Consider the following 72,089-nt stretch of genomic DNA (forward strand, 5'->3'; position numbering starts at 1 on the left):
TAGCAATTCAAATTGACTAAGATGCCTGGTATCCAGAAGATTTTCATAATTTTTAGTAAAGAACGTAACTACAGGAGCGGCCTGAATCTGATGCCTTGATTAATATATAAACAGACTCTGAGTGGCTCTTCTTCTACTTATCACCAAGATATAATCTGGCACAAGAGTTTTGTTTGATAGACAGTATTGGCCCATGCTTGTCAACTAACCCATGTGAAATAACATTATTACTGTATAATGTCGAGTTAGACTGCATAATATTTCCATTGTCTGACATGAACGATGAAGAGTTTTCAGAGTTCTCAACTGTTTACATAATTAGCATTACATATTTGTAAAATTAAGGTACCACTATCACCATTATTACCATATTTCTTCCTTCAAGGGTGCCAGACATTACGTATGTTCACTTCTAAGAACAATCAGAGGAAATGCTTCCATCTCCAAAGGCTTTCTGTGCCCCTGTAATCCCTGTGGAAGGTATCCAAAACCCCCACTTCATCTTGTGACCTTCCCCAAAATAAAACAACCAAGGCCAGCTTGAGGAACGAGTGAAGAGAACAAGAGGGAACCGGCCTAAAAGACCTGGCTATGAGTGTAGTGTATCGTTCCACGGCTGGTTTGAAAGGATTATGTAGCCATAGGCTATCTCCAGATAGAAAGATGGTTCCGTGACATCTCTTTGGTAAATAAGTAGCTGTTCCTCCTCCCTCTAAACGTCACATTGAAGTAGTCTGTGTTTTCTGATTAATTCATTTTGAATACGGCTGACTGACTGTCACTGTAGTCATATGTCACTGGTGGCAGCTCAGAGAGTCTAACCTTCTTTAACATCAGTGCACACAATTCATTTTAAAATGTGGTCTAATAGCTATCGAATACCTGCAAGGGAAAGGGAAGATGGGAGGCGTTTTCCCTCAAAATAGCCTGCAACCAAATTTATGAAAGCAAACTCTGTAGGCACACTAGTGTTCTTTGCAATACAAAGGCTCTAAGCCATTTGGAAATCTCCCCAAAGACTATCTTCATCTTTTACCAGAACCTGACCAAGCCCTTGGTGCTCAGACACGTGGGGAGACAAAGCATCTCCTTAAGTCATCTTTGGTGCATAATTAGAGACTCGAGACCATGACCCCTTGTCTTTGAGTGGTCTGATAGCATCACCCTAGGTTTTCACAATAGCAAGCACTCACAGGCAAGCAGCTCTGCTAAATGCACCTCAGTGTTTTCAGTTCTGGAAGGAGAGTGGCACGGTGGACACCCTGCTTTGGAGTCAGGATTCAGTTCACATCATAAGTCTTACTGTTAATTAGCTTCTAGATGTAAGGAAAGCTAAGCACCTAGGCTTTTCTGATCCTCAGTTCCTCATCACAGAAAGGCACAAGTATCGTCCCTTCATTAAGTTTCCGTGATGAGCCTCTGAAATCCGGAATGGGATCCTGTAGCACTTTGCTCGCTGTTCTTTGAACACCCAGTTGAAAATACTGCTACAAAAGTATGTGCACGTATATTTTTATATATGCACAATATGTGTACAAAATATTGCTTTTATGCATGGCCATGTGCAAAAGTGACAAGGGTTCGACCTAATCTTGCCCCAGGCTTTGGCCTTCACCTCCAACAATAAATACGATACACACGCACTCCTCTGTTTACAATTCCATAAACAGGGACATGTGTTTCTGTTAACAATGCATGCTCTGGGCTGTCTCTGTGATCAATTACTTTATATCATTTTCAAATTGCCACATGTTTACATCTTTCCAAAGACCTGTCCCCTGAACAAAAAAGGGCCTGCCTGACTCTGGCATGGTCAGAGGGCTTCCCTTCAACTTATCACATCTCAAAATGCCACAGACAGAAATGCTTCCGGGCTATTTGCTAAGAAAACTAGCATAAGCTGCTTATCAGAAAATATTACGTATTCCCTGAAAGGTGAGCTGTTTTGTCAGCTGCTTGGGCAGTGTGAAATTCCTCTTTTGTCAGGATAGGTCACTGCGCAGAAGCTAACAGTAGACTGCCATCTCCCTGTGGATGCCAGGGCCCTGGGCAAAATCCTGAGAAGCCAGTCTTTGCTTTCAGGACAAGCATGCAATGGTTGGAATTCAAACCCTATGTAATAAATGCAAGTGGTATTAGTGTTGGTTTAATTATGCAAATTTTAAAAAGATTTTTTAATTTAAATTAATTTTTAGTTTAAGATTAAACATTTTATAAATTAAGAATATTAAAAATCAGTCAACTTACCTTGTGGATTCAGAGCCTATATAAAGCATAGTGTTTTCCAGCTACTTACTCTGGCCGAATGTGTGTATGTGTTCAGTTTCTCCGTCATGCCCAGCTCTTTGCAAACCTTTGGACTATAGCCCTCCAGGCTCCTCTGTCCATGGGATTCTCCAGGCAAGAATACTGGAGTGGGTTGTCATTTCCTCCTCCAAGGGATCTTCCTGACTCAGGGATCGAACTCAAGTCTCCTGTGTCTCCTGCATTGCAGGCAGATTCTTTACTGCTGAGCCAATGGGGAAGTTCTCCGGCTGAATAATTTGGTAGAAAATATTCCATTCTCTTTTTGAAACATCTCAGCTTAAGATTCAAAATCCAAAATCTCAGTCCCTGAAAGAGTACCAAGAGAAGCTGAAAACCTGAGTTCTTAGTCCTAATCTATTAGTTATTGATGGCATCGGCAGATCATTCCGAATTTCTGAAACTCAGTTTCCACATCAGGAAAATGTCAATAAAAGTATAATTTATCTCTTGGGAGTAACTACGGGACTCATAGGAAGGCACTGAAGTAAAGATTTTTGTTCGTTGTGCAAGCCAGGACAAATGTAAGGTGAGGAAATTACTGCAATTATAATGGAATGCCTTGTCAAGTTGCACGCAGTCGTGGTGCAGGAGGCTAATCACGGCCGCTCGTGGCTTTTGGTTTTATGCTCAGTGTCTGGGGCCCAGCCAATGAGCGCACTGTTTTTATGCCAGGTAGATAATGACATGGGAGGATTGGGTTCTGCCTGGTTTATGGTCTGGACTATACACATTTGCATTTTGACCAGAGACCTGGGAGTATTCACCGTGCTTCATGAACTTTTACAATGGAGTCTATTAAGGATAATAATATTAATAAAAACAATAACAATAATAATAATCGAACACTCATAGAGATTAAATGGCTTTCTCTAGGCCATAACAGCTAGGAAAGGATCAAGATTTAATTTGCATCTAACTCTGTCTCAGTCCAGACAGCATAATCCAGAAGCAGGAGACTTTACAGACTGTTTACCGCGAGAAATCTTCTGAGAAAGGTAATGACCAGAAGTCACATAACTTTAAGATCCTTCCTTTCATTCTCAAGAACAAATAAATGGTTTACATGTGATTCTTGGGGGTGTAAAGTCACTGCACCCAGTCTCACATTTGGAGTGACATGGCTCAGACGGCAAAGCATCTGCCTACACGTGGGAGACCTGGGTTCGATCCCTGGTTCGGGAAGATCCCCTGGAGAAGAAAATGGCAACCCACTCCAGTACTCTTGCCTGGAAAATCCCATGGACTGAGGAGCGTGGTAGGCTACAGTTCATGGGGTCTCAAAGAGTTGGACACAACTGAGCAACTTCACTTTTTCTTTCTTTGTGAAAACATAGAGGAATATTTTAGATCACATTTACCTTCTCACTTGTTTCATTATGACTCAAATTCTCTCTCCTTTGGCTCTTTCTTTCTCTCAATCTCTTTCTTTTCCTCACACCTCTCCCCTTTGTTTGCTTCTCTCTCTGTGTCCTTCTTTGTATCTCTGCTGCTGCTGCTGCTGCTAAGTCGCTTCAGTCGTGTCTGACTCTGTGCGACCCCAGAGACGGCAGCCCACCAGGCTCCCCCGTCCCTGGGATTCTCCAGGCAAGAACACTGGAGTGGGTTGCCATTTCCTTTTCCAATGCATGAAAGTGAAAATGAAAGTGAAGTCGCTCAGTCGTGCCCGACTCTTAGCAACCCCATGGACTGCAGCCAACCAGGCTCCTCCGTCTCTGGGATTCTCCAGGCAAGAACACTGGAGTGGGGTGCCATTGCCTTCTCCACTTTGTATCTCTACCTCTACCTTTATCTGTCTCCCTCTCGCTAGCAGAAAGATTGGCCCAAGAATAATAAGAAATTTTAGGCATCAAAACTGTATCTGAATACCAACTCTCTCACCTCCTAGCTGTACGCGTGGGCATTCACTTAACTGCCTAGACCTCAATGCCCTTGATGTGAAATGCCCTTGATGTGAAATGTCCTCGAATGTAAAATAAAGCCACACCCCTTGGCTCTGTGTAAGGGTAGGGTACCATGGTGCAGACCACAGTGAATGACACAAACAAGGTGCCTAGCAGGATGCTTGCCATTTGGAATGGCATCTTTTTTTCTCTAATGTATATGTAATATTTGAACAACTGGTACCAGAGTGGAAAACTCAGATCACTCAGATTTTATAACCTTCTAAACATAAAGGTACTTGACAAACTAATATATTCTTAAGGAATGGAATGAGTTTTCAGATCACAGAAAGGGAGGCAGCATTTTTATGGGTTTCATGCCATTTGCTTATTGGTTCATGGAGGCACCTTGCATGGCCTTTCTATTTCTTTCCCATGGTTGGAAAGCCTCATGTATGTGCTCGGAGATCAATATGTTTCAGCTTCATCCCTTCCCCATCTCTCCTTCTCCCTAATAACTCTGATACCTGCTTTGCAGATAGGCGCTGAGAATGGCACTGAGGGTTGATTTGGTTTGCTTCACTGCAGTAACTGATTTTAGGCATCTTCGGCATCTAAATTCATGTCCTTTTCTGGGCTAGTTACAAACCACCTCTAGAGTCAGCCTCAGTGTCTGGTGTTAGGCAGGAATCAAAGTCCATAGTGCTGAAAAGAGCTACTATTTAAAGACAAAATAAGCCTCCATATGAGGGACAAGTAACAGTCCCTGAGATAAGTCTAGTAACCTTCCCTATGGACTTCCTCTGCATTCTCTCCAACTGCTACTTCCTTTTCTTAAATGTAGAGAATATTTCCTGATTATGCAAAATCCCAAGCCATGTGCCTGCAGAACACACCTGTGATTCAAAGGTATTTCTGTTCTGAGAATGACTGAAACCATATTGACTGCATGGGAAAGAAAGTGATAGAAGAACTTTCTTGAATATTTTATTTATTCATTTACTTAGCTGGCAAAATATTAGATGAATCACTTATTCCACTGTGAAGAAGAAAGATAAAGCAAGAATTGTTTTTCTAACAATTACCCATGGCTCAAGTAATCAAAAGGCCAAGATGCAAACCCCTGAGCTGTGCAGCTTCGTGTTTGCTCTGAATAAATATATATCATCTAAAATATTTAGTTCTTCCATATCCCAAAATTGTCTGCTTTTTGGATTTGGCATTATCCTTACTATTCTGAAATATACACTTATTTCTGTTTCAAACAATAGTAATAATATACATTTTTGAGTTGAAAGACTCTCTATAATTTGCTATCTCTTTTGTGGCGCATTCATCTGTAAACATACCTTATAAACTATGAAACTGTACTATATAAGGTATTTATTGCACTGGGTATATACATTTTTATTTTTACACAACTACAATATTAATAAAAAGATTGTTGCCCTGATATACCATAGCTATAGCAAAACTATCCTCCCCAAGCTTACTTCTGAGCCAGGTTCTCTGCCTTCTCGTGAATTTGCAGACTAGACCCGATGAACCCTTTCCAACCTGACAAACGTCACAAGCCATCTACCCAAGTTACCATATGTGGCTCCAGCTAGGAGTATCACCACACAATCATACATTTTTACAATAGGTCTATAAAACAACCATTATAATAAATGTCTGCTTAATTAATACATTAGGACATAAAGCAATTTATTATGCTCTTATTTGCTATCATTCTCCCTGTTCAAATTTAATAATGCAAAAAGGTTTCTCAGATGCCAACCCCTGGAAATAATAAAACTACATTCATCATGGATATTGAATGCAGACATGCCTGGCAGTACTACTGGCAGAGGAGGCAGTCAAATGTGGAGAGAGAAACTGGAGGCTGTTTGCACAAGCTTGACTGGAATCAGGTCTCTACGAGAGAGGAAGGAGCCTGGTGCAATGTTTGGCATGGCAGCAAGGAAGGTGCCCAGAATAACTATTATTAGAATATGCAACAAAAGGGGAGGGAAGAATGGAGTTGGTGTGAAAAGCTTTCAAGTCAGTTAAATTCATGAGGGCTATGGAGGCTCAAATTGAAATTATCTCACTCTGCGCTGATAAATAAAGTAGCCGTGGTACCTAAATCATGACACTAACTATACGTTTCGATTTTTTTAAGTAGTGATTAGGTGGATACTCTGGGGAAACCTACCAGCCTTCGCAGAGATAACAGACTCAACTTAATATCAACTTAAAAAGAGACTTGAATTCTAACCAATCTCATGTAATGAATTGAAATTCTATAGCTTTCAGAGGGGGGGAAAGATAAAAAAGCGACACGGCTCCATTCTCTAACTTGCTGTCAGGAAATATAATTTGTGCTCTCGGTGATTCACCTAGCTCATATGCAGCATGCAAATTTATTTCCCTAATAATCAGACCTGGAGATTGCCCAAGAGGATTAATAGCATCATTCCTTATGACCGCCAGGATATTATGCACCTCTGACATGGAAAAATTGTGTTAGTTCTACAGAGAAAACGCAAGGATATTTGTCCTGCTAGACAATATAATAGGCTGGTGCATCATCAGATTACAATGTCATTTCAAAAACCTTGAATACAAATAATGTACAGTGGGGGAAATGTTGGAACAACCTCCCTTAATTCAGTAGCCTTGAATTCACATGTATTTTTGTGTGTGCTCTGCAATGTATGCATATTTTTTTTTATTAGAGCTTTCCAACATTGCATGCAAAAAGGCAAGGGTATTATATATTCTATGCGATCTTGTCATTGTTTCTTGGGAAATGGATGAAAAAGAAATGAAGAAAGGAGTCTTTCTATGGTTTGGGTTTGTTTTTTATCCCACCGGTACACAGCTGAAGGTAGCGTTCAGAAGCAGAACTTTAGGTATACACTGATTGTCAGGGTTTATATGTGGGGTGTGCTTCTTGAATGTATAAGATATAGCTAGCTATCGAAGAATTTAGTTTCTACTCATGTCTTTATTGGAGTCATTCGTATCTTCAATCACTATTCGATACTCAAGGTAAAACAATGTACTTTATAATCGTTGTTTGGGACTATATTTTATTTTATTTCTTTATCTTTCACAATGAATCGGTCAGAAAATTTCCAGAATAGTAATAGCTGTACTTTAGACCAGAGAACACTGCCTTGAGACAAGACCAAATTTCATTATTATGCGCATGGGAGCAATAAGATTAGCTCCTACTGCTGCCCCTAAGGTGGAGCAGCAGGATGAACCAATGAGATGATGCTAATGTGCATGTTAATAGTATTCTGCTGGAAGAAGTTGGTATAATTAAACATGTACCATCTCTTTAAGACAGAGCTGCACACATTTTCTTCGGATGGGTGTTTACAAGAATTCCAGTTTCAGGTCATAGCCATTTCTGAGATTGCTTAAGAAAGAGATGGGAATAACTTATCTTATTCATGTATTCAAGGAACCTTATAAAATGTGCAAAACATAACAGTTTTAAGGGGCAAAGCATGCATCTTATCTTGACAGAGCTGCTTTATTATGTGTACTGTTGTATACTGACCTAATATATGGAGCATTTTTAGCTAATATACCTTGCACGAAACCAGCCTTTAATGTGATGGATTTTATGGTATCTCATTAGAGTGTGTTTATATAACCTGATGCTAAACACGTTTTCAGATTCATGTTCCTTATTAAAATTGTGAGCCACATTGATTTTTAGTTGGAACAGCAACCGAGTCATTTTTACTATTAAGAAGGGTAGCTCTGAAGTTATTCTCAGAGTACAACTATTCTCCATACAAACTTGGGAACTTCTTTTTTATAGCTTCAATAAGCATGGTCTTCCTGGGTTGGCCCACTGTCCTCTGATGGCTTAGAAAGCTCTAGGTTGCTATCCGTAAAGCATAATAGTGAATGCCATCGGATGTTTTTTTGCCTGTTTATTCGCCTGTTACTTTCTCATCAGCATCTTTGATTTTATAATTTAGTCCCAAACAATACTGACACACTGACTCTGGAGAGACACATAGCTTCACGTCAGAGCTTCTGGGGTTTTTATAACTAACACTACCAGTCACGGCAGTGTGCGTATGAAAGTGGCAAACTAAAAAAAAAAAAAAAAATCTTACCATTGCAAGTTGTGTTAAACAAAATAATGGCTTTCGCATGGTGAAGTCTCCGTTTTGTAAAGTGATGCTGTGCGGTAACTCAGAAGTCAGCTGTAAATAGTGTCCCAGGGTATTTCAGCAGAGTCAAGGGGAATAATGACCTAGAGGTACTGTAAATAGTTTAAAATATTGGAAGGTCTTTCTAAGAAAAGTCAAGTGAGAAGGGAAAGACATATTTTTTTCTCTATTTTGAAGTGAGTACCCTTCTGGAGATGATCCAAATCCAGAATGCAAATATTTAGAGAAAAAGACTATCTTTTGAGGAAAGCAAAAACTTTACTTTTCCTACTTGTTTCAGAGAAGTTAGTTAACACAATCCAACCAGGACCGAAAAAAAGAACATCCAGACAGAAGCACAGATATGTTTATTTCATGCTCACATTTTAAAATCACGAGGCTTTCCGAGAAAGGGGGAAATATTTTCAACAGAAGCATATAGAAAACCTATGGAATGGGTATCATTACTCATAATAGATTGAATATCGTTGATCATGTGCTTTCATTTTAACTAGATTTATAACTTTAACTGTAATCCTGGAAATGTAGTTCACAAGCCTCAGATCATTGCTATCTATATTTGGCCTAAGAAATTTTAAGTCAGAACCCACTCTCAGAAAAGAAGACAGTTTCTCTTTATTTTGCCCCTGGCATAGTATTCATTATTAAACATTAAAGTTGTGTCAATTACTTTCCTATTTTATTATTATCCCACTTATTCTACCCGCTAATCAAGTCCTTCTAAAGATATTTCTGGCAGCCAGTGTGAGCTGATGAACAGAACAGAATTACTTGAGCTTTTTGTTTCCTAGTTAACTGTAGTGATTGGTTATTTTCATTCACCCCACCACCCCACTACCCATTACCAGATGGGATGACTTACCCGCTTATTTGAATCACTGTGAAATTAAACAGTCCAAGTTACTCTTTGGCTAAATACAAGAGCCGGGTTCATGTACTTGTTTTAAATGGGGATGAACCGAGTTATCCTGAAGACAACTCTGTTATGGTATTAACAGCTTCACAGTTATTTGGCCTGAGGTATAATTATTTTACCATTATTACATGCAAGGCTTTTAACAAAACAGTTGTTCCCTCCATTTAAGCAGAGAGTTTTATAATTTATTACATCTCTTTGGTCATCAACACACTATACAAACAGTTGGCCACCGGTGACCAATTACATTAAGGTTAAGCAACATAACTTTAAATTAGAAATAAGCTCATGTATCTTCATCAAGGGCCTGCTGTGTTTTCACTGCTGTTTATGAGATGATACTAAATGTGGATATAGAGCACGCTCACTGGGACCAATTCCTTTCGGCCTGAAAATGGGAAAGTCTCGAGTGTACCCAGGTCCAGGGCTAATTAATGGGATAACATCTGCTTTAAGCATTCAGCTGGAGTAATTTCTATCAACTTTCCAGCAAAGGTGCAGGGGAAACTGTCAGAGAACTAAGTATCTATCATGAGCCGTATTAATCTGTGACAGGGCTGCAAAAGGCACATTTTCCATCTTGGATTTGTATTTATTCAGGGTGTTGCTGCTGCCAATGTGGGGTTTCCTCCCAGTCTGCCTTTATTCAGCTCCTGAAGAATTGTGGGGGTTCATAAGCAAATAACCTATTATATATATACACAGGCCAGGGAACTGTTCACGTTTTCAAAAATTCACTGTAGAAGAGATAAAAGACGAGAATAAAACAGCCATGTTCCTTCTGAAACAATCAGTTTTCGCCACAAAGACATTTATGTTGTTTTATCGTATTACTTAAAAACGCAGCAGGATTTGCTAAAGAGAAATACCCGTACTGTAAAACAAGCTTCCAAAGGGATAAGCCCACTTATTTCATGTTATTTCATGTTATCAGCTCTTGTACTACATGATTCCGGCTTTGGTAGTGACTAAACAAAGGCACCTGTCCTGTGTGGTCATTTACATAAATCCAACCTGAATGGAGGAAAAAAAGTAATTCTCTGACAACTTAAAATAAGCCATGTGTGTGAAAGTGAAAAGAACAGCAGTTGCTTCGGCAGAGGTTTCCCTCCTATTCTAACTGTTTACCCATGTATTTATTTTTGTTAGTTTGTCTATTCATCTCCTAGGGAAGTAGAACAAAGAGTTCATTTTAATTAAGATTTCAGGAGGACATATTTCCATAGGTCTACTTTTCTGGAGCAAGGCCCTGAATGAATATGCTTCTTATACAGCCATGCAATCAAGTGAATGGCACCAAGCCTTATGGATCCAATGGTCAATATAAAGAGAAAGAAAACATACCATATTGTTTTTTAGTGTGTGAGCTGAATTATGCTGATGTTACTTTTAATAATCATGGATCCAATGAATGGCATACATAAAATATGATCCCGAGGAAGAAATGATAATAGCGGCCATTTACCTGGAAACCAATGAGGTCCAAGGTCAAATGTCAGTTCACAATAAGTCCTGGGGAATTCATAGTCTAAATTTCCACAACCTCCTATAAAGAGTGTCACTCAGGGTTATTTATAGCAATGATACTGAGAGGAGCATCAGGATATTTTTATAAGAACCTTAACATTAATACCATAAAGGAAAAAAATAAAGCATTTTCTTTAGATATTTAATAATCCTATGACATTTTTAATATTGCTAAATTGAAATGGTGGCTGCCCCCAATTCACATTATTTGTGCAATAATCTTGTAGTAAACTAATACGTTGTGTTGGTTAATTGCCAAGCTATTTTGCATACAGTTAAGTTGTGCATATAAAAATACACATGATGAAACATGTAGTATTTTATAACCCAGAGCAACTAACATGCTCATACCTAATGCATGCACACACACTGTAACCCAGAACAAATTGCTCGTGTTAGTTACTACCACAGGCTGGCAGGCCAGAAAATACATTTGGTGCCTAATATGCATAAGCACAGAAATATGGTCAGGCTCATTACTGTAATAAAGCTGTGATTTGCCAGCAGGATCAGTAGAAACACACTTGGAGCAGTCTGTCCCTTCCACTGGCTCATGTGCCATAAAGCAATAAGGTTGTAACAAGGGTGAATCCTCAATTCAGTTGGGCTACCTTGTCTGGGTTATTTGAACCCTTATTTGCCTTCGGGGGCCCATTTGCTTGTCCTAATGTGTACACAGTGATAATGCAGCCATTTACACAATAAGGAAGGTCTACAAAACAGGAGTCTGCTCTGCAGTTATGTGAGGGAGCAAGAGTGTGGAGAACTAGCAATTGTGGGTCCAATTACATAATTCCGTGGAGGCGTCTTCAAATCCTAGAGGTGGCTTTTGAATGCATTTGAGAGTGAGAAGAGTACTGGACAAATAAAAAGCCAAATGGATTTCTTCTTAGTGCTTTGATGAAATTAGAAGCAGGTTGATGAAAGAAAATGCCTTGGGTACTCTGCTTGAAGTTTCCATATTATACAAAAGGCTCTTGAAAAATTATAGAATTTACACTGAGTAGAAAGCAGGTTAAGATGAAAGTTTGTTACTTGGAGGGGAGACACTACAGGGTCATTTCCTATGAGAAGCGACATTCGATAATCACACAAGGGAAATCTGAGTGAAAAGATGAAGGCAAGGTGGCCTCAAAATGGGCCAGAGTGTCCCCCAAAACCCTCCAGCATCTTGGAGCCCCGTCCTTGTTACCCACGTTAGTCGTATGGGCTTGTGAAGGATATTCTTTGACAGTTGAGAGCTAGAAAATTGAAACCCAAGTCTGAAGTTCACCGGTAGAAACTTTGAAGATCAGATGGTATGTATTTTACTCCTCTTCCTTTCTTTTACACTTTTTCTAGCTTTTAATGAACGCTCCTTTTGTATCTTTACATAACCATATAACAGGCTGAAGAGCTGGTGGTGGAGTAGAAGAAAGCTCCTAACTGATGTATCTATAGGCACAAGTCTTTCCCAAAGTTTGCAAGAGACTCTACTCACCAACTAGAAAAAAATTCAGAAACTTGGACTTTCTGTTACCAGCATTATTTAACATACTTTTCTATGATAAATACCAAAAGTGTGAAAGAGATCTTGTTGCTCTGGCCAACCTCAATTAACTGCGTCTTGAAACACTGTGTTGAGAAAGACTCTGATACTTCATGCATGTTGTCTCCACATGCATGAAGAGGAGAACGGTGAGGTGAATTTCAGCTCGCTCACCACAGGTGTCAATTTAGTACTTCCACATATCATTCACAGCATCTCATCCTCATCCCACCATCTAAGACGCCCTTCTACATTCCTCATTCTTCAAGAGGCAACTCCACAGAACACTGTCAGATTGGTGTGCTAGGAACATTGTGTTAGGCTATAAAAAGAATCATTACCTATCAAATACAGTATTTATTATGATTGTTATACACATTATTAAAAATGAACAATTTTTAGTTGCACACCGTCTTGTTGAATATAGAATATATAGAAATAATGTTCTATTTATGTTGATTCTCTATGATGTAAGTAAGCACAAAAGAGAAAGACCTACAGCTAATGAGGAGCACATCCAGTTTGGCCTGGTGGGAAAATGGAAGAGACAATGCTCTGGGGAGTGTTATATGCGGGGATTTAGGATTCTTGCATCCTGGTGCTGTTATTTACCACTGACTTTCAGTTGTGTCTCAAATGTCAGCAGAACGGCTACTATGACATCATGTCCAGGACGTACCAAATTGAAGGGACACAGGCTACTAGGTTGAGGTCGCACTTTAAATCAGTCAACTTTATCCCCTATTATCAGATCAGGCACTTTCTTCCAAAGAGACGATAGGAGTCTAAGGAAACTGCAGGACCTTTTGCTTTCATCAATATTATTTTTAAAATATTTGTATGTTTGTATACATGAGTGTAGGACTTCCCTGGTGGCTCAAGCAGTTAAGTATCCGCCTGCAGTGCAGCAGACTTGGGTTCAATCCGTGGGTCTGGAAGATCCCCTGGAGAATGGAATGGGAACCCACTCCAGTATTCTTACTTGGAGAACCCCATGGTCAAAGGAGTTTGGTGGGCTACAGTTCACAGGGTCACAAAAAGTTAGACATGACTAAGCGACTAATCACGCGTGCATATATGTATGTATGTACGTATTTTTGGCTGTGCTGGGTCTTTGTTACTGCATGAGGGCCTTCTCTAGTTGCAGTGAGTGGGTGCTACTCTCCAGTTGCGGTGCCTGGGCTTCTCATTGTGGTGGCTTCTCTTGCTATGGAGCACAGGCTCCAGGGCTCATGGGCTCAGTAGTTATGGAGCACGAGCTTTGTTGCTCCATAGCACATGGGATCCTCCCAGATCAGGGATTGAACCCATGTCCCCTGCTTTGGCTAGATGATTCTTAACCACTAGACCACCAGGGAAGTCCTTTCTTTTATTATTTTAAAGAGATGGGATGTAGATTGAGTAGGAAGAGAGCAGGGAAGAATTAAGCAGGGAAAGGCCTCACCACACTGAATTGACCTCGAAGGCTATGGGTTCCTGGGAATACAGGATGTCAAAGCAAATCAACATACATCTCTCACACACTTCGTAGATGCCCTGGGATCTATCGCATGACACGCAGGCACAGTGCAAGCAGATGTTGTGGGTCACAGATAAAATGCCTTAGTATGGGAGATCTCACTCTAAGAGACTTATCTTTGTTTTTACTTATTATTAAAATTTTGTGAAAAACTGAATTTTACTCTGTATCAGAAGACAGAGAACTACAGCTGGGCATTTTGTCCTTGGTGTACTTTTGGGAGCACTGTCACATTTCTGAGAATTCAACATGTTCCCCACTTGGGCACTTTCCTTATCACATTTTAGCACTGCAAAACCTCCTCCCACCCCTCATACCCTGCTTATAAGCACAGTCTCCACCCTAGAAGTGCTTCTGTGTTCATGGAAGAGGACAGATGAGACAAAAGGATGAGAGTACCTCCTGAGACTCCCTATTCTGAATGTCTCAGAAGAGCAGCAAACAAACAGCAGGCCATTGGTCAGGCCATCATCACACATCCAGGCCCTAGAGTGAAACGGGCTAAGCCCAGGCCAGTAATGGGCCCTCCTTAGCGAATAGGCCTTAGACATGTGCCAGGAAGATGCTCAGGACTGGTCCTTCAGAGTGGAAGCTGCACCTCCTCCTGGGAAGAAAGGCTCCTGCAATCATAGTACAAACGTCAGCCTGGGACCATCATTGAGGCCACTGTGCTTGCCAGTGTTCTCCTCTCCAGACTGAACCTTTTACACTTGAGGTTCCCAGGGGAAACCCTGGTTCAGGGAAACAAAAACAGCTATTGATGTTTGGTTTACAGGCATTTCTGTACTTCTCTTGTCTTCCTTACTCCCCATGTTCCCCTTTCTTTCAGCCCGCTCTGCAGCCTCGCTAAGGTCTCCCTGGGTTTGATCTCCTGACCTGGGTGCTGAGGCTGGATTTGAAATCTTCTGAAGGGTCCTTAACATGCCAGAGTTAACAGGCCTGCCTGGGCCAGCTGTCGTCTCAGAGCTGCCACAAACTCCAGGGATTGTTTGGCAATAAAAATCAGCTATAAAAGTGTGAAAAATACCAGAGACCCAAATGAGAGAGGGAGGGGAAAGGGAGGGGGGGATGGCTCTTACACCCTTTAAGTGGACATCTGATTTATTTTTTAAATGGAAGAGCCCCTTTTATAGCTACTGTAGTTCAATTATCTCTAATTTTACACATTTTATGCAAATTCTCAGCATCTTAATTGCAGATGAGAGGGAAACTTATTTTTTAAAGCAGAAAAACAAGGTATAGTTTCCTATCTTCTTTTCAATTTTTAATTCCTATTCTTGGTTCAGCACCATTAAACTTTTAAAACTCTTTTTATACAGTTGTTTAAAATTATGTGTAATTTAAAGCACACTCACAAGTTCACAAACACCCATAGACTTAAACAAGTAGCTTATTTTATTCTTAGACATCACTTTCCCTTTCAGAGAAGATAACTCTGATGTTCTCCAACATATAGTTTCAAAGGATTGCAGAAGGATGTACTCAAAAGTTATCCCAGAGAAACTCAGTGTCTTCCAAATCAAACACATTGAAACACATTCTAAGCATCAAGAGACCTGGAGGCAGGATTTTTGCCTAGATGCTCAGATTTCTAATCAGGAGTGTGCTGATCAAGTGTGTGACCCCAACTCTCTTGAGAGCTGGAAACTCTCTGATCTGTGTGTGTGCTCAGTCATGTCCAATTCTTGGGACCCCATATACTGTAGTCTGCCAGGCTCCTCTGTCCATGGGATTTTCCAGGCAAGTATACTGGAGTGGGTAGCCATTTCCTCCTCCAGGAGATCTTCCCGACCCAGGGATCAAACCTGCATCTCCTGAGGCTCCTGCATTTGAAGGCAGATTCTTTACCACTGAGCCACCTGATCTGTGGTGCTTGCCAATTTCTGTGGTGTAAACACTCCTTTCATGGCCCATTTCAAGTTACCAACATGGTACCAGTGAACATGAAGGTAGGAAGAGATGGGCTTTATTGGTTCTCATGAGCAAAACCAGCTCTAGCACACCCGTATCCGACTCTATGACTCCATGGACTGTAGACCACAGGCTCCTCTGTCTATGGAATTCTCTGGGCAAGAATACTGGAGTGGGTTGCCATTTCCTCCTCCAGGGGGTCTTCCCAATCCAGAGATTGAACTCAAGTCTGCTATATTGCAAGTGAATTCTTTACCAACTGAGCCACCAGCAAGCCACTTTCAGCAATTCAGACATACTTCTGGGATTTCAGTTGGTTTCATTCTGATTTGGGGTCTCTAGAGGTAAAAAGCCAATAGAAAGCAAATTTTTCACATTGGATAAAGATTTTAAAGATGTTGTAGATGGGAAACTTAGCAGCATGCTTTCAAACTGAGTCATGAGTTCTAGCCAAGAATCTGGTGATTACTAGCCACCCACCTTGTGCCAAATCTGTGCGATGAAGTGCGTTTCTTCATGTCTAAAATATGAATAAAGTTAGCTCCACTGTGGGCTTATCTTCTAACATCAAAAGAGCTAATAGCCATGGAATCACTTGACAAATTGAAAGGGATAAGTGAATGAAAGCTAAATATCTTCATGGTTTATTTCACAATGATTGCTTTACTCAACAAATATGTCCTGATGTCACCAGGAGAAACACAAAGATGTACATAACAGAATACATAGAATTATTCTTCAATAGTTAGTGATTAGTGTTTTCATCAGGAAACTCCATCTTGGTCATGTGTGGGAAATTTAAATATTTTTCTGAACACTGAATCTTGAGAAAAATCAGTCAAGAAATCAGGAAAAGGGGAAAAGCATTACCACTTTCTTGTGAGGGTGAAAGCTTAATTTAGATGTGTGGTAGCCTTCTCCATGGAAAAGGGCAAAGAGAACCTGAGAATGTTCTGATTAAAGACTCCCGGGGAAGGAGGAGAGCTAAGAGTCCACGAAAGACTTCAAAGATGCTGGCTTAGCAAGCTCCAAGCCCTCGCCACCTCCTCCCCTGTGTTACCAGCCATATCATATTGGAACCTTCCTCGATGGCTCACACAAACAATCTGCAGCCAAGAGACTTTCCAGTCAGTCCTCCTTTTCCTCAACAACCATATTTTATTCTAGCACATCAAGCAGAGGGAACATAATCATTTGCCTGCAACAAAAATTCAGACTCCTCTACAAACAGAAGCCACTGGAAACAGAAAGGAAGGCTGTGTGTGTAGCACTTCTCATTAGGCCCTCTGCCTAAGCATAATTAGGCTTGCTCCCACTAATGTTGGACTCCAGGCAGCCAGTCCAATACTTATTTTTCCTAGAGGAAAATGAAGAGTACATCTGAGTCCCTGACTTTTACTTCTTCCCTTTCCTCCTTTCCCTTTGTGACTTCATGCTGGTTTGCAATTTGTGTTTTCACCACTGTAGTTAATTCTAGACACAGATGATCAACTCAAAGCCTCCTTAATAGTGGAAGTACCTCTAAGTAAAATTGCGTAAAGTTCAACACTTCGATGGAGAGAACTCCTACCAATCCTTTCATCTTGTATTTAGCTGCTACCCTCCATCAAAGTTACATTAATAGCATAATTAAAGAAATCAGCTTTTTTCCCAACTTGCCTAAATAGCAGAGCCCGGTGGCTTGACAACATGTTACCTCTATTTTATAGGAAGTACCACTACCTAAATGGTCTGAGACCTTTTCTACACAACCCCTGGCAGATGAAATAGTCCACCTTGAGCACGTGACTGAAACCTGACGGCTGAAAAATACACATGCCTCATAATGCATGTCAACAATTTTACTATCTGGTACAAATGGAAACTTGCTGAATTTATTCCTTAAAATGCTTTTTATGCTTTTCTTGGTTCTGGCTTAGTGGTAATGTATTTAAATGTCTGGGAGAAATATTCAAAAGAATGAAACACATAACTTTACTTGAGATGCCTACATTTCAAACCAAATACTGGCAGATCAGTGAGTATCCAGGTTAATACGCTCCTTATTTGATTAGGATAATCCATGGAGACACTAACTCATTCCTTCAGATCCTGCCTTTTAACCAATCAATATTTTTAGGGTTATGGTTTTCAGAAGGCAAGTGATAATTTTGGAGATAGCATCTCAAGGTGCAGCTGACATTGAGATGCATATTTAATATGTTCTTAGAGTGACAGAACGCAGCAACATTGAAAACTCTCCCCGGAAATCCATGCACACGGGCACACCCACACCCAGGATTCCTCTAACCATCGAATTCTTGAAGCTTTGATATAGATTAAACAAATCAGCCCTCTTTTTCTTAATGATTTTTCTTTATGTGAACCACTTTTTAGAAATCTTTATTGAAGTTGCTACAATGCTGCTACCTTTGTATGTGTTTTTGTCTCAAGGCATGTGGAATCTTAGCTCCCTGACCAGGGATGGAACCCACACACTCTGCACTGGAAAGCAAAGTCTTAACCACTGGATAGCCAGGGAAGTCCCAGAACACAGGCTCTCATTAATGCCAATAAAAATGGGAAAATTCAAGCAGTGGGCAGTGACTACCTTCCCCTTGAAGGTCCTGTCTTTTCACTATAGGGGGACCCCTAGAAGGAAAGGAAAAAAGCCGCTTTCTACCCAAAGATCAATAGTGGGGATAGGAGGAAAGAGCTGTTGAGGGCGGCAAAGCAGTGAGCTGGTCGTCTGCCTGAATTAGCACCTGTCACTACCCAAACAGAATGGGACCACATGAGCACAAAGGAAGGTGGGGAGAAGCAAAGGAAAAACATTAGACTTGGATTTTTCAGAATGTCATTAAAATGTATCTCTTTTAATTTCATGTGATAGAAGTTATCTGCCTGCTTTGTATTAATTTTGCCTTGACTGAAATTAGTTGTCAGACCTCTGTTTATAGCCTAATTACCTTTTTCCTGAGGAAAAAAAAAAAAAAAGAGCTAAAAGAAATAACAGTAAATCCGTAATGGAAAAGCTACAGCAAGTGTGTAGTATCAGTATAGACTGGGGATGCTTCTAGGAACAGGGTTTGAAAATAATATAAAGCAATCTGGAGAAGCCTTGTCTTTCTCAGAACTAGGATTTTGCTGCTTCTCTTGATACTGTTTGGTGCCATAGTTGTGACTTGTGGCCACAAACACTTGGGATTTAAGCAGTGCTCAGGGCAGCTTCAATGTTGCTAAGTCCTGTCCAGTTTTTTGTGACCCCCATGGACTGCACCAGGCCTCGCTCCTCTGTCCTTCACTATCTCCTGGATTTTGCTCAAATTCATGTCCATTGAGTCGGTGATGCTATCTAACCATCTCATCCTCTGCCACCCTCTTCTCCTTTTGCCTTCAATCTTCAATCAGGTGACCAAAGAATTGGAGCTTCAGCTTCGGCATCAGTTCTTCTAGTGAATATTCAGTGTTGAGTTCCTTTAGGATTGACTTGCTTGATCTCCTTGAAGTCCAAGAGACTCTCAAGAGTCTTCTTTAGCACCATGGTTTGAAAGCATCAATTCTTCAGCACTCAGCCTTCTTTATGGTCCAACTCTCACATCCCTACCTGACTATTTGAAAAACCATAGCTTTGACTATGCAGACTTTTGTTGGCAAAGTGATGTCTCTGCTTTTTAATACACTGTCTAGGTTGGTCACAGCTTTCCTTCCAAGGAGTAAATGTCTTTGAATTTCTCGGCTGCACTCACAGTCCACGGTGATTTTGGAGTCCAAGAAAAGAAAATCTGTCACTGATTCAAATTTTTGCCCCTTCTATTTGCCATGACGTGATGGGAACAGATGACATGATCTTAGTTGTTGTTGTTGTTTTTTTAATGTTGAGTTTCAAGCCAGCCTTTCCTTTCTCTTCTTTCATCCTCATCAAATGCTCTTTAGTTCCTCTTCACTTTCTACCATTGGAGTGATATCATCTGCATATCTGAGGCTTACATTTCTCAGGAAAATCTTGATTCGAGCTTATAACTCATCCAGCCCAGTATTTCACATGATGTACTCTGCATATAAGTTAAATAAGCAGAGTGACAATATACAGCCTTGTCATACTCCTTTCCCAGTTTTAACCGGTCAGTTGTTTCATGTCTAGTTCTAACTGTTGCTTCTTAACCCACATACAGGTTTCTCAGGAGACAGATAAGGTGGTTTGGTACTCCCATCTCTTTAAGAATTTTCCATGTTTTGTTGTGATCCACACAGTCAAAGCTGGAGAAGGAAATGGAAACCCACTCCAGTATTCTTGCCTGCAGAATCCTGTGGATGGAGGCACCTGGTGGACTGCATCCCATGGGGTCGCAAGAAGTCAGACACGACTGACTATCACACACACACACACACACACACACACACACACACAGAGTTAAATGCTTTAGCATAGTCAATGAAGCAGAAGTAGATGTTGTTTTGGAATTCCCTTGCTTTGTCCATGATCCAACAAATGTTGGCAATTTGATCTCTGGTTCCTCTGCCTTTTCTAAATCCAGCTTGTACATCTGGAAGTTCTTGGTTCAAGTACTATTGAAGCATAGCTTGAAGGACTTTGAGCATAACCTTGCAAGCATGTAAAATGAGTGCAATTGTATGGCAGTTGGAACATTCTTTGGCATTGCCTTTCTTTGGGGTTGGAATGAAAACCAACCTTTTCTAACCCTATGGCCACTGCTAAGTTTTCCAAATGTGCTGACATATTGAGTGCAATACTTTAACATCATCTTTTAGGATTTTTAAATGGCTTAGTTGGAATTTCATCACCTCCATTAGCTTTGTTCATAATAATGATCCCTAAGACACACTTGACTTCACACTCAAGGATGTCTAGCTCTAGGTGAGTAAATACACCATCGTGGTTATCTGAGTCATTATGACTTTTCTTATATAGCTCTTCTGTGTGTTCTTGACACCTCTTCCTAATCTCTCCTACTTTTGTTAGGTCCTTATCTTTAGTTGTGGCATGTGTTGTGGCACATGGTATCTTTAGTTGCAGCATGCAGGATATAGTTCCCTGACCAGGGATTGAACCTGGGTCCTCTGTATTGGGAGCCCATAGTCTTAGCCACTGGACCATCAGCAAAGTCCAGTTACAATGTAGTGTCATCTATTTTATTTGGCTCTCTTACCAAGCTAGCTAGAAAAACGAGGGTTCACGCAAGATCATGGGTTGGCAACATTTGTGTTAAGAGACAAATGGTAAATATTTTAGTTTTTATGAGCCATATCTTCTTTACTAAACCACTCAGCTCCGCTGTTGTGGTACAGAAACAACCATTGACAATATGCAAATAAATGAGCATGATTGTGTTCCAATACAACTTTATTGACAAAAACAGGCAGTACGCTAGATCTGGCTCTCAAGCCATAGTTTTCCAAGCCCTACTCAGGATAATTCAACCATGGAACGTAGGCAGAAACCAATGTATGCATGTCACAGCACAGAGTAAATGCTCAACATGTATTCTAAACAAAAAATGAGTATATATATATATATATATATATATATATATATATATCCAGACCACACAAACAAAAAACTTAATAGCAGAAGCATGGAGCTACATCCAAGAAGAACCCTTACAGTTTTAGTGAATTCTTATAATCAACAAGAAAAAGTAGTAGACAAATATGGTGTGGACAGAGGGGCAAGATAAACAAACACAGCCTGCTTCCCATCTGAGCAACCAGGGAAGCCCTACTAAAGCTTAGCAAAAGGCAAAGTTCTCTGCATAATTAGCCATAGAGAATGACACATTATGGTCAGTTCAGTTCAGTTCAGTCGCTCAATCATGTACGACTCTCTGTGACCCCATGGACTGAAGCATGCCAGGCTTCCCTGTCCAGCACCAACTCCTGGAGCCTGCTCAAAATCATGGACATCAAGTCGGTGATGCCACCATACCATCTCATCCTCTGTTGTCCCCTTCTCCTCCTGCCTTCAGTCTTTCCCAGCATCAGGGTCTTTTCCAATGAGTCAGTTCTTTGCCTCAGCTGGCCAAAGTATTGGAGTTTCAGCTTTAGCATCAGTCCTTCCAACGACTATTCAGGACTGATTTCCTTTAGGATTGACTGGTTGTATCTCTTTGCAGTCCAAGGGACTCTCGAGAATCTTGTCCAAAATCACAGTTCAAAAGCATCAGTTCTTTGGCACTCGGCTTTCTTTATGGTCCAACTCTCACATCCATATATGACTACTAGAAAAACCATAGCTTTGACTAGATGGACCTTTGTTGGCAAAGTAATGTCTCTGCTTTTGAATATGCTATCTAGGTTGGTCATAACTTTTCTCCCAAGGAGTAAGCATCTTTTAATTTCATGGCTGCAGTCACCATCTGCAGTGATTTTGGAGCCACCCCGTGCACCCCACCGCCAAAAAAAAAGTCAGCCACTCTTTCCACTGTTTCCCCATCTATTTGCCATGAAGTGATGGGACTGGATGCCATGATCTTAGTTTTCTGAATGCTGAGCTTTAAGCCAACTTTTTCACTCTCCTCTTTCACTTTCATCAAGAGGTTCTTTAGTTCTTCTTCGCTTTCTGCCATAAGGGTGGTGTCATCTGCATATCTGAGGTTATTGATATTTCTCCTGGCAATCTTGATTCCAGCTTGTGCTTCATCCAGCCCACCATTTTTCATGATGTACTCTGCATATAAGTTAAATAAGCAGGGTGACAATATACAGCCTTGGCATACCCCTTTCCCAATTTGGATGATGCCATGTAATAACAGGTTTACAATTATGCCCTCTGCCATCAACATAAACAAACATTGCAGGAAATGTTGGCTATGTTAGGGCAATGCAAAATGTATTTTTTAAAGATGTGTATCAAAATGATTAGTTTTTAAAAAATGATCTCCCTTGAAAAGATGAACTTGAATTATGTCATACATAAGGACCTGATTTGGGGGAAACATTCTGGGTCTCGGTCTTGGTACTGCTCCTTGCCTTTTGTTTGGCCAGTTACCCCATCTGTATTACAAAGATTGGACCATATGATCTGTGATACACAAACTTTGACTCTAAACTCCTATGATTCCAGTGCTAGCTTCACCTATTTGGTTTTTGTTTAGAGGATCCCCAACTTATTCTATTATGCTGTTTACCTAAGAATGTATTATTGAACTGCCTTTGTTTTCTCCTCTACTGAGCAAGTTTCCATTCCATCCCAAACCCCTCACAGCAAGAATCTTATCTTAAATGTTAAGGCAGCTCATCTTCTGCACAGGTACCTAGAGACAGGCTATAGGCAGGACAGCAGCCCAAGACCCCTCTCCAGGCCGAGCCTGTAAAGCCACCCTGGGCATCCTGAGCATTTCTCAGCTGGAGGGGCTTTCCCCACTCAGTGCCTGGACCATTGCCAAGAAGATCTGTCCAGCTGTAAGCCTGATTTTATATAGTTATTTTCACTTATTTTTTATTTCACAAGATGTAAACGAATCTGTTTAACTAGGAAATCACGTCCCTTGAAAGTGATTATAACCTAATTTGACATGCAGTATTTGTATACTTATTCTAGTGTTATGATGCATTCACTGTGTTTACATAAATAGAGATTTCTGTATAATTACTACAAGATAATGTAAAGAGTTAATCACATGAAATCCCCCCAAATCTCATTTGAGTGAATTTTTTTTAACTTGAATTCCAAAATGTTCTCTAAAACATTTTTGAGAGCCTTACAAAAACATCTGCTTTTGTCATCCATTCTTGTTTGCTCATTAATTGATATAGTCAGATAAATTACTGTAGGCCTAATATGTACACAGACACCAATAAAGACAAAATAGGCATGCCTATTGCCTTCAAGAGCATTGCGTCTAAACAAGTCTGGAAGCACTTCACAAAGAAAGGTGCCCCTTGATCTTGTCTGGTTATCTTAAATAATCACTATACTTTCTTCATGAAAAATACAATGAAAAAAACATACAAGAATGCTTTGCATAAAAAAAATGAGAGAGAGGCAAAATTAGCATGAAATTCTAAAGACAGGGCTGCAAATATTTTAACATTTTCCTCTTTTTATATTTTATTGACAAGGGAAGGAATTTCTCCCAAACTGGAATATTTTACTAAATCTAGGAAGGAACAATCACATAAGGATTCATTGAATACCTCTATACTTATCCACCAGTTTAGGAAAGATCTATTTGTCTCTCTTCCTGAGGTTAAGTAAATGCTTCTCATTGCACCCATTTGCTTTCATTCATTCCATTTATACCATTGCCAACCTTGGCCTTAGCATCTTTGAGGGTGAAGTAATAGGTAAAATGTCTGCCAAAGTACACCAAGCTGTGTCTATGGTGAAGAGAAAGCTGAAAAAATGTCTACAACAGAATCTGTAGATGTTCAAAAAGCGAGGATGCCAGTGCGTGTGTACACATGACAAACACCATCCCTTCATCCCTTTCGCTGGACACTGTACACTCAGGTGAGCCAGGCAGAAGGAAGCACCTTCAATTCTCCTAAGAGAGATATTCCTCCATCTCCATGCTCTAAACCTCCTCTCAAATCCTTGGGCTCTTCTCTTCATTGTGTTTCCTAGAAGACAAATGACATTTAGACACAGTTATAAGGTAATACCTTTGGCAAAATAGAACATTTATATTTTCAGAATGAATTTTGTACAATTCCTAACCAAAATTTGTCAGCATAAGACACAGAGATTCAGGAATAAAATAGATTACAGGAATTACTTCTGGTCCCCTTAAAAAAAAATCCAAGTCAGTTTTAAACCTAGGATCCCAGTCCTTCAACATAATTTTATTCAAATCAAAATACACTGACTAAAGTGCCTTGTATGCCTAGTAGTTCATGAGTACAACTAGTTTTCTTGAAAAAAAGGAATAAAGAGTACATATCATTTGGCAATAAAGTCCTACAGAACTAAAACATAATGTATATTACAATGAGCATGGCATTATATCACTATTTGTTCAACAATTTATTCATAAACTATTTCTATAATGGTATTATTCTGAAACCATCAATTTGTCAACCCTTAGAACAATGCCCTACAGGTAAGCTAATTAACCATGTATGGCCTATTTGCTATGTAGGTTTTTCATGTAGGTTCCCTTTTGCCTTCCATTACAGACAGATTCAGGGTAGTCGTCATGGTGAAGAGTCATAATAATGTGCTTTGGATTGCCTATGAGTACCATGTTCCTATGAGCAAGTTACTCAACCCTTCTGTGCTTTAGCTTCACTTCCTATAAAATAGGAATAGCTCCATTGTTATAAGATTTAAATAACTTATACATAAAGGGGACTTAGAGCATTGCCCGACACATGCAAAAGACAGTAATATTTGTATTTGAGTAGAAGCAGCAGTGATCACATTGGCTTTGGATGTGATACACTCACTGCTGTGTTTTCCTTCTCCATTTTTATATAGCCTATTCTCTAAATGCTAAATGCTAAACCCCCTTCTCCATTTTTATATAGCCTATTCTCTAAATGCTAAACCCCTGTGGAACATTATCAATGCCAATAGGGGCCGCAGGTAATGACAATAACCTGTGCATGCTAAGTCACTTCAGTCATGTCTAACACTTTGTGACCCTATGGACTATAGACCACCAGAGTCCTCTGTCCATGGTATGCTCCGGGCAAGAAGACTGGAGTGGGTTGCCATGCCCTCCTCCAGGGGATCTTCCTGATCCAGGGATTGAGCCCACATCTGCTGCATCTCCTGGATTGGCAGACAGGGTTTTTTACCACTAGCACCACCTGGGAACGCCTAACAACAACCTACGTGAAGTCATTTACTGAGGTGATTAAACTAACTTCTGTTAGGGTGTCAAACTGCCCGAAACTGGAAGACCTAATAAGAGGGTGGATGTTAGGCTGACAGCACTTACTGTAAAAGACTGATAGCTACTTTCATCCTTGCTCTACGGGCTCCCATCGTGGGCCTTATTGCCTTTGAGAAATTCTCACCGAGGCCCATGGCCCAGTTTACAGATTGCCTTTCTAAATTCTCAGTGAAAACAACCTAGACTGGAATGAATCAACACATGAAAAGGATTGTTAGGCAGGTCTTCTCTCTGCCTAGATCTCAGTGATTGCTACAGAGATGAAGGATCCAGTCATTTCTCTAGCTCTGAATTGTCATTTGACCTATAGCGGATGTCATCAGTTACTAGGGCCCTATTTATTTCTATGACGTGGGAAGAAATCCACCTTATTTATCACTGGGATCAAATACAGGCAAGAGACAAACATGGTTGAAAATTTACAAGTGTCTGATGATCAATATTAATATCAATTTTGGGAATTGTTCAGTAAAAACGTATTATTAATTGGTATCCAAGGATAGGCTTAGGGGTTGTAAACACACTTCTTATACCAGATTCCTGATTTATCCACTTATCTAATTTATATGCCTTAAAAATGTAAAGTCATCTTAAAGCCATATATTCTTAAAGCACTGACATCTGCTATTCTAGAAAATGTCATTTCACATAGTTTTCTATTATAACAACTGAAGTTGTATCTTAATGGGATTCAATAAGGTTTCTAGAGTAGAGAGAATAATGAATGATTCTTGTCTGAAATTTGGGAACAGTGTCCCTGCTAATATCTCAAATCCAGTAATCTGCCAACTCTTCTAAAGTATGACTTGATTCTTCCATTTCTTTCCACCCCACTTTTAGGCTCCTGTTCCAAACCTACGTCACTCTCCTCAAGAGTACTTAGAGAGTCCCCAGCTCCCAACTGGTCTCTTCTTTTCCATGCTTCCTCACTTCAATCCATTTTTCACAAGGAGCCAGAATAATATTTTTCAGATGTTAATCAGATTATGTCACTCACTGCTTAAATTTTGTTTTCAATTAAACCTAATAAAATCCAAATTTCTTAACTTTGCAATAAATCCCTGTAGACTTTGGTCCTCTCTCGTTCTCCAACAGCCTTATGTTTCATTTCCCCCTTTCAGATAGTTCACTCACAGGTGTGTTTTTGAACTCGTTGAACATGCCAAGTCTTTGCATAAGCCATTCCCTATACCTGAAACACACTCAGCCCTGTGTGAGTTCTCAGCTCAGATGTCTCTTCACAGAAAGATCTTCCTGGATTGCCTAATCTAAATTAGGTCCTTCTTACTACTTTCTCAGAGAACTTATTTTACTGACCACAATTTAACTGTGAGTCTCTATATGTGATGTTTGATGTCCACCTCCCCAACTAAACTGGCAATTCATGAAAGCAATAGGTTTCATTCCTTTAATGTGTTCATTTAAGTATAATTTGTTCAGTATGGTACACCCAGTACTTGTATACTGCCTGGCACATAAGAAGTCCTTTTGGAGAGAGGGAGGAGAGAAGAAAGAAAGAGAGAGGAGAAGAGAGAGGAAAAGAAAGAAGGAAGGGAGGGAGGAGAGGGGAACAGGGAGGAAGGAAGAAAAGAAGGAAGGGACAAAAGATAGTCACCGTGCAGCTTGTGGGATCTTAGTTCCCTGACCAGGGATCGAACCTAGGTTCATGACAGTGAAAGCCCAAGTCTTAACCACTGGCCTGGCAGGGAACTCCCCAAGCTATTGTATTTTTATTTTTACCCATTGTGCTGTTGACAAGCAGTGTGACCTTGAGTAACTGTCATAACCTCTCTGTATCACTTTTTCTAAATATAAAATGATTCAGCCTCATCAGAGATGGGAAGGTAAGAGGGAAAGATGTGATAAGAGGGCAATCTTCAATTCCTTGCATTTGGGGGAAGGAGGAAAGTTGGAGCAGAAGAGAAAACCAAGTAACAAGTTGGTCCTACTCTGGGGTTGGGTCTCTGGGGTACAGGAAGGGCAGGGGGACAGAACTCCTGCCATAACTTTCTCAGAGCAGAGAAGACCTGTCCAGGAAGACAGCAAATCTATTGAACTTCCTCACCCCCAGTGTCACACAAATACCGCGATTTTCCATGGAAGGAGAGGGACCCAGAAGAGGTCCTGGGAGGCCCTGAATGCCTGTGCCTCAGTGGATCTCTATGGTTTGGTGACTATAGCAGGATTAACACAGGCCCAGTGGATGGATGCCCAACCAAGGGCAGATGCCCTGCCCCCCACCCCCACCACCTCCATCACCTGGGTACTATTGAAGGCCCCAGAAATGAGGGACAATCTTAAGGATTTGATGGGAGGAAGCTGCAGTGACAGAGATTACATTTCTGCCTCCTGCAGATTGCTAGCATGAAATGAAAGGAGAATAATTTGCATAAAATAGTTACATATTCTTATACACCTGAATTTGTGAGTTGAACTCCAAACCCGCCACATCATAATTTTGATTAATTTCCTTTGTCTTCTACTTCATTGACCACGTGTTCTTTGTTCCTCTCATCCTTCACTCTTGTCTGATGTTCTGTCTTCATTTTATCTTCTCTGGGTCTCTTCCTTTTATTCTGCTCTCTTTCTCAAGCATCCCCCTCCAGGCATCTCCTGGGCACCCCACACTGCCTTCCAGCCCACAGTATCCAGAGCAAGAGAAACTGAACCCTGAAATGGAGGCTCAGTCTTCTCTCCGCCTTCCAAACTCCATTGCCGCCATGTCTCCATCGTGTTCCCTGATGTCTTATTGCCTCTCATTCTCACCTGCTCCCCAAGTGGCTTTTGTGCAGTCTTTTTTTAAATTCCTTTTCTCTTAGACTCCACTGTGATTTTACTAATAAAAACGTTTCCACAGAGCAAAACAGCTTGTAAAGAAAAAGGAAAACAGGCTAAGATTCAGGCTAAGATTCTTCCCCTGACTCTTTTTTTTTTTTAATATTTACTCATTTATTTGGCTGTGCAGTCTTAGTCGTGGCACATAGAATCTTCCATTTTTGCCGCAGCATGTGAGAACTAGCTGCAGCCTGTAGAACTAGTTCCCTGACCAAGGGTAACGTCTGAGGCCCCTACATTTGGAGTCACTCGACCATCAGAGAAACGTCATCTCCTGACTGTCAGTACTTTTCTAGAATGGACGATGCTATACCATCCCTGGCCCCACTCTCATAGACACCCTGCTGTCTAGATGGATCTGGATCTTCAGAAAATTCATATACCTCTTAATCTTATCTAATTCGATGCTTTTGCACACATTGTTCTACCTAAAGTGGCTTCTCCTCCTCTTCATCTGTGCTAATATTATTGTGTGTCAAGGAACAATGGAAGACATCCCTCAACACTTTCTGTTCACTCTAGCACAACTAACCACACCCTCTCACTTCCGTCCCTTATAGCCTGAATCCTTCTCTTGGACCCTATCCATGTACTGTCATAGGAAGTCACCCATCTCTTTACCATATACATTCTCGCTCCTGAATAAGAGTAGTAGATCTTCAACACCAGGAATGTATCTTTCTATTGATACTATTATTATTAACAATGATAACTTTGTTATAGATGTAGCAGGTTCCACCTTCAAGATGCACTGAATGCCCTTTATTGAATGAATCAATGGTATTAGCTGAATATATGTTTATTAATTGAGTAATGAAATATGGAAGGAACAAAGCAAGTATGTATTGAATAAAGGAATGCCTGAAATTAAGCCAGCAGACTGCCCAGATGTTCTCACTCATAGGGACAGTTCCACAGTTCCAAGTCACATTTGGATGATATTTACAAGGCTTAATACCATCCTTACTGACTTATCTCAAGTCTTCATTGATATCAGACATAAATGTTTTTGTCATGGAGCCTAATTTAAAACTCTTGGCATATAGAAGCATTTTATTCATAAAACTGACTGCTTATAATCATTTGTTTTGTTTTTAATATAATTTAACTCAGAGTTATCAGATAGAGAGCATTAGATTAATTTTTAATGGCCCAGTAAAGAAAAATGCATTTCAGAAACAAACCTGAGCCAGAGGGCATTATTTCACAGATGAGGGCATGGGGGTGCAGACAGGCTAAATAATATGTCCCCCAAACACACAGCTAATTGTTGAAGACATCTGGTCAAGAATACGGATCCCTTGAGTGCCCATACCATATTCTCTTCTACATCCTGCTGCCTCTGTTAGTGAAAGAATGAAAGGACAATCTGCAATATTGTCACCCTCCAATTTTTTAAATGCTATAAAAGACCATATCATAATCTGCACCATGTTGTGAGTAGGAGCAGCATAATTCCCAGCACCCTGAGCAAGTCCCTGTGGCAGCTCCTCTCAACATGGGCTGGACTGAAATTAACGTAAACACGTGGTCCAAAAGCAGGCGCACATGGGACAGCCAGGCTGAGCTGAAGCCACTGCCGAGACTTCAACCATGGAGGTGCAGGAATGGCCAAGTTGAAATCAACTACCTCCACCTCACATCCACGTGGTCATTTAAGATCCTCAAGTGGCCATCCCTCCTTCGTTAAGTCCTTGATCAGACTTTAAACTTGTCTCAGTTTTGTGTTAAAAGGAGGCACGATGGCCAAGTATTCCAAAGTCACGTAGGTACCTATTATCAATGGCTTGCTGTGGCAAGGACTTACTCCATTAACACAGGTAGGCGATATTGAAAAAGCAAAACAAACAAAAATCTTGGCTAAGGAACCAAAAGATTAGATTCCATAGCTTAGTCTGCTGTCAGCTAACCATGTGGATTTGAGATTACATATTCAGTCTATACATTTGTATCAAAAGTGGGTTGGAATAGAAAAATGCTTTTCAGATAGTGTTCCCAGGAATACTGGAATCTCTCAGAGGGACCGCCATGGCTTTATCAGCTGAATTATCAGATTAGACATCCACATCTCCCCAACCTGACTTCAATCAGAGTTGTTCTATTTTCATCTACCTTAGTATCCTGCATTGGAGAAAGCGATGGCACTCCACTTCAGTACTCTTGCCTGGAAAATCCCATGGATGGAAGAGCCTGGTGGGCTGCCGTCTACGGGCTCGCACAGAGTCGGACACAACTGAAGAGACTTCACTTTCACTTTTCACTTTCATGCATTGGAGAAGGAAATGGCAACCCACTCCAGTGTTCTTGCCTGGAGAATGCCAGGGACCAGGGAGCCTGGTGGGCTGCCATCTATGGGGTCACACAGATGGACATGACTGAAGCGACTTAGCAGCAGCAGTATTCTGCATATGCTTAATCAAAAAACAATCCTACTTTAAAAACAGTAGTAATAAAAACAAAATTGCATTGCATTTTCTCCAATCTATGAGGCATCCGGAGGTAGGCTAGGCCTCACAGAGCCTTTCCAATCACACCAGGTAGGTCTGAGCCTGCCAGGGGACAGTCTGTATTATTGAAGTTGCCCACCACAGGAAGTGAGAGAAGCCCTCTTCCCCTTGAGGGCTCTCTAGGCCATCCATTACTGAGGATTCTAATTCATCCAAAGGTTGTAAAGGAAATAAATCCCTTTTCTCTATTGCTTAGACATACTGTGAAAAACATCTTGGATCTTAACAGGTGTAATTCAATTCAATTATATTCTCTCCATTAACTTAGTACTGTTACTCTTTGAGGCAGAGATTTGACATTTTGTTGTGTATTTTTGTTACTGTTTTTTCTTTCTAAACTTACCCCAGAAGCTGTAGCTTTATACATCTCCCTAGAGAAAGAAAACTTAGGGTCTGATGTCCTTTTTCCCTTACATAGTTCCATTAAATTCTTCCAGTCTCTGCCGCCGCTGCTGCTGCTAAGTTGCTTCAGTCGTGTCCGACTCTGTGCGACCCCATAGACAGCGCCCACCAGGCTCCCCCGTCCCTGGGATTCTCCAGGCAGAAACACTGGAGTGGGTTGCCATTTCCTTCTCCAATGCAGGAAAGTGAAAAGTGGAAGTGAATTCGCTCAGTCGTGTCCGACTCTTCGAGACCCCATGGACTGCAGCCCACCAGGCTCCTCCGCCCATGGGATTTTCCAGGCAAGAGTACTGGAGTGGGGTGCCATTGTCTTCTCCAGTCTCTAGTTAGTATCAATTGACTGTCCATTTCCAAACTAGGTGCAGGGAGAAAAAAGTTTAAAAGATGCAGTCCTTGTCTTCAAGGATTTAGTGTGTCTGAGAGAAGAGACTTCCACACACAACATCAGCAGGTAACAAAGGAATGGTGTTAGATTAGCTGCGAACCCCTATCACAGGTAAACGCCAGACCTACTTAGTGTTAATAGTTTGGAAAGGGTAAGACTGGGGCCAGATCGAGTTCTCAGAGGTTTGTCCTGTTTGTTTAAGGGCTAGAAGGATGCAAACCCAGAGGAACACCCTTTATGGGAAAGCGTAGAAGGTAGAAGACAAGTCCCAATGGCAGAGAGAGGACCAGCTGTTCTGGAGGGAGAGCCGCTATGTCAGGGTACCCAGACACCCAGCCTCCGCCTTGGTGGAGGCTTCTGATCAAAGGACTTACACGCTCTGGATCACAACCCAGCATCTTCCAGTGGAAACTGGCTCCTGATCTCCTATTTATCTCGAAGACACATCTCCATTTCTATGTGTTTCATGCTTGCCGTGTGTTTAGTGCTCACTACCTGGGAGAGAGGCACACGTTATTATCACCATAATCATCGTTTACCACCTGCCTGCCTCACTTGAACCCATTACTCATGCCATCCCTCTCCCAGGAGGAGCCTTTCGCCAACTCCCAGGGTTCACATATCTGCTTTTGGGAGATGAATCAACCAAATGTTAAATTTTAAAGTGACCACTTCCAAATGCTTGGGGGAACATACAAGGGGAAAAGGTATTAGCTTTGGGTTCCTCAGAAAATATGCTTATTTTTCCAAAGTGGAGGATGCCTGAGGGTGGGTGAATGCCCTCTCAAAGGCAGTAAGAAGCAGCCTTCCAGGTGACTTAGAGAAGACAAGTGCCAGGATCTCTTCCAGAGTAGGGGTCTTCCCACATGTGAACAAACTCCCACATTTCCCTAGGTCTCCCATGATCTCTTTTTCCTAAATCAGCCATGATAATATGGGAATAAATTCACTTTTTCTAAGGCAGAAATACTGCCAGACTTGTTAATCTCATGCAGATGTGATGTTACTTTTACTGTGTTGTAATATGGCTTCTTAAAAAAAAAAAAAACAAGTGGGAAGGAGGTGGGGGAAGAAGAGCCCACCACCAAAAAAAACAACAAATATTCGCCAACCCATATGGTCAGTAATTGCTGTTTAATAGTCCTCCTATTACAAACCTAAGAGGCAGCAGTCTGAATTACCAGTAGAGTATTAATAAACAGGAATGAGTTAATAGAGCATAAAGACCTTCTCCTGGAACAGTGGGGGAGTTGAATATTCTTTTCTTCAGTCAGCTGTAAGTAATTACTGCATGGTGTGCTTCTGACTATTACCATAACAGAGCAATTGGACGTGAAGAATGGATAATAGTACGGACATGGAGGTATTTTTAGAATATCAGCAGTGAAGCAGGTAACTGGCCTACTCCAGAAGAAACCTTTAAATAAGTTTAGAAGACTTTTTTTCTCCCCCCACCCCTTCTCCTTATGACATTTAGCCAGGGTAGAATTTTAAAAAGATCAATCTAATAAATTATTAAAAATAACTTTACAAAGAGGATGCCTGTGATATGTAAATAAGAAGGCAAGAAGGGAGGAAGGAGAAGTCTAAAAATGCCCAGGCGGACCGGGAGGCATCAAGCCTACGTTACTGTAACTACATAATCACGGGTTCCTTTCTGCTCCTCAGAGACTGCAGCCCGGATGCGAATCTGCTTGACTGGCTCCCACTGGCTGCTCAGGTGAAAGTGGAAATATTCAAATCAGAGCTGTAACTATGATTGCTGGAGTTGTGGGTTTTCTAAAATTGAGTTAGTCATCCTCGGTGATTTAATGATGCATATCATTTATTTTAAAATATTATTACAGGGGCATTGACTGAGCGGCGGCGCCTTCTTCGCGGGACTGGCCATTATGCGATGCGGCGGGGGATGTCAGGGGCGTCGGCAGGCTGGGAGGCTGTCTACCGGCACAACATATGTTCTCAGACGCAAACAGCTTGAGACTTCGATTCAGAAAGCGGTAATTTTGCAAATGCACACAAATATCATTTAAGGGGTATTTTGAAAAAAAAAAAAATTTTTTTTTTCAGGGTATAGGTCCTTCTCCTTTCTCCCGGCTGCACAGGCCGATGCTGATTTTTCAATTTGCAGGTTTGTTAAGCATCATGGAATGTTTTGGTTCTCAATCAAGAATATTCTTCCCAAGTGGTTCCAAAGTCCTATGCTTGAAAATAAATGCATGTCCTCTTTGTCTCCTAGCAGCATGTGTTCCAAGGTACAATAGCTGCGCAGGACAGAGTGAGGCAATGCCTTTGATTGAACCGTCCAATAGGTTTTTAACCGGCCACGCACCCAGGCTGGACGCTTTCTTCAGCTTGCTGTCTTCTCTGGGCGGTGCTGGTGGCTGGAGTCCAGCGGAGATGGTTAGGAATCAGGACCCAAGTCCTCATTCTGGCAGGATTCCTGTCCTTCCTTGTGGCATAGGAGCTGAACAGAGCCTCAACTGCTTCAGCACTGATGACCTCCTCTGGGCCCCAACTGAAAAGAAGAGGTGCAGCCATTGGGACAAGTGGCCATGCTTCACTGATCTCTGCCCACTGCTTTAAGGTCTTCTGACAAACACATGTGTGTGAGATAAACACTGTCGCATTTATTTCCCCCGAAAAAACCACATGATTGCATCTGAACTCCACCAGCCAGCATACTCTGATTCAACTAGACACAGTCCCTTTCTTGCTAAAAGATGCTGCAGTGTAAATTTACAGCTGTGGATTTCACCTTTTTCACTGGTCGTTCTTAATAGAAGTCAAGGGCACACCTGTAGAGGTGTTATTGTGACCCAGGGAGAGGACCCGCTCCTTGGTGTGGCTGGTTTTGATTTCCTTGTTTCACATGTTGTGCTGTGCTTAGTTGCTTAGTTGTGTCTGACTCTTTGTGGCCCCATGGACTGTAGCCTGCCATGCTCCTCTGTCCATAAGGATTCTCCAAACAAGAATACTGGAGGGGGTTGCCATGCCCTCCTTCAGAGGATCTTCCCAACACAGGGATCAAACCCAGGTCTCCCACATTGCAGGTGGATTTGTTACTGTTTGAGCCCCCAGGGAAGCCCATCTTTTCCTTAAGTCTATACAAAGATGAGGGCAAAAGAAAATATGGCTTATTAAAAGCCAACATTTAATCAAGTTTTTCACAATGAACCAAGATCAATGGTCATTTCTAAAAAGTGTTGAAGATCTCATGATTTCAGGCAGGGGTCCCTAACATCTGGAATCTAATGCCTGATGATCTGAGGTGGAGCTGCTGTAATAATAATAGAAATAAAGTACACAATAAATGCAATGGGCTTGAATCATCCTGAAACCATCCCCCCTCCCTGGTCCATGGAAAAATTATCTTCTACGAAACCAGTCCCTGGTGTCAAAAAGGTGCGGGACCGTTGATTTAGGGCATTTCAGTGATCAGCATCTCTGTGTTTCTGATTCATTTTGAGATACTAATGAGTGACTTTATATGTGAGTGCAAGTTTGTGGTCATGAGTGTGCCCCCCTTGAACTTGTTGACACCCTGATGAATTATGAACTTCCCGAGGGCATGGATTACACCTTTGAGGTTTACACTCAGAGTTACGTCCTTGTCCAAAGGACCAGCACAAGGACTTCCCAGGAAAAGATAGTCAACAATCAGGGATGTTGCTGTTTCAGATCTAGAAACCCTCTAGGGAGCCAAACAATAAGAGGTTTTTCCCAAGAGTGAGACTAAGGGGAAAAAGAAGGCACCAACTCCTTTATATCTGCAGTTAGTTCTCAGAAGCCCAGGGCAAAAGAAATACCTGGAATTGTTAAGAAGCCAGCTATTTCCGGAGGCCACCATTTTACCTCTTGAGTATTTTTGCTGGTATGTCTCTAGTTAAGAGTTCTTAGCTCTTAAAAAGGAACACATTTTCAGGTGTTCCTTTTGAAACAACTTAGTAGGCCAATACTCCAATAAGAATGAGTGAATAAGTAAATTATTTAAAATGGATTATGCAACTCAATCTGAATAAAACTTTCCAGACTGGTTGACTTCAGCTACCCTACTCATGGGTTATCATGACAACCAGTAGAACACACACACACACACACACACACACACACACACACACACACACATTTTTTCACTATTTGGTAGACAATCCTCTGAAAATGTCCAGTTATATGATAATGCCTCTAACAGTGATAATGTGTTCTGTCACTCAGTCATGTCCAACTCTGTGGCCCCATGAACTGTAGCCCCACTAGGTTCCTCTGTCCATGGAATTTTCCAGGCCAGAATACTGGAGTGGGATCCTATTTTCTACTCCAGAGGATCTTCCCCACCCACCCAGGGAGTGAACCCATGTTTCTTGCATCTCCTGTATTGGCAGATTTTTTTTTTTTTTTTTTTACCACTGGTGCCATCTGGGAAGCCCAACAGTGATAATAACAGAGGTCTAAATAATCTCTGCCTATTTCATCAATTTCATCTTCTACCACCCACCTATGGTTTTATTTTAGTTCCTCCATCACCCTGAGCTTATCTCTGTTTCTGGGTCTTTGAACTGTCTGCTCCCTTTGCCTGAAAGGCATTCAGCCTTGGTATAAATGTCATCTCCAAGTAACTACTTTTAATAGCTTTGTAGGCATCCTCTAAGTAAAACTCTGCTTTAGTTTCTTCACAGCATTTATACAAGTTGTTCTTAAGAGTCCCTTGGGCTGCAAAGAGATCAAAGCAGTCAATCTTAAAGAAAATCAACCCTGAATATTCTTTGGAAGGACTGATGCTGAAGCTGAAGCTCCAATACTTTGGCTACCTGATGTGAAGAGCCAACTCACTGGAAAAGACCCTGATGCTGGGCAAGATTGAAGCCAGGAGGAGAATGGGATGACAGAGGATGAGATGGTTGGATGGCATCACCAATTCAGTGGATATGTGTTTGAGCAAACTCCAAGAGATAGTGTAGGATGGGGAAGCCAGGTGTGCCACAGTCCATGGCATGGCAAAGAGTCAGACATCACTGAACAACAAATAACAAGTTGATGTTTTTAGCATGTGTGCTAGCTGAACAGTTCTCAATTCTTGATTCCCTCCCTGCTCTAATATACATCTCAGGTGACATGTAACTGTGGGTAGAAAGTGACCCTCACCCCATGGTGTTAATGCTTAGCCATGTGACTTGCTCTGGTTGACTAAATGTTGGCAGGCATTTAGTTAACCAATGTTGAGAACAGAGCCTTTACATACCCTGTGTATCTTGCTTGCATCCTGGTGCTCCTGCCATTCCCTGGAAGAAATATATGTCATAAATAATCACTTTTTGAAGAAGAATGAAAAATTCCTAGAACAAAACTGAACCTAATCAGAGGCCTAGGACCAGGTCCCCTGATGACCTTCAGTAGTACTGTTTCATTCATTATCAAGAAAATAAACACTTGTTATTTGAGCCTCTGAGATTTGGGTCATGTTATGGGGCTTGTCATTCATCATTAACGTGCCAATTGCTAGTTAACAGAAAAATTATACCAGAAATGGGCGTCTGCTCTCAAAAACCTGTAAAATATGTATAGAAAACTATAAAAAACCTGTAATAAGAGGCTGGAGAAATGACTACCCATATTATATAGTAACAAAATATTTGACTTATTGCAATAACCTAGGAGGCAAAACAAACAAACAAAAAGTAAGTACTAAGTGTACCTGTAGTTTGGGTATTACAGGTGGGAAGCAGGTTGAAAAGTCAACTCAGCTACCAAGAAGGACATATTCCCAGTACTTATCAGAAAAGCCAAAGAAGGCATTCATAGAGCAGAGTGAAGACCCATGTATTACAGTTTATCAATGATAAACTCCCAGGTGGGGAACCAGGGACTAGCCAAAGTGTATGCTAGTCTCTTTGTAGGGAAACCTGGCAGAGTTTCAGGTTCTTGCTATAGACCAGTGATTTCTATGTTTCCTTCAGTTTTTTCCTTGTTGAATGCAACTATTTTAATTTGTTTATCCTGTCCTTATTCCAACATCGTATGTTAAATGTGTGGGAGGCACATAACATGTGATTCAGTTCAGAGATATTCAGAGCCAGAGTATCCCACCTATACCTGATATAAATCATGAGATCCTGGACTTTGAACCAGATGCCAAAACCAAGAGAGATTTTTTATTTTCTTGGGATGGCAAAAAGTATGCAGAAGGATCCTGACCAAGAGGGTAGATAGAGTAAATTGTTATTTTCAATAAAATTAATTATAAATCATTTAAAAACATATAAAATTATACATTTACATATCTTCCCATAAAGCTGGCAGTTCTTCCCACTATGAATGAAAAATACTTCCCTGATCCATTCATGTTGGGCTTGACATGTGAATTGTGTTGGTTAATGCCTGAGAGTCCCTTGAACAGCAAGGAGATTAAACCAATCAATCTTAAAGAAAATCAACCCTGAATATTCATTGGAAGGAATGATGTTGAAGCTGAAGCTCCAATATTTGGCTACCTGGTGTGAAGAGCCAATTCATTGGAAAAGACCCTGATGCTGGGAAAAATTGTGGGCGGGAGGAGAAGGGGGCAACAGAGAATGAGATAGCAGCATGACATCACCAACTCAATGGATATGAGTTTGAGCAAACTCCTGGAGATAGAGAAGGGCAGGGAAGCCTGGCATGCTGCAGTCCATGTGGTCGCAAAGAGTTGGACACAAATTAGCAACTGAACAACAATGAAATATTACTAAATGTGACTAAAGCAGAGTTTTATACTTGCTGCCATGCTCTGGCTTCTTCTCTTGCACTCCTGCCATTCACCACAAGAAGAACATGCTCCAGGTAGCTGCTGGTCCAGGAAGAAACCAAACAAACAAGGGGGAAAGATCTGATCCCAGCTGTCAGTTTTGAGTCAAGATAAACTGAACCCTGGGCTTCCCAGGTGGCGCTAGAGGTAAAGAAACCACCTGCCAATGCAGGAGATGCAAGAACACGGGTTTGATCTCTTGGTTGGGAAGATCCCCTGGAAAAGGGAATGGAAACCCACTCCAGTATTCTTGCCTGGAAAATTCCATGGAAAGAGGAGCCCGGCAGACTACAGTTCAGTTCAGTTCAGTTCAGTTGCTCAGTCATGTCCAACTCTTTGCAACCCCATGGACTGCAGCACACCAGGCTTCCCTGTCCACCACCAACTCCCGGAGCTTGCTCAAACTTATCTCCATAGAGTTGGTGATACCATCTGACCATCTCATTATCTGTCATCCCCTTCTCCTCCCACCTTCAATCTTTCCCAGCATCAGGATCTTTTCCAATGAGTCAGTCTTCTTCTCAGCTGGCCAAAGTATTGGAGTTTCAGCTTCAGCATCAGTCTTTCCAATGAATATTCAGGACTGATTTCCTTTGGAATTTACTGGTTGGATCTCCTTGCGCTCTAAGGGACACTCAAGAGTCTTCTCTAATACCAGAGTTCAAAAGCATCAAAAGCTATAGTCTATGGGGTTGCAAAGAGTTGGACATGACTGAGCAACTGAGCATAAGCTGAACCATGCTAAGATCAGGCACCTTCCAGCAGATCCACAGAGCTGCTAATGAAAAAAAAAAAAGTTTGGCGCTTCAGTTGATAGATGATAGGGTTGCTTGTTTCACAAAATTATTGTAGGATAAATGCTTATTGATTTCATGTTTGCTTATTGTCTGCCCCTATGGAAATGCAAGCTCTATGAAAATAGAAAATTTTCCATCTTATTCATGTATGTTTTCCAGTAGGCAGAAATAATCTTGGTACATATTTATTGCAGAATACATATTTTTACGGAACACAATAAACTGTGGAAAATTATGAAAGAGATGGGAATACCAGACCACCTGACCTGCCTCTTGAGAAATCTGTATGCAGGTCAGGAAGCAACAGTTAGAACTGGACATGGAACAATGGACTGTTCCCAAATAGGAAAAGCAGTATGTCAAGGCTATATGTTGTTACCCTGCTTATTTTACTTATATGCAGAGTATGTCACGAGAAATGTTGAACTGGATGAAGCATAAGCTGGAATCAAGATGGCCAGGAGAAATATCAATAACCTCAGATACACAGATGATGCCACACTTATGGCAGAAAGTGAAGAAGAACTAAAGAGCCTCTTGATGAAAGTGAAAGAGGAGAGGGAAAAAGTTGGCTTAAAGCTCAATATTCAGAAAACTAAGATCATGGCATCTGGTCCCATCACTCAATGGCAAATAGTTGGGGAAATAGTGGAAACAGTGGCTGACTTTAATTTTTGAGGCTCCAAAATCACTGCAGATGGTGATTGCAGCCATGAAATTAAAAGACGCTTACTCCTTGGAAGGAAAGTTATGACCAACCTAGACAACATATTAAAAAGCAGAGACATTACTTTGCCAACAAAGGTCCATCTAGTCAAGGCTATGGTTTTTCCATTAGTCATGTATGGATGTGAGAGTTGGACTGTAAAGAAAGGTGAGTGCCGAAGAATTGATGCTTTTGAACTGTGGTGTTGGAGAAGACTCTTGAGAGTCCCTTGGACTGCAGGGAGATCCAACCAGTCCATCCTAAAGGAAATAAGTCCTGGGTGTTCAATGGAAGCACTGATGTTGAAGCTGAAACTCCAATACTTTGGCCACCTGATGTAAAAAGCTGACTTATTGGAAAAGATCCTGATGCTGGGAGGGATTGGGGGCAGGAGGAGAAGGGGATGACAGAGGATGAGATGGTTGAATGGCATCACCGACTCAATGGACCTGAGTTTGGGTAAACTCTGGGAATTGGTGATGGACAGGGAGGCCTGGCATGCTGTGGTTCATGGGGTTGCAGAGTCGGACATGACTGAGTGACTGAACTGAACTGAAATGAATAAATGAAAAATATGTATCAAGAAATTACCAATTCAACATTAGCTATTGGAGACCTATTTGGGTATATCATTTGCAAGAAAAAAAAAAACAACTTAAGCTTAAATTCATAGTGGGCAAAGAAGAATAGAATACTTATAGGAAAAGAAGTCCTTTGGAGTTCTTCACAAAAAAGTATTAGAAATCTCCTCGAGTGGTGTTGTGGATGGCTAATAGAGACAGCTGTCATGATTAGAATAGTTAATTTGGTTGAGAAAAGAGAATTATTATGAGACAATGTCCCAGTTGTCTTTGTATCTATAGCTCCAGCACAAAGTTAGTTCTCAGTACATGTAAGCACACATATATTGACTTTCAGAGATTGTGGATGAATTATAACCTACTTTTCCTTTAATTAAGAAGATATTTAAATGACAGCAAATAATGCAGGTCTCTGGTTACTTCTTCACTCTGTTGAAATATTACTTTGGAAAAGCTTGGTTGTGCCTTTGGGGTCAGCCTTGGAGAATATGGTACTCTTCTTTATCCACAGGTTAAAAAAAAAAGAAACAGAAAACAAAACAAACAAAAACAGCAACAAAACCAGGAACTGTGTGGATGTTCTTAACAGAACTTGTCTTTTAGCCTTTCCTATTCTTCAAAGCAACTCATTTTACTTTCTTATTCTGCCTATAGCAGTTCAGTAGAAGTACGGCCTTAAATATGGGTTGGGATGTTGGGGTTAAAGGAAAGGGTTGCTAAGGCAGTACTTGTACTCAACCCTGGAGAAGGCAATGGCAACCCACTCCAGTACTCTTGCCTGGAAAATCCCATGGACGGAGGAGCTTGGTGCAGGCTACTGTCCATGGGGTCACAAAGAGTCGGGCATGACTGAGCAACTTCACTTTCACTTTTCTACTGACCAGTTTATTTTCCATTCCAGCCCTTAGTATTCATTACAGGATTCAGGTGCTAAATCCTAGGGGTGAAATATTTAAGACATAGTTCTTGCTACGAAGGTGTCTATTTGAAAAGAAAGGCAAATAATCTGATTATGTTGCTTTCAAGTGCTACAATTGAACAACATATTTTGAGAACACAATAGTAGGACATCTCTGTGATACTGAGGGACCAAGGAAGCATGGAACTTGAAGTGGAAGTAAGAGATAAAGAATGGGGATAATGATATGAGAGAAATTTACACAAACACACTTTTGTTTATCCTTATGTCCACTCTAGGAAAATAAATATCAAAATATCTCTGAAAGAAAATGGCATGGATCAGCAGATATGTAATCTAGAAAAGGGAAAAAGGAGTTTGTAGCCTTCAAAGATTCTTTCTCAGAAAATGGTATTTATCCTTTACCACAACCTCAAGAAACGTGATGAAATGACAAGAAAGCACAGAAAAGAAACTATTCTGAGAAAGAAAAAGGTAGAATCTACTGATTGAAGCAGTTTGTCCACCTGTTAAAAGTGCTTTTTTAAAAAAGGCACATGGAGTCAGTAAAGAGAAATTAAAAAGCCAATGAAGAAAGTCTGGATTTTAAAAATAAGACCAAATTATATAATAAAGGAAGAAACAGGATGAAATTTGGCCTTACACACTAAGGGTGTGAACAGACAAAGGACTATCAGCGTCTAGAACTTTACAGAAACTAAAATAATAAAATAAAATCTTGTAGGTTGATTGATGAGACAAGATAAGGTGCCTCTTGATGAAATACCATACAGTGAGAAAAAGCAGTATTGCATAGGAACCTGAAATGTTAGGTCCATGAATCAAGGCAAATTCAGTTCAGTTCAGTCACTCAGTCGTGTCTGAATCTTTGCGACCCCATGAATTCCAGCACTCCAGACCTCCCAGAGGTCTGGGAGCACTCCATCACCAACTCCCAGAGTTCACTCAAACTCACGTCCATTGAGTCGGTGATGCCATTCAGCCATCTCATCCTCTGTCGTCCCCTTTTCCTCCTGCCCCCAACCCCTCCTAGCCTCAGAGTCTTTTCCAATGAGTCAACTCTTCGCATGAGGTGGCCAAAGTACTGGAGTTTCAGCTTTAGCATCATTCCTTCCAAAGAACACTCAGGACTAATCTCCTTTAGAATGGACTAGAATCTCCTTGCAGTCCAAGGGACTCTCAAGAGTCTTCTCCAACACCACAGTTCAAAAGCAGCAATTCTTCGGCGCTCGGCTTTCTGCACAGTCCAACTCTCCATCCATACATGACCACTGGAAAAACCATAGCCTTGACTAGATGGACATTTGTTGGTAAAGTAATGTCTCTGCTTTTGAATATGCTATCTAGGTTGGTCATAATTTACCTTCCAAGGAGTAAGCGTCATTTAATTTCATGGCTGCAATCACCATCTGCAGTGATTTTGGAGCCCCCCAAAAATAAAGTCTGACACTGTTTCCACTGTTTCCCCATCTATTTTTCATGAAGTGATGGGACCAGATGCCATGATCTTAGTTTTCTGAATGTTGAGCTTTAAGCCAACATTTTCACTCTCCTCTTTCACTTTCATCAAGAGGCTTTTGAGTTCCTCTTCACTTTCTGCCATAAGGGTGGTGTCATCTGCATATCTGTGGTTTTGATATTTCTCCTGGCCATCTTGATTCCAGCTTGTGCTTCTTCCAGCCCAGTGTTTCTCATTATATACTCTGCATATAAGTTAAATAAGCAGGGTGACAATATACAGCCTTGACGTACTCCTTTTCCTACTTGGAACCAGTCTGTTGTTCCATGTCCAAGTCTAACTGTTGCTTCCTGACCTGCATATATGTTTCTCAAGAGGCAGGTCAGGTGGTCTGGTATTCCCATCTCTTTCAGAATTTTCCACAGTTTATTGTGATCCACACAGTCAAAGTCTTTGGCATAGTCAATAAAGCAGAAATAGGCAAACTGGAAGTGGTCAAACAGGAGATGGCAAGAGTGAACGTTGACATTTTAGGGGTCAGTGAACTAAAATGGACTGGAATGCACGAATTTAACTCAGATGACCATTATATCTACTACTGTGGGCAAGAATCCCTTAGAAGAAATGGAGTAGCCATCGTAGTTAACAAAAGGGTCTGAAATGCAGTACTTGGATGCAATCTCAAAAATGACAGAATGATATCTGCTCATTTCTAAGACAAACCATTCAATATCACTGTAATCCAAGTCTGTGCCCCAAGCAGTAATGCTGAAGAGGCTGAAGTTAAATGATTCTATGAAGACCTACAAGACCTTCTAGAACTAATACCCAAAAAAGATTTCCTTTTCATTATAGGGGACTGGAATGTAAAAGTAGGAAGTCAAGAGCTACCTGGAGTAACAGGCAAATTTGGCCTTGGAATACAGAATGAAGCAGGGCAAAGGCTAATAGAGTTTTGCTAAGAGAACGCACTGGTCATAGCAAACACCCTCTTCCAATAACACAAGAGAAGACTCTACACATGGACATCACCAGATTGCCAATACTGAAATCAGATTGATTACGTTCTTTGCAGCCAAAGATGGAGAAGCTCTATACAGTCAGCATAAACAAAACTGGGAGCTGACTGTGGCTCAGATCATGAACTCCTTATTGCCAAATTCAGACTTAAACTGACGAAAGTAGGGAAAACCACTAGACCATTCAGGTATGACCTAAATAAAATCCCTTATGATTATACAGTGGAAATGACAAATAGATTCAAGGGACTAGATCTGATAGAGTGCCTGATGAACTATGGATGGAGGTTCATGACATTGTATAGGAGACAAGGATCAAGACCATCCCCAAGAAAGAGAAATGCATAAAAAGCAAAATGGTTGTCTGAAGAGGCCTTACAAATAACTTTGAAAAGAAGAGAAGCAAAAAGCAAAGGAGAAAAGGAAAGATATACCCATCTGAACACAGAGTTCCAAAGAGTACATGGAGAGATAAGAAAGCCTTCCTCAGTGATCAAAGCAAAGAAATAGAGGAAAACAATAGAATGGGAAAAGCTAGAGATCTCTTTAATAAAATTAGAGATACCAAAGGAACATTTCATACAAAGATGCACTCAATAAAGGACAGAAATAGTTGGCACATAACAGAAGCAGAAGATATTAAGAAGAGGTGGCAAAAATACACAGAAGAACTATACAAAAAAGATCTTCATGACCCAGATAATCATGATGGTGTGATCACTCACCTAGAGCCAGACATCCTGGAATGTGAAGTCAAGTGGGCCTTAGAAAGCATCACTACGAACAAAGCTAATGGAGGTGATAGAATTCCAGTTGAGCCATTTCAAATCCTAAAAGATGATGCTGTGAAAGTGTTGTACTCAATGTACCAGCAAATCTGAACAACTCAGCAGTGGCCACAGGACTAGAAAAACTCAGTTTTCATTCGAATCCCAAAGGAAGGCAATGCCAAAGAATGCTCAAACTACTGCACAATTGCACTCATCTCATATGCTATTAAAGTAATGCTCAAAATTCTCCAACCCAGGCTTCAGCAATATGTAAACCGTGAACTTCCAGATGTTCAAGCTGGTTTTAGAAAAGGCAGAGGAACCAGAGAGCAAATTGCCAACATCCGCTGGATCATCAAAAAAGCAAAAGAGTTCCAGAAAAACATCTATTTCTGCTTTATTGACTATGCCAAAGCCTTTGACAGTGTGGATCAAAACAAGCTGTGGAAAATTCTGAAAGAGATGGGAATACCAGACCACCTGACCTGCCTCTTGAGAAACCTGCCTCTATGCAGGACAGGAAGCAAGTTAGAACTGGTCATGGAACAACAGACTGGTTCCAAATAGAAAAAGCAGTATGTCAAGGCTGTATATTGTCACCCTGCTTATTTAACTTTCATGCAGAGAATGTCATGAGAAATGCTGGGCTGGAAGAAGCACAAGCTGGAATCAAGATTACGGGGAGAAATATCAATAACCCCAGATATGCAAATGACACCACACTTATGGCAGAATGTGAAGAAGAACTAAGTCAGAAAACTAAGTTCATGGCCTCCAGTCCCATCACTTAATGGCAAATAGATGGGGAGACAGTGGAAACAGTGGCTGACTTTTTTGGGGGAGGCTCCAAAATCACTGCAGATGGTGACTGCAGCCATGAAATTAAAAGACTCTTACTCCTTGGTTATGACCAACCTAGACAGCATATTAAAAATCAGAGACATTACTTTGTCAACAAAGGTCCGTCTAGTCAAGGCTATGGTTTTTCCAGTAGTCATGTATGGATGTTAGAGTTGGACTATAAAGAAAGCTGAACACCAAATAATTGATGCTTCTGAACTGTGGTGTTGGAGAATACTCTTAAAAGTCCCTTGGACTGCAAGGAGATCTAACCAGTCCATCCTAAAGGAGATCAGTCCTGAATATTCTTTTGAAGGACTGATGTTGAAGCTGAAACTCCAATACTTTGGCCACCTCATGCGAAGAACTGACTCTTCTGAAAAGACCCTGATCCTTGGAAAGATTGAAGGCAGGAGGAGAAAGGGATGACAGAGGATGAGATGACTGGATAGCATCACCGACTCAATGGACGTGAGTTTGGGTAAACTCCAGGAGTTGGTGATGGGCAGGGAGGTCTGGCGTGCTGTGATCCATTGGGTTGCAAAGAGTCAGACACGACTGAGTGACTGAATGGTTCTGAACTGAACTGAGAACAAATCAAAGAATGCTACAAATAGAAAGATGCCATGATTACATCCACTTCCCTTAATTTTTTAATAATCATCAACCCATTTCGTAATTGTTATTTTCCATTATCTTCCTTCATGTATTTTATCAATTGTTCAAAGAAATAAAATATAACTGAAAATACATGTTATTGGAAAGTTCCTTGAAAAGCATGTGCCTAGTTGAAAATAGCTTAAATTTTTTATCTTCATAATAAATTGGATAGGGTAGGGTACGGAAAGGAGGTAGATGGTTAGAGCAGAGAAGAGGATGATCTTTTAGCCATGGATGTGCTAAGTTGCTTCAGCCGTGTCTGACTCTTTAAAACCCTATGTTCTGTAGCCCAGTCCATGGGATTTTCCAGGCAAGAATACCTGGGTTGCCATTTCCTTCTCCAGGGGATCTTCCCAACCCAGGCATTGAACCCACATCTCTTCTATCTCCTGCATTATCATTGGCAGGTGGTTTCTTTACCACTAGTGCCACCTGAAAAGCCTTTTAGTCATGGAGGCATGGGTAGAATCTAACTCATTAGCTATAGGACCTAGAACAAGTCAGTTAACACCTGTCAGGCTCAGTTTCCATCGTTTATAAAACAGGTAGAATAAACCTACCTCATAGACTTATTGTGGGAATTAAATGAGTGAAAATAAAGGCCTTGGTACATACAACTAAATAAGTAAGTCTGTAATACCAAATAGAATCAGTGTTGCCAAAGTGTTACTTATTTTCCCCACTTGACACATGAAAATCCTGGGAGAGGAGACAGAGGCAGTATTAATAGACATGTGTCCTTACAAGTCGCTCACTCGTTTCCAACTCTTTGCGACCCCATGGATGGTAGCCTGCCAGGCTCCGCGGTCCATGGGATTTTCCAGGCAAGAGTACTGGAGTGGGCTACCATTTCCTTCTCCAGAGGATCTTCCCAACCCAGGGATCGAACTCAGGTCTCCTGCATTGCAGGCAGACACCCTTGTGGCTCAGACGGTAAAGCGTCTGCCTGCAATGCAGAAGACCTGGGTCAGTCCCTGAGTCGGGAAGGTCTTCTGGAGAAGGAAATGGCAATCCACTCCAGTACTCTTGCCTGGAAAATCCCATGGATGGAGGAGCGTGGTAGGCTACTGTCCATGGGGTTGCAAAGAATTGGACATGACTGAGCGACTTCACTTGGTCACTTGGTCCATACAAGGAAGGCAGAGGACCAAGCTGATGCCCAGACTGAGGGAAATCTTTCTCTTTGAGGTTTTAATATTCAGAGGCAACTCTCCATATTTAGCACTTATAACCAGAAGGGGAAAAAATCCATTAGAAAACTATGTACTGATGTAATTTTAAACTTAATTACTAAATATCTTTTTAACAAATGTACCAATCTAGTTACAGTCTTTCAAAAATACAGTGAGTCATAGTCAGAGCATTGGCAGAGCCCTGAAAGGTCAGACTCAATCTACAGGGTAGCTCACTGTAGTTTCTCCCCAGCTTGCTGGCCAACTCTTACATAATGACATAATTAAATGGCTATAAAGTTCCATAATTCTTGCTCCTTTAATTAACTGGAGGAAAACCTCTTATCTTCTCAACATTGAAGATAACTGCTGTTTCACTTTGCACAAGTTACAGAAGGCTAATGTTCAAATTCTGTAACAATTGCAAAGAGTGCTGCTTATTTAAAAAAAATAAATATGTGAAAATTTGAGCATAAGTGCATACTTTCAACCAACTATATAAATCACCAGCTTCAATTTGTTCCGTATATCTTGCTGTTGGTTTCCAGCAAACATTGTTCTAGATAACAAATATAAACTTAGCAGAAGTCCAAATCCCTGAATCAAATGATTCCCTTGAAAGCTCTTTTGGACTTAGGAAGTATGGCACTAAAACTAAAAGCTTAAGGGCTTTATGAAGAAAAAGTGTTAGCCTGAGACAAGGTCCAGAACACATGTCGTAAATTTGTAAATTTTACGAAACTTTCTTGAAATCACTTTCATTGTCTTTGACCTTCTAGGAACTTAACAGATCTAATTCAAGTAGAAGTTGAAATGATCTCAATTAGATGTATGATGGGGGATGACCACATAAAATAAACCCAGTTGAGCCATCTAGGTAGAAAAAGGAAGGAAGAAAATTTATATTCTATTAATTATGCTCAGTTCCCATGTGACAAAGGCAAGATCCAGAAATTTCTTTATGTTCCCCAAGAAAGTACTCAGGGGGAGCTTAGCTGAGCCGAGTAGTCTCAGCATGGAGAACTGTGATAGGGTGCCTTCTCACCGGACACTCTGGGAGGACTTTCTAGGACAGGAGTTATATGGTTATATGGTGTGGCAAAGATGCAAAAAGCCTCAACAAAAACTGATACAAGTCAGAGGCACCCAGGGGTTTCTGAGAGTATGGGCTAAACAATAGGACAGCAGGTTCTAAGACAAACCTGATGATGATATACCCGCAGGGCAAAGAGCATCTCATCAGAAGAGAGATCTTGCTACAGAGGCCTGCAGGAACAGACACGGGATGGGGACCCAAGCACTCCATCTCTCTGCTTCCATGGAGACAGAGCAGGCCCCTTGGCAAGGATGTGCCTAAGGGTTGGGAATGCTGTGCACAGATGTGAGTTCTAAGGAGTCACCCTCACCTGGAGAACCATGTGCCCTGGTACAGGCCACCTTAATCTGGAGGAAGGGAGCTTTTTGACATTTGTCATCTCAGAAGAGTGGCTTCTAGACGGTTTAAGTGTGTGCTAGCTACAGCCCTGTCTCTCAGACACCAGGCCATCATCTTGAGGAAGTGAAAAGTGAGGCTATGGGGGCAATTTTTCTAAAGTGAGCATTTTTCTAAAGGTATTAAGTCTTTTAAAGAAGACTCTATAAACCATGGTAACTTGGACTGCACTGAATGTTAAAATGAAAGGAGACTTACAAATCAGAAGTGACTGAAGTATTGCTAATGGATAGTAAGTCGTTTTTACCATTCAGTGAAGTGGAGTTACATGGGCCAGATCAGAGTTTCTAGAAATTAAAGGGCAGCATTTGTTTTCTGCATACTTGAGTGTAGCATGAAAAAGTTTCCAGCTCCAGTGTGTGTGTGTGTGTGTGTGTGTGTGCACGAGCGTGTAACATAAGACTAGAAGATTGTCTTCTAAACCCAATCATGTTTTTTTTTTTTTCTGCAAAATGATATAGATATTTATATTTTTGATTCTTCACTTTTCACATCCTTCAATTTCTCAGCAAGGATCCTGTTTTAGCTGTTTAAAACCAAAGATGCATAGATGCAATTTTAAAATCATTTTTTAATAATTTCTAGTTGTTTTTTGTCTAAATCCTAGCTGTTTTTAAAACATGTGCAGTATTTGGTCAGTCAGTTCTATTTATATATAATGTATAGTTAGTGTATACTACATATATAATTGTTATTTTTAGATACATAATTTTTTAAACTCATAAATCCTTTCTAACTTTAACTTTGCTCTATTTTAATCCCTTTATTTCAAAGATCATATTGTATCTCCTTTTTTCTCTTAAAGTTTCAAAATGGCCTTTGGCCAAATGCAATAAAATTTTGCCCTGACCTGACATAAAGCATGGAGTATGTATATGAAAGCACTTTGAAAACTTTAAAGGACTTTAAAAAGGCATGGTGGTATTGGTGGTGGGAGGCAGGGGAGGAGGTGGGGACCAGGAAGAGACACAAGAGGAGGAACTAGGTTGTATCTTCACATAACATAAATTTCAAAGGTCCCTCCTGTATGAATTTGCAAATAGAAGCAAGCGGAGTCACTGCTTGGCATCCTTGAATGCTCACAATTTTATAACATTATCCCAGGCCTGTGGTAATGTAGACACCCCTTCAGGTTGACATTTTTCTGCATCCTTGGCTGCTCCTAAGAGCAAGGAACTGCTTTCAATAGAGTCACAAGTACCTGGGAGCCATGGGTGTGCTTGGTGGGAAACCTCAGGCTGACTCCTCTATCTATATTGTAAATGGCTATCCTAGAAGTGAGTCCTAACTGGAAAAGCTCCTTTAAATCTAGAAACTCTCTCTAGTGTTTCTACTTTTTATTTGTTTATTTGTTTGATAAGGAAGACCCAGAGATCCCAGAAGAATGAGAAATTCTAAGAATGCACTCCCAATTGGAATTGACTTAGAAGATGAAAATATACATAATTTGGGACTTCCCTGGTGGTTCAGTGGCTAATACTCTGTGCTCCCAATGCAGGGGGCCCAGGTTCAATCCATGTTCAGGGAACTAGATCCCACCTGCTGCAACTAAGAGTTCTCATGCCACAACAATGACTGAAGAGCCCATGCACTGCAACTAAGATCTGGCACAGCCAAATAAATAAAGATAATTATTAAAAGAGGATTTCTTTATTAGGTTATATGGTTCCTTTTTAAAATACATTTGCTGGCAAAGGGTTCATTTTCTCTTTCCAGGCTCCCCAGTTATGGCAGAATAAGTAGGCTTTAATGGTTAAGAGCATAGAATGTGGAGTCAGAGGGCCTGGATTCAGATTCCAGGCCTACCACTTGTTAGTTATGGCTTCCCTGGTGTCTCAGATGGTAAAGAATCTGCCTGCAGTGCAGGAGTCCTGGATTTTATCTATGGGTTGGGAAGATCCCCTGGAGATGGGAATGGCTACCCACTCTAGTATTCTTGCCTGGAGAATCCTATGGATAGAGGAGTTTGACCAGCTACAGTCCATGGGGTTGCAAAGAGTTAGACACGACTGAGTGACTAACACTTTCACTTTCACGTGTTAGTTATATGACCTCAAAGACATTTCATCACTTGTCTTTGCCTTAAATTCCTCATTATAAGTGGGGATTATAATACAACTTACTTCATAGTGTTCTTAAGAGATTTAACTGCATCAATATATGTGAAGTATGTGCAACAGCAACTGGCCTTCACTAAGGGCCCCATTAATGCTCACTGTTATTATTAATTAAGAAGTAATCCTCAAGTGTATCCAGACCACCATAAGCCTCCGGGGTTCACACCTGTCTTCCCAAGGAAGATAATCCTGAGATAGTCTGCAAACTCAGAGAAAGAACATACCTCAACATAATAAAAGCTATATATGACAAACCCACAGAAAACATTATCCTCAATGGTGAAAAATTGAAAGCATTTCCTCTAAAGTCAGGAACAAGACAAGGGTGTCCACTTTCACCACTACTATTCAACATAGTTTTGGAAGTTTTGGCCACAGCAATCAGAGCAGAAAAAGAAATAAAAGGAATCCAGATTGGAAAAGAAGAAGTAAAATTCACACTGTTTGCAGATGACATGATCCTCTACATAGAAAACCCTAAAGACTCCACCAGAAAATTACTAGAGCTAATCAATGAATATAGTAAAGTTGCAGGATATAACATCAACACACAGAAATTCCTTGCATTCCTATACACTAATAACAAGAAAACAGAAAGAGAAATTAAGCAAACAATTCCATTCACCATTGCAATGAAAAGAATAAAATACTTAGGAATAAATCTACCTAAAGAAACAAAAGACCTATATGTAGAAAACTATAAAACACTGGTGAAAGAACTCAAAGGGGACACTAATAGATGGAGGAATATACTGTACTCATGGATTGGAAGAATCAATATAGTGAAAATGAGTATACTACCCAAAGCAATCTATAGATTCAATGCAATGCCTATCAAGCTACCAATGGTATTTTTCACAGAGCTAGAACAAATAATTTCACAATTTGTATGGAAATAAAAAAATCCTCAAACAGCCAAAGCAATCTTGAGAAAGAAGAATGGAACTGGAGGAATCAACCTGCCTGACTTCAGGCTCTACTACAAAGCCACAGTCATCAAGACAGTGTGGTCCTGGCAAAAAGACAGAAATATAGATCAATGGAACAAAATAGAAAGCCCAGAGATAAATTCACACACCTATGGACACCTTATCTTTGACAAAGGAGGCAAGAATATACAATGGAGAAAAGACAATCTCTTTAACAAGTGGTTCTGGGAAAACTGGTCAACCACTTGTAGAAGAATGAAACTAGAACACTTTCTAATACCATACACAAAAATAAACTCAAAATTGATTAAAGATCTAAATGTAAGACCAGAAACTATAACATACATAGAGGAGAACATAGGCAAAACACTCTCCGACATACATCACAGCAGGATCCTCTATGACCCACCTCTCAGAATATTGGAAATAAAAGCAAAAATAAACATATGGGACCTAATTAAAATTAAAAGCTTCTGCACAACAAAGGAAACTAAGCAAGGTGAAAAGAGAGCCTTCAGAATGGGAGAAAACAATAGCAAATGAAGCAACTGACAAACAACTAATCTCAAAAATATACAAGCAACTCCTGCAGTTCAACTCCAGAAAAACAAACCACCCAATCATAAAATGGGCCAAAGAACTAAACAGACATTTCTCCAAAGAAGATATACAGATGGCTAACAAACACATGAAAAGATGCTCAATATCACTCATTATCAGATAAATGCAAATCAAAACCACAATGAGGTACCATTTCACGCCGGTCAGAATGGATGCTATCCAAAAGTCTACAAGTAATAAATACTGGAGAGGGTGTGGAGAAAGGGGAACCCTCTTACACTGTTTGTGGGAATGCAAACTAGTACAGCCACAATGGAGAACAGTGTGGAGATTCCTTAAAAAACTGGAAATAGAACTGCCATCAGTCAGTTCAGTTCAGTTCAGTCACTCAGTCGTGTCCGACTCTTTGCGACCCCATGAATCGCAGCACGCCAGGCTTCCCTGTCCATCACCAACTCCTGGAGTTCACTCAGACTCACATCCATTGAGTCAGTGATGCCATTCAGCCATCTCATCCTCTGTCATCCCCTTCTCCTCCTGCCCCCAATCCCTCCCAGCATTAGAGTCTTTTCCAATGAGTCAACTCTTCCCATGAGGTGGCCAAAGTACTGGAGTTTCAGCTTCAGCATCATTCCTTCCAAAGAAATCCCAGGGCTGATCTCCTTCAGAATGGACTGGTTGGATCTCCTTGTAGTCCAAGGGACTCTCAAGAGTCTTCTCCAACACCACAGCTCAAAAGCATCAATTCTTCGGTGCTCAACTTTCTTCACAGTCCAACTCTCACATCCATACATGACCACTGGAAAAACCACAGCCTTGAGTAGATGGACCTTTGTTGGTTTAAAGCTCAACATTCAGAAAATGAAGATCATTGCATCTGGTCCCATCACTTCATGGCAAATAGATGGGGAAACAGTGGAAACAGTGTCAGACTTTATTTTGGGGGGCTCCAAAATCACTGCAGATGGTGACTGCAGCCATTAAATTAAAAGACACTTACTCCTTGGAAGGAAAGTCATGACCAACCTAGATAGCATATTGAAAAGCAGAACTGCTTTTCAGAAAGAACTGCAGAAAGCAGTGTATCCCACTGCTGGGCATACACACCAAGGAAACCAGAATTGAGAGACACGTATACCCTAATGTTCATCGCAGCACTGTTTACAATAGCCAGGACATGGAAGCAACCTAGATGTCCAGCAGCAGATGAATGGATAAGACAGCTGTGGTACATATACAAAATGGAGTATTACTATTAAAGAGAATACATTTGAATCAGTTCTAATGAGGTGGATGAAACTGGAGCCTATTATACGGAGTGAAGTAAGCCAGAAAGAAAAACACCAATACAGTATACTAACGCATATATATGTAATTTAGAAAGATGGTAATGATAACCCTGTATGTGAGACAGCAAAAGAGACACAGATGCATAGAACAGTCTTTTGGACTCTGTGGGAGAGGGAGAGGGAGAGGGTGGGATGATTTGGGAGAATGGCATTGAAACATGTATAATATCATATGTGAAACAAATCGCCAGACCAGGTTCAATGCATCATACAGGATGCTTGGGGCTGGTGCACTGGGATGACCCAGAGGGATGGTATGGGGAGGGAGGTGGGAAGGGGGTTCAGGATGGGGAACACGTGTATACCCATGGTGGATTCATGTTGATATATGGCAAAACCAATACAATATTGTAAAGTAATTAGCCTCCAATTAAAATAAATTTATATTAAAAAATAAATAAATAAAATTGATAACCAAAAAAAGAGAAACACTTCTCTTAGCTCTACAAAGTTGAAGTATGTGTGATGCCTACCAGGCCTTCTGGATTGACTTTGGCAGAAGTAGGTTATGGCATGCATTGCATTATCCACACATTCTACATCAGAAGTCTCTGGCATGACCTAGGCTTCTGTGACACACCCATCTGGAACAGGATTCAATGTCCTGGTCTGCTGGCTTGTAGGAAACAAGTGCAATATTGTTGGGTTTACCATTATTTATTACCTGCATTTACCATTCTCTCACCAGCCTTTTTGAGTGCTAATGGTTCTCCAGCAGGCATTGAAATGAAGGCTGTTAGACCATATGTACAACCTAGGAAGTGTGAGGCACAAAAGTGTGCTTTTACCTGGCTGCTGCTGCTGCTGCTGCTAAGTCACTTCAGTCCTGGAGAGTCCTCTTTTCTTCCTTTTTTGACCAAATGAAAAATTACGAGTAAGAAGGGAGCAGAAGAATCCCTGAGTAGATGCAAACATTTCTTAAAATCAAGAGCATTGCTTTTAAGATGCCTCCAACATATCCTGGAAGGGCAACTTGTAGGGGATTCCTGGCTTTTATAGAGTTCAGCCAGATCTTTATTAGGCTTAGGTAAATTAATACACAATAAAATTGTCAATAAACACATGAAATTACATGTATGGCTGAGTCACTCTGCTGCACACCTGAAATATTATAACATTGTTAATCGGCTATGCTCCAGTATAAAATAAAAAAGCTTTTAAAAAATATACATATGCATTTTTTCTACATGGTATCAAAGATTCATCAACTGACCTAATACTATGCCTCACATCTCTGCCCAGAACAGGGTTCATCTCATCAATAGACATTTCAGAAAAATGTTGGAGTTAGTCCTAAGCCATTCCTGCTCTATTTTAATTCATTCATCGAACACGTTGCTCTGGGTATTCTTCCCTCTGTCCATATTCTTTTATCCCCACATCTTCCATTCCCTGCCTCATCTCCCATGATGTCAGCTTATTAAGTGTGTGTGTGTGTGTGTGTGTATATATATATATATATATTTTTTTAATAGGCCCATAGAGAAAAATTATTTCAGATTTGTTTTGGGAGGCACAGATCAGCCTGAATTTCCAGGGTACAGCTCAGTCCTGCACCACATATATTTTCTCCCACTCCAGTGATTGCATTTCATCTTCCATCCATCCAGCTAAGGAGAACAGAAGCTAATTTAGGAGCCTCTTTATGCCTGTACATATTCAGCCAGAGGGGTCACTGTTGATTGATGCAAGACACACTGTCCTCCAAGAGCTCGCTAAGTCCCTGCTGGTCCAGTGAGTAGCAACCAACAGTAACTCACCCTTTAGTGCTGGTGCATTTCTGTGCCTCCAGCTAGAAACAGTCAATAAATACCAGAGGCAACTTATGTTGCTTTAGATCACTAATAAATGCCTCTCACCACCACCTCAGAGCCCTTTCAAAAAAAAATATATATTTCTCTACAGATAGATGCCAAGCCCCAGCAGCCGATTACAACAGAAATGCCCCAAAGGCTAGAAGGAGGAGACAGGGAGGGAGAAGAGGTCCTCTCCAAAGACAAGAGTTTTGTGCTTCCTCCTAAGAAAAACTGCTTCCTTTTGTTGAGTGCTTCCTCGGAGCCAGGTACTAGGATGATGCTTCAGCTCAGTTCAGTCATTCAGTTGTGTCCGACTCTTTGCAACCCCATGGACTGCAGCATGTCAGGCTTCCCTGACCATCACAAATTCCTGGAGCTTGGTCAAACTCATGTCCATTGAGTCGGTGATGCCATCCAACCATCTCATCCTCTGTTGTCCCCTTCTCCTCCCACCCTCAATCTTTCCTAGCATCAGGGTCTTTTCCAATAGTCAGCTCTTTGCATCAGGTGGCCAAAGTATTAAGTTTCAGCTTCAGCATCAGTCCTTCCAATGAATATCCTGGACTGGTTTCCTTTAGGATTGACTGGTTTAATCTCCTTGCTGTTCAAGGGACTTCTCAAGAGTCTTCTCCAAAACAACAGTTCGGAAGCATTAACTCTTCAGCGCTCAGGTTTCTTTATGGTCCAACTCTCACATCATACATGACTACTGGAAAAACTATAGCTTTGACTAGACAGACCTTTGTTGGTAAAGTAATGTCTCTGCTTTTTAATATGTGGTCTAGGTTGGTCATAGTTTTCTTCCAAGGAGCAAGTGTCTTTTAATTTCATGGCTGCAGTCACCATGCTTAATCTACACTTTCTCCTTCATTTTGCACAATTCTGGGCCTCAGAAAGCTCTAGCCCATCTTACAGAAGAGGATACAGATGCTCACAGAGCTTCAGTAACTTCTACTTTCTGCTTCTCCACTCCCCACACAAAGTGTGTTGCAAAGGCAGATGGGAAACTTCCTGGATGCCAGGCAATGCACGCTGCTGTCTGGGCCTCAGAACACTATGCTCTTCCCATAAAGATGGAAAAGGTCTCAATGGTTTGGTTACGCCACAGGCTGCCAGTAACTTGCCCCACTGTATTCTGCCCATGATCTAGACATTGCAACACCTCCAGGGCCCTCTACTTTATTTCTTTAAGGTTGTTTATCTTTAAATTAATTTTTATTGGAATGTAGTAGCTCAAGAAACTCTTCTCAGTGCTCCACGGTGACCTCTACTTTAAAGGTGAGGGTCAGATATTCTGACAGGTTTTTTGGAAACATAAAAAAGCACTGAATGCTCACTCTGTTTGACACTGTGGTACATACCATGGGGTCGCAGACAGTCAGACATGACTGAGTGACTTTCACTTTCAAGGGAGTTACCTTAAAAAAAAAAAAGAATGGCATGATCACAGTCTTTCACAATTACTTTCAATCATGCAACATTCAACAAAGCCAGCCCCTGCCAGCCTCTGGGTTAAAAGCTAGGGATAAAGTGAACAAACATGCCTGGGCCATAGATTTTTATCACTTCTCTTCCTTCCTCTGCTCTCCCTCGATTTCCTAAAGAGTCTCATCATCTCCCTTTATATATACAAGTCTTAGGCAGAATTTTGTGGCAGAATGAAGCAACAATATTCACCAAAAATCTATCTGAGTAATGACTACAGAAAAGCGAATATCTCCACACCCTGAAAAGCTGGACACTGGTTATGGTCCAATAGGTTAGAGCTGTCCATTTCTCACTTTATCATGCTTCTCTCTTGTAAGAACTGAACCACAGAGCATCAGGAACTTTTGACTTTCTCTTAACCCTCTCTGGAAACTTACAACACATGAGCACTAAATACTCAAGGTAATTGCTTATACGTAATATTTGCAGTAGGAAGGACCCCGGGGATGCTGCCATCCATCACCTCTTACGGAGCTATTCTGCACTATTTTTGCAAAGCAAGGGAGCAGACATGAGCTGTCTCCTCTTTTGCAAGAGCAAAGAAGGTCTGGGGGTGGTAGTTTGAGGCTTGAACTCGGAGATGATGATCATCACCCTTTTCTGTTGTAGAAAAGAATGACCTAATAAACATGCGATGCTAATAATAATACAGATGATAGTAATACCTTATATTTCTACAGGGCTTCCCTATTTTTCAAGCACATTAAATCTGTGGTTTCATTGGCTCCACACACCAAGCTATGCTGGTATAAACACTGTGATATTCTTCTCAATGTTAACACATCTCTGTGTTTCATTTGATCACCACAATCAGAGAGGGAAACATTGCTATCCCCAGTTTAATCAAGGGAGAAACTGAGGGTTAGAATCATTTTCTCAGGCTATAAAGCTGGACTTTAAACCCAAGTGATTCTCTGCAAAATCCAGAGTTTATTCCTCTCCCCAAATCTTCATTTGATAGACAGGAAACATGGAAGAAATAGATCATGTTTGCCTTGTAAGCCACCTGTCCCACCTCATGGACAGAAGTCACAATGCTGGGTACGAGGCCACGGCCAGTGAAACCTTGCCCAGAGCCTTTGTATGGACTGCAAATCCAGTCCATTTCCAAAAGCTGGGCTCCTAGAGAAGGTTTCTGTTGACACTTTCTCTGTAGGTTTTGTTATGCTTGTTTCTGTTGGCCCAGAGAGCCGGCAGCCAGGGACACGGCAGGATGACTGAGCCAAGGGGCGGTCTGTTCACACCCAAGGGACCGGGGTGTTTCACTAAGTTTCTGCTGCTTGAAAGCACAGGCGCTGCAGTCTTGCTCACTCCCACTTTTGTTATTTCTGGGATACTAAATAAAGGCTCATTCTGTTGTATCCAAAAGACCCTTTTGAGGAGACCCGCTCTTGCTGGAGTCTCCCGAGCCTCCTCACCCAATCACAGTCAGATGCTAGGCATTTCAAATTAAATTAGAACAAATAACAAAAATGAAACAAGAATAGGAAAGAGGAAGAACAAACCAATGAAACTGGCATTCATTTTAAGTAACCGATGAGAAAAATGGCACCTGAAAAACTCAAATGGTGTTTGCCCACTTGTCTCAGGTTAAAAGAGCCATAAGTGAGAAATGGCAGGGATGATAATGCCAGGTCCATTTTGTCTAGGTTTTTCTGATACAGAGATGGCCAGATAAACAACAAGGTGTTTTAAGTCCAGACCTGAATATTTTTACCTTCTTGGTGGCTCAGAACTTCCCTGTAGCTCAGACGGTAAAGAATCTGCTTGCAGTGCAGGAGACTGGGGTTCAATCCCTAGGCTGGGAAGATCCTCTGGAGAAGAGAATGGCAATCCACTCCAGTATGCTTGCCTGGAGAATTCTGTGGACAGAGGAGCCTGGAGGGCTACAGTCCGGCAAAGAGTCAGGCATGACTGAGTGACTAATACTATTACTGGTGGCTCAGATGGTAAAGAATCTGCCTGCAAAGCAGGAGTCCCGGGATTGATCCCTGGGTTGGGAATATCCCCCGGAGAAGGAAATGGTAACCCACTCCAGTATTACTGCCTGGAGAATTACATGGACAGAGGAGCCTGGTGGGCTACAGTCCATGGAGTTGGAAAGAGTCAGACACAACTAAGTGACTAGTAGTTTTCAGTTTTGAATTTTTATGGCTCTTGGACTGTGATATGAGCTTTATTTGGTGAAACGATGGCATATGCAAGACAGGAGGCAGAGATTTTGGAAAGGGACCAGAATATTTGCCCCGTGTGCCAGTTTTCTCCTCCAAGTGCTGGTGAGGATGAAGTGTCATCTGAGTTCAAAATTTTGCTCATGACGTGCCTAAAGACCCACTGGAGTGTGGATGGGTGGGAAGTCAAGACATAGATTCTTATATTACCCAGTTTCAAAATGCTCCAGTGGCAGTAAGGTAATTTAAAATTAAGTGGAAGAATTCATGGACCAAGTTTGTAGTATGTCTATCACAGAGAGATGTCAACCAGAATTATTAATTTCTATTAGAAACACCTTGAAATCAGCCAGTCCAACAGAGCCCCAGCATCACGCAGGGGCCTCCTTGATACCACTTCACCATGGTTACATCTTCATCCTATTTGCCTGTTACGCTACTATCACCTGGTCCCCTTGCACTAAATATCACTGGATCCTAGAATAGCATGAAGATATGTGATAAGACAATGTAACTTCACTATCCAGATGCAGAAAGGACATTTACATTTAGTGTGCTTTTCCAATCCTATTAACCAAAGTTATACATTGTACAGTAAATTAATATTGCCTTCCTACAGTACTCTCGTCATGAAGAAACAATTAATCCACAGAAACATAATTCATATTATTTGTGTTTGCTTGGTTGCCCAGTCATGTCCAACTCTTTCCAACCCTATAGACTGTAACCCTCCAGGCTCCTCTGTCCATGGGATTTTTCAGGCAAGAATACTGTATTGAGTTGCCATTTCCTCCTCCAGAGGATCTTTCTGACGCAGGGATTGAACTCACTTCTCCTGCATTGACAGGTGAATTCTTCTTTACTGAGCCACCCAGGAAGCCCCAATTCATATTATCTGGCCCATCAGTATAGGAGAGCTCCTCTACAAACTCAAGCCCAATTTGGATAAAATAAGCTATTTGATACTAGAGAGTTATCTTGTGCCCAAACTAGTTGCATCACATATTAAAGGCCATTACTAACTAGGCAAAGAGATTCAACAGAATACAAAAGTTGATTATCTTATAAGAAACATTCTTGCACATAGCATTACAAACACAATTTGGTCACCCAGCTGGCCCCTGATGTCACTCTTCAGCTTAAATTCTACAGGCCTGGCCTAAGTACAACTTTCAAGTATCAAAAGGAGCTGGTTCTATGAGTATTTCCTCCAAAATGTGACTTAAAAACAAAACAAGAAGCATTCTGGAATGATCAGTAAAAATGTCTCTTAAGGCCACTATTTTTAGCCCAGTGTTGTTGTGACTGTTTCCATGGCTAAACCATGAACAGGTTTTCTGCACAAGCCCGGTCATCTAGTGGCCTTAATTAACTTTCAAATGGAGAATGTTGCGGTTTACCACTTATTAAATATCCACCATACCAAGTTACAATCTTACCCTTCCACACCTCACTTAGTCAAGACACCTCGAAAAACCCACAGTGCTGAATAACTGGTCATTTAAAAATATGAGCCATGTGTAATTATCAGACTGAACACACAGGCTGTGAGAGAAGTTTACAAAAACCCTAGGCAGCTATCATATCCAGATTGAATGATTTAATTTGTAAATTGAGGCAATAGGATAAGTCACTCAGAGAGAATAGAATCAACTTGCTACTCATTCTAAGGAATTCAACAAATACTTAAGTGTTGCTTTGTCTTCCAGATACTAAGTATTTTTCCAGATTCTTCATGCCTAAGAATCACAGGACATTGTAAATAGAGTTCAGAGTATAGTGAGGAAGGAAGAGGGCAGTATTTTTAAACAGTAGGCCCCCTAGAGAAGGAAGAAAGGGCCTGAAACTGCTCGTCAAGCTATCTACTCTTGATACCACATGCAAGTAGGCTAACCAAGCTCATTTCACCCAGCATTTTATTCATGAGGGAGATGATACTGTTTGAGATTCAATCGAGACAGAATTAGTTTTTGTGATTAGCTAGGTTGAGTGGCTGAGGTATAGTAATAATGATATCATTATTTTTTTCTCTCCTCTCCTATAATACGAAGACACACACACACACACATACATACACACACACACACACACATACATACACACCCCTTTACTCATATCTCTTTGGATTTGGCTTGTGAATCTTCACAATCTAGAGTTGTCTATGTTTCAACTTGAGTATACTTTCAGGAAAAACAGTGAATTCACTTCCCATTGAATTCCACTGTGTATAAAATGGTCTTGGAATTTGAAGGAAGAAAAAAAAATCCTGCTGCTACAAAGAGAACATGTGAAAAGGCCAAGAGAGAGCATAACTGAAAAAAAATATATAAAAATGCAAATGTTCCTAAACTTCAGCTTTGGATGGACTGAAGCATAAGTGAGAACTTCAACAAAGCAATAGAAAAAGATGACAGCTCAGAGTTTCAGAAATTTAAGACAGCAGCAGGATTAGACACTTTGGGTTGTCTTCGCACACATTTCTTATGGGAGTTAATTCCATTTGACATGCAAGACCAAAGCAAGATTACAGAGGCATAGCCCCATGGCGAGGTGTATGCTGTAGCTAAAAGCTGGGATTTGAATAATTGTGCAGGCTTACTCCAAGAATCAGGCGAGAACAGAATGAATGGATTATTACAAGGAACTTTGTACATTTTTAACTGCTGGACTTAATAAAATACCCTCTATTTGAGAGTAATGTTATGGTCGTCTGCACTCACTCTTGCTGAAGTTTGTGGTAGGATCCATCAAAAATGAGGAAAAACAGAAGCTGTTTTTAAAAAAGAAAGAAAGAAAGAAAAGAATTTTGTAATGAATGACTGGGCTGGGTCATGCCCGTGTGATTTACAGAAGAGCAGAAAACTTGGAAAACTTGAGATCAACACATTGAAGCCCCCACCCCCTGCCCCGCAAAGGCAGAGGGAATTCATTTCCTGTGCAAAGAATTTTGAGGGAAGTGGAGAGTTGAGTTCAGGAAAAAGTGGGCCACAAAAAGGTGGATTTTTATTTCACTATTTCAGCTCGTTAGGGAGGTCATTTGTTACTGAGAAAAATTACTAACCCACACATCATTTTATATATATGTATAAATGTGACCTCTTTCCTTGGAATCTGTGGAAGCACTTGTCTGTAAAAGGTAGAAAGAGTAGCAGTTCTAAAGACTTCTTTCTCACTGCTTAATTAACTGTCCAGTGAGAATTATTAAAATCCTTTATATCATTCTTATTTAGCACTCATTAAAGTGAAAGATACAAATGCTGGACAATGCAAGGTTCAGGGAAGTTCTGAGAAAGAAAAGTTAGTCTTCTAAGGGCTAAGAATTATGACAAGCTGCCCATTAACAGCAACCAGGTAGACCTTTGATTTTAAAAGTCACTGATTCAGATCTGAAGTGATTTGATTTGATTTTCTCCCCTAAAATGTTCTTCATCTCCTTTCTTCCGAGAGAGCCCATTTCCGATCCTCCTGCAGCCCTGGCCAGCCTAGTGGGATAGCAGTCCACCCCGGAGGTAGAGGGAACGGCTCTGGGGCCACGACACTGGGGCAGTGCGCCCTCTGCTGGGAGGCCAGCCTGCAGTCACGCTTGGAAAAAATCCCCCAAAGAACCTGCCCCTGGGAAAGCAAAAGGGATACACGTTTTCAGCTGTGAAAACCTCTACTGTGAATGGCATCTCTCTCTCATAGCTGTGAATGGAGATTAGAGGAGGGACAGGAGAGGATAGGATGCAAGGGTTTCGTTAAACCAGATGCAGCTTTCCTCACTAAACATGTCTGTCAACGTCAGCCTGCCATGCAAAATGGCAACAGGAATGATGAACACATTACAAATTTGTAGACCCTAAAATTAAACTCCACCTCATTTATTTCATAGTTCAGCAGGCTGGGGATGGCTGGCATTAGAGGCACACGTCTTTCCTGAGAAGCTCTGTGGTTTCCTTCCTGGAGAAGGAATTTTTGTGCTCCATATGGATGCACCCGGTCTTCTTGAAACCCCATTTCTTCTTGGTGGAACTCAAAAGAAGAGGCATGCTGCAGTGCTCTGCAGAAGAGAGCTGAGAATCACAGCCCTGGGAGGAAGCATATGGATGTGTTCCCAAAGGAAAACATGAGCTTGCCTTTCCCCACCTTTGCTCTGTGCATCACTGAGATCCTTGCTACTAGAAGTGTGGTTCACAGATGAGCAGCTACCGCATCACTTGTGAGCTTGTTAGAAAGGCAGGAGCCCAGGTCTCACCTAGACCTACTGAATCAAAATCTGCATTTTAACAAAATCCCCAGTGATTCCTAAGTATGTTAAACTTTGAGACACACGACTGTAAACAGAGACAGCTAAACTGCAAGCAAGACTAGAGCATTGCAAGTGGAAGGAAGCCTTTGCATCCTTGGATAAGGAAATCAAGACCCAGAGAAGAACACACTTCCTGACACATCTATGAAGGAAGGGTTACATAGGCCTCAACTGGGTGTGCTGTGAAAGTTGGAACACAGTAATCCCACGCCTAAAGTTGGAACACAGTAACCCCATGCCTTTTGCAGCTGACTTCACCACATACTACAAAACCAACAGAATGTGGCACCAATGCCACAGTGATGTAGGGGATCATCCCAGGTGGGAGGATCTATAATCAGCTCTATACTACTGAAAAGACTTGTGTAAATTCTGCAGGAATTGACATAGAAATGAGACTATGATATTCCTTCTATTCACACAATGATTGATGAAACACATGGGAAAAATAAATTGAATTATGTTCTAATCTCCCAGGGAAACATAATTAAGTTGTAAAGCATTCCCATGAAATCCTAAAAGCCTTATATCCTTTAGACAGTGACTTCTACTACATGATCAATAATTATATTAATTAAAGATAATTATTTTGATAGACTGGTTTGACTTTGGGGCTCCACTTATTCTTGATCTGATGTATGGCTTGAATAGTGAAGACTTGATTAGAACTAGAGTCAGAGATAAAGAATTCTTTGGGGGCCCCCAAAAGATTTATGATATTGAGGCTAACTTGCACTGATTTGTAATTCCTGATCACCAAATTGATGCTTATTCATACAATTCAATTAGCAATACTTGTGCAAGATCAATGGAGCATTTCATTCCCTATTCTTAATTCCATATGACATAGAAGCAAGCTATCTTCAGAAAGTAATAGATAATATATAAAATCAAATATTCCTTGAACTTTCAAAATTCTAGGACATCCAATTCATTCTTTGTGTATGCAGGATTCTCCAGTACGTTCACGCCAACTCTGGGCAGAATCTGATCTGATGTTAACAAAGCCCAGAAAGCTGGTGTGAGGGCAGACCCTTACACTTTCACTATCTTCCTTCGAAAATGCCTAACTGTGAAGATCAGATCTGGGACACACATGTGGTGGTGCACATTTAAGCACAGGCAGAAACTGAGACTTCTTGTCGATTCTCTCTCTGCACTTTCCAGAGATCCACTCAAGGGTCTATGCCTTCTTATCCTCATACAAGCATCAGTAAGCATCCACAGAAAGTAAAAAGTGAGGCAGAGGTGTAAACTGAACGTAATCAAGTGAGGAATCATATAACAAACAAAACCAGATTTGGATTTTTTAAAAAGTAACAACCATTAATGTTAACTTTCCTGAATTCTCCACGTGATTCAGGACCACTTGCTTGCTATTTTAACATTAAGAGATAATAGAGTTGAAACAATTACAAAGAAATCATCACAATTATATATATTATTTCATCAGAATTTTCTCAAGTTATTCATAAAGCATCTTGCTGCCTAGATGCTTGCTACATAAGAGATTGTAGATTGTTCCCTCGAGGCGGTGGAAGGGGCAGTATTTAAGAGTCGAGGCTTTGGAGTCCATGCCACCTGATTTTAATCTTGGCTCTGCCACTTAGCACCTATGGCTTGAACAAAGAAAATAACCTCTTTCTATGCCTCAGTTTCTACAACTGTATAATAGGTATAATAATAATATATACCTAGAGGGGTTATTGTAAGAATCTAGTGAATTAATACGCATGGAGCAATTGGAAATGCATAAGTAGTACTAAGCACTCAATTTATAGTGGCTCTTATCAGTGTCCTTATAATTTATGCAGGGTGACTTACTTGTGGTCATATAATAATTTATTGTGGAATAGTCTTCTTCAAACCCAAATTTCAGAGGATCCAAATGCCAAGTTTTAGTCTCCAGCTTAAAATTTATTTTCTTAATAGAATAATTTAAAAAATTATTTATGGGGACTTATAAACACAAGCTTATTCATGTTATCACCTGATCACACACACGCACACACACACAGAATAGTAATACCTCACGGTCCAATGCCAGAAGTTCCCCCACAGGGGATTTGCTGTAAAGAAAGCTAAATGTGACCCACTATTCTAGTGAGAGATCTTACCATTCAGAGCAGAATAACCTGAGAACAAAATAAAGCAGGAAGCAGCCCCGAGGTTCCTCTGTCTTTCCTCAGGTAAAATCAATTCTGTTATTATCCACAGTTGAGTATAGAATAGCATATGAACAGCGTGGCTTCCGCCAGCAATACCTCTCTAAGAGTGGCTTGCATGGGTAATATTCCACACCCTGATTTACTCAGCATTGTCAAAAGAGAAAAGGGGAGATCTATCTTTACATAGGGAAATTTATTCTAAGGAATTCTTAAGACACTGGAAAAGATGAAGCAAGAAACATCAGTGTGAATTCACATAGAACTGAGTATGCTAAGCTGCCCTGAGCCTTAGACATAGAGTCCAGGGTGATGAGAAATAGTGGGAGGCTTAATATCTTCCTCTCAGCTCTTTCACAGGGGGGGTCGTTTAGCCATATTTCCTATGCCCGAAAGGGAAATGGACCACGTATCTGAGGCTGCACATCAGTGTGAAACAGAAAAAGCTTCCCAAAGAAAGGAAGCAGACTTATGAATGTGGCATTATGGAACCCACAAAATAGACCAGCAATGATTGAAAGCAAGAAAATGACTTGGTCTTTATTAAAACTACAACAATTAGGCAATTCAGCTAATAGGATCTGAGGAGACGTAAATAAGATTTTTATTTTTGTTAACAAAGGGAGTGAAAAGACAAATTTCAACCCGAATAAAAGAAGGTAAAAGATTCCTCCCCAAAGGCAGAGCCAAGATTCCTCAAAATGAGCTTCCTCCTAAAAGAGATAGAAGTAAAATATATGGAGCAAGATGACAACGTGCTGTTGCCTAAATGTAGGCAGTGATGGTATTCTACTCTATAGACCAAGCTATGAGTAATTGAAAGCAAAAATATAGAAAAGGCCACTTGGTAACAGAAGCATAAAAATGCAGTGTGTGTAACAGGACTGAGAAGGGTACAGCTCTGTAGAACTGATTAATAAGGAGAGCAGTGAATAGAACAAAGTGGATTTGCAGAGATTAGGATGTAGCAAGCTTTGTCCAGAAGACTGTATAAAGTTCTTATTGGTAGTGAATCTGAAATAAGGTAAAAAACCTACCTCCCATCATTAAAGACCCCTTATGAACTTGGTATATCTTAATCAAGCACCTTATCTGTTCCCATAAGTCATTTAAAAAATAAAATTTATAATAATATTTATATTCTTCTATGCAAATTATTTTCTATGGCATCTCTCCTTTCCCATGGGGTTAGGGGAGGGAACACATGGAACAATATTTTTGATGTTATAGCATAACAGAGATATATCTTTTTTTAAAAAAGTCAATTTCATCCATAATAGCTGAGCTCTGAGAAAATGCAGAGCTTGATAAAGCCTAAATGTCCGGTTCCAAGATAATCAAGAACAAAAGTTAGAAATGGAAGATTGCCAAGTGGGTGTAAGGAACTTGGACATTTGCATTTCCAAACTCTAAGGACTCCACACTATTGTGAAGGGCATCACCACAGCCTCCAGGTTCCAGGCAACAGAAGACATTTTTTTTGAAGGATAAAGACAAAGTAAGATCCAGCCTATCAGCACTCAGAAATCCCAAGGCAAAGGTAATGTTTAAGAAGCACAGAAGTACAGGCAACAGCTGACAAGTGCCATGGCTTGGGAAAGAAGAAGGCATCTCAGTCTGTGGGCTTCTCTCGGGTAATCACGAGATAAGACAAGGGACCACCAGTAAGGGGCAATTAAGTATGAGAGTTACCCTACCACAGGCTTGGCGGGGGGCGGGGGGTGGGGGCAGCTCTCCTTTGTTTTAATCAGAGTTCTGAAGCCACTTCTGTAGTCAGGGCTCTAATTTGTTCTGTGGGGACTTTAGAGATGTTGATGTCAGATTAGGTGTCTGTGTCTTTACTTATGGCCAGAAGGAAAAAAATAGTTGTTTGACCTTTCCCAAGGTAGACATCTGTGCTTCATATTCAAAAACAGAAGGTCCAGGGGCAGAGAGAAGCCAAAGGACTTCTGTGTTCTCAGATCACCCCCACTGGGTGTTCCTGGGGGTAAGGATGACTAATTAGGCAGGCAGGACAGAAAAATAAATCAATAGCAAGAGAAGTACATATTTAAAGGAATGCAAATGCAACTCAAAATCAGGGAACCTTGGCCAAGAACTGCTCTCAAATCTTTCAGTTCTTTTAAGATGAGAGAAGGGAAGATTTCCCAGCAATAGAAATCCAGAATCAGCTAAGAAGTGGAGGGAATTGCCATGACTGTTGGGGGAAGCTCTATGTATCTCAGGGAGCTGCAGACCTGGCTACTTTGTTTTTTTAACTTTGACTTCCTTTGTACATTTTTCCCTGTGGTTTTTAGGGATATTTAAAAAATAAGAAGAAGAAAAAATTCATACATACATACTTATAGATACTAATATATACACACATGTGTATCTATTATATGCTTTTCTATAAATGGAAATAAAGACAAAAGAAAAGTCTAATTTGCAGTTCAGTTTTCCAGCCTCAATTCTGGCTCACCAATGAATCTTCCTATATACAGAGCTGACTGGAGGGAGGGGTGGGATTGAATAACAAATTTATGTGATACAATCACATCATTTACAATCACATAATGGACCATATCCCAATTTTCAAAAGGCATAAAGTATCCTCATTAATACGATAAGTGCAGCAGTCAAATCAGCACTGTGATTTTATCAGGGTTTTTGACTGTACATGAATTAGAATGTAAAATGCATACAGAATTTTTAATGGGAAGGCTTTAACATTCACTGAATGTATTTCTTACTGTCATTTGCATCACATTAAAGTGAAATTCAACATAAAAGGATAAAGAGAATATGTCCTAAATTACAGTTTTTCCATAGTTGTCATGTCCACACATAGAAAAATCTGATTCATAAGCTTGAACATGATCCTAAATCTGAAAAGGCTACACTGGTTCCCTATCTGTTTGTGAGTTTTATGTGGCTGTCAGAACTGGGAAGAGCTTGGGAAGGTCAGATTATCAGGACAAAGCTAATAAAGATCATGGGGGTAGGAGGTCAGGGCAGAAGACAGGATGATTGTATTCACTGTCTTTTAGTATAGTAAGATATTAAACACTGTGACTGCATTTATTTTCTTTCCATACAGGATTACTGAAAAGTTACTCTGGTTGCCTTAGAAATATTTTGTTGCTCCTTTAGAAAGAGCTTCTACTTTTGATTGAGTTCACTTCAGTGGAGTTTATCAACTTAAAATGTTATAGAAACACAGTTCTGTAGATTCCACCCTGAATGAGTATGCATACTGGACATTGTCACGTACATGGGATACACAAACTTCATATCAAACCTGTGCATGCCTACTTGTATGTTGAAATATTTTCCATGAATCAGAGTGAATGTCAAGGTAATGGCCATTGGGAAGATGTGCTGGGTGGCTTCTATAAGTAAAGGTTGAAAGTGTTAGTTACTCAGTCGGGTCTGATCCTTTGCAATTCCATGGTCTGCAGCCCACCAGGCTCCTCTGTCCATGGAATTCTCCAGGAAAGAATACTGGAGTGGGTAGCCATTCTCTTCTCCAGGGAATCTTCCTGACCCAGGGGTTGAACGTGGGTCCCCCTCATTGCAGGCGGATTCTTTACCATCTGAGCAACCAAGGAAGTCCCCATACAAAAAGGCAAAAAAGCAACCTGTCTTTTCTCATTAATCTCACACCACACAGAGAGAAGTCAGTGATTGGCACACTGCAGCAGTTGACACAGAATCCTGAGAATCTGAAAAAGAGTGTTGTATGTTCTAGACGACACTAAGGTATCACCTGTAAAACTACAGTAGACTAACAAAGGTATATACTTGGTGTGTATACCAATATGCTTCCACATTTAGAAATAGCCTTCAAACATTTACAGTAGTTACAGATTTAAGCATCTCTCTTTATTGCTTTTCTTTTTTCTCTATTTCTCTCAATTTATTTAATTTTTTTCCTCCCTTCCTCCTTCCCTCTCTCCTTCCTTCCTTTCTTCTTCTCATATTAACATACAAATTGGTATGTGGACCCAAGAAGAGGGAAAGATTCAGGTATCTGATCAATTTTCAGACACAACCAAAATTTGCACTTTAATACCTAAAATACTTCAAATGACCAGAACCCTGTGAAGAAACTATTTATATATTGATGATCTTAAAATTAGCAGAAATTTCCTGGTAACACTATTACTCAGTGCAATGTTTTCTGTCTCAAAATGTATGCAAATTACTATTGTATATTTCATTACACTTTTTTTAGTTCACCTGTAGGAATCCTGGCCCCAGTTGCTCGTGGGCTAGGAGAGCATTAGCAAGCCTCTTATTCTCTCCTAGGAACAATTCACTCATTTATAGAATGGGAATAATAATATTTAACATATTACAACCAAAGTAGGATTATGTACATCAAGTATGTAGAGTAGTTCTAGACTCAATGGAAACAGTTCACATGAGTTTGATCACCATACAAGAGAAACATTTTACTTCGTTTTTGTCAAAAGATATGACTGTCCACATATTTCTGAAGAATCAAATTCGATGCTATGAAACCTGGTTTCCATCTGTGGATTTCCATCCACAATGACTGTATAAATTCAGGTAAGTGAACCACCTTCTCCTTCAATAACTTTAGAATAAATAACTGCCTTTTCAGTCCCTACTGACTCCTTGGAGATGTTTCTAAAGTTAAGAAATTAAGAGAAGTACATTAGAGTAAAGAGACACCACATTCCTCTCTATTATTTGAGTTTGTTAAGTAAAACTGTGCAGATTTCAGTTGTACAACATGATGGTTCGATACGCATATACCCAGTGAAATGAGGACCATGATCATGACTATGATCATGCTAATGAACAGGTCTCCTCACGTAGTGACCGCCTTTGTGTGTGTGTATGATGAGCGCACCTAAACTATACTCTCTTAGCATATTTACAGTATTCATTACTTTAATTATAGTTATGCTATACATGTAATAGTATACTCTTTATTGTTTATCAAGTATCAGAGAATAAAATTCATTTAAATATCTTCTATCCCTTCTTTTTTCATAATTTCAGCAGCAGCATGGTTACAAGTTGATCATTTAGACTGTTATTTCTTTGACTTAAAAAAAAGAAAGGCATAAAACTTTTTAGTTCTATCTCACCTCCTAGCTTACCTTTTGCCTAATACAGATACATTTTTACCTAATTTATGCAAATAGAGAATGTATTCTTTCTGTGACAATATGTCTGTGTGAAACTGAAAGTTGCTCAGTTCTGTCCTACCCTTTGCGACCCCATGGACTATACAGTTCATGGAATTCTCCAGGTTAGAATACTGGAGTGGGTAGCCTTTCCCTTCTCCAGGGGATCTTCCCAAATAATAGAAAAATAGATTAATATTTCCTTGAACTCCACATTTTTTGCATAACACCAGGTATGTCTAAGACATTACCTTCCACCTGAAGATGAAGCTAGTCATCTGTCTCAGTGGAGTCAAATTTATGTCTCTATTTTTTTTCCTTCTTTTTAAATCATGCTGTTTGTTTTACAGGGTCTTATTAACAATGCTTTGCTGTTTTCCCTTTTACCGCTCATAAGAATGGCCCTGGTAAACCTACAGTCCAGATGCATTACAACCTCAAAGAATTCATGTCCCCAGAAGGACTGACTCCATTTAAATCATTAAGCCATGAGAGCCTAACTTAGATACTCATCATATCATCTCTTGCTCTGCTGGAAAGATATCGCTAGTTTGTAATATCTGTAATGTATTTACCTAAATCTGCTAAATACAATGTCATTCATATTATTTTCATCTGTCTTTGAGGCTTTGTCTACAAAACCATGGGACTGGGACACTGATCTAAATCAGCTATGCTACTAATTTACCTGCACTTGAACTTATATTTACTCCTTATGATTCAATTGTTCCAGTTCAAACTTTTCCCAATAACATTTATTTTGATAAATAAATAAAGTTATAGATTTGACCCTGGCAGAAATAAGAACTTACAGTTTTCAATTCAACAAATTTAAAAAGTAATAAAAGTTAAGGTCCCAAACTACAAGTCACTTCTCTCATTGTTTATACAACAAAATTGTATAAGTAATTTGGGTCTTCATTGGGGTTCATCAACTCTCAAAACTTTGATTTCTCTGACCATGCTTTTGAAAAATCTTCTGAACATATTCCTCAATAAAAGACTATATAAATAGGTATATATATATATATATATATATTCACCTTCCTTTTCCAGATAATAAATGTTTTGCTTTGTTTTTCATTCTCTCAATCATTCTCTCTATCAATCTAAAAATGTTGATCCATTTCCCTTGGTTTATTATAATG

At 40.5% G+C, this 72,089-nt stretch overlaps 1 long non-coding RNA gene across 1 annotated transcript; it reads right to left on the reverse strand.

The window, feature by feature from the left end:
• Window positions 1-23,794: 23,794 nt before the first annotated feature.
• Window positions 23,795-32,239, reverse strand: LOC147363267 (uncharacterized). Its single transcript, XR_015135919.1, has 2 exons — window positions 32,115-32,239; window positions 23,795-24,334 (listed from the first exon to the last, which is right to left on the reverse strand). It is a non-coding gene; the product is annotated as an uncharacterized LOC147363267 (long non-coding RNA).
• Between the last annotated feature and the right edge of the window lie 39,850 nt (window positions 32,240-72,089).

The sequence above is a fragment of the Bos grunniens genome, chromosome 11, assembly GCF_055505025.1.
Source record: "Bos grunniens cultivar Pamir isolate PY7600 chromosome 11, Bosgru_T2T1.0, whole genome shotgun sequence".
Lineage (NCBI taxonomy): Eukaryota > Metazoa > Chordata > Mammalia > Artiodactyla > Bovidae > Bos > Bos grunniens.